Source organism: Cornus florida, unplaced genomic scaffold (genome assembly GCF_030987335.1).
Source record: "Cornus florida cultivar Cherokee Brave unplaced genomic scaffold, ASM3098733v1 CherokeeBrave_3.0.0_Hap2_Chr03, whole genome shotgun sequence".
Lineage (NCBI taxonomy): Eukaryota > Viridiplantae > Streptophyta > Magnoliopsida > Cornales > Cornaceae > Cornus > Cornus florida.
In genome coordinates this window covers 25,349,749-25,421,837 of record NW_026775573.1, presented here as the reverse complement: position 1 = coordinate 25,421,837, position 72,089 = coordinate 25,349,749, and the positions used below count along the sequence as shown (strand labels likewise).

The 72,089-nt window shown below is 37.2% G+C and overlaps 2 protein-coding genes and 1 pseudogene across 2 annotated transcripts; all 3 read right to left on the bottom strand.

Moving 5' to 3' along the window:
• Positions 1–38,463: 38,463 nt before the first annotated feature.
• On the bottom strand, positions 38,464–40,773 carry LOC132301307 (subtilisin-like protease SBT3). The gene has a single exon (XM_059798572.1). The coding sequence runs from the start codon at positions 40,771–40,773 to the stop codon at positions 38,464–38,466; it is 2,310 nt and encodes a 769-aa protein (XP_059654555.1).
• A 95-nt stretch (positions 40,774–40,868) lies between these two features.
• Positions 40,869–44,248, bottom strand: LOC132301306 (subtilisin-like protease SBT3). Its single transcript, XM_059798571.1, has 3 exons — positions 44,204–44,248; positions 42,670–43,449; positions 40,869–41,054 (listed from the first exon to the last, which is right to left on the bottom strand). The coding sequence occupies exons 1-3, from the start codon at positions 44,246–44,248 to the stop codon at positions 40,869–40,871; spliced, it is 1,011 nt and encodes a 336-aa protein (XP_059654554.1).
• Positions 44,249–53,071: 8,823 nt separating this feature from the next.
• On the bottom strand, positions 53,072–55,378 carry LOC132301305 (subtilisin-like protease SBT3; annotated as a pseudogene).
• Positions 55,379–72,089: the final 16,711 nt, after the last annotated feature.

The window sequence follows — 72,089 nt, the reverse complement described above, 5'->3', positions numbered from 1 at the left end:
CCAGAAGACTCAGGAGAATCAAGAGATTCTACAGGCTATGCTCCAGTCATTGATTGACCATACACCTGGCGCACCTGGTGCTTTCTCCTCTACTCCGATGGTGGACTGATTTCATGTTTTTCATTTTATTTCCCTTTTCGGTAGTACTTTTTAGACTTATTTTGGGCCGCGTTTGGCATTTGCTTTTCAGTTTTTCTTTTGAACTTAGAATTGCATCACTTTTGCTACTTTGCATGGATTATAGTTTTTAGTCGAATAAATTGCAGTTATTTTCATTGAATTTGGATTCATATGATTCTTGCTTTGTATAGATGTCTTTTGACAGGTTTTTGAAACCAAGTTTGGGGGCATGCTCATGGAATTCATGAGCTGGCCTATTTTTGCACCGCCACTCCAATCCTCTCAACTTGGTACTATTGTTTATTTCCCCCTTTGTTCATTCTCTTTGCTTGTCCCTTGTCTTCTCACATTGAGGACAATGTGACATTCAAGTTTGGGGGTGCATGTGCATGCTATTACATTTTTGGTGCATGTGCATGTTATTGCAGTTTTGATGATTTTTGCTCATTTTTTATGCTCGTAAGTTAATAAAATCATATTATTTAAAGCAATGATAGTGTAATCATGGAACTTTTTGAAGGTTGAAGCATGTGCTTAATATTTTGTGTATAGAAGCCAAGACAATTTTTGAAAATAAAGAAACTTTTGAAATAAGCATGTTGATTCATAATCGGTTTGTATAAAGACTTCAATTAAATTTTCGTCGGATTTCATACTCTGTTATGCTTCACATTGCACATTTGCACACCGGAAACCTAATTGTGAAGCATGCAACCCAAATTGACCTTGATCGAGACTCAGTGATCTGAATTAATGACCCTAATGAATGGATATCCTTGGCATTTGTCTTAAAAAAAATAAAAATAAAAATAAAAAAATAAAAAAATAAAAATCAATGATCAGTTGAAGTTCGTAGCCTTTCTAACTCGAGTTATTAAACCCTAGGAGTGTTTATACACTTAGCACCCTAAAGCCATTTGGTTTGGGAGTTGTTGGCCTAACACTTGTTACATGGGTTGGTTAGAAAGCTTAAAGAACTTAGACATTACACGGTTGTTCAAAAATAAATAAATCTGGTTCGTCGAAGTTCGTAGCTTTTCCAACTTGAGTTATTAAGCCCTAGGAATGTTTCTACATTTAGCACCCTAAAGCCATCTGGCTTGGGAGTTGTTGGCCCAACACTTGCTATATGGGTTGGTTAGAAAGCTTAAGGGATTCTCGACATTGCACAACCATAGTATGTTTCATTTTGAGTTAGAATAAAATTTTCAATAAGCAACAAAAGTTGTATTGTGAATAAAGTTATGCCTTGCGGACTTCATTTAGAAGGAGATTTAATGATGTGAAAAGGTGTTCTTGGGATTAGAAAAAGAGGGTAAAAGCCGCATATTGGGAATTCGGCTCACTTTTACTGAAGTTAGAGTTCATGTTATTCAAGAGATGACAATTGAAGTTTTTATATAGAACTTGATGATTGATGTTTTAAAGTTGACCTTGTTTTGCCATTTTGTGTGTTAAGGCTTCATATATGCAAGGTAGTCTGCTTAATGTCTATCTTCGAATTTTCTATGTTCCAAATCATAGTTGAGCTTCGTCGATATTTTTGTTTCATGATTGATGCATGTGTCAGCATTTCATTGGTCGTAATTTTCATTAAGCTCTTTATTTTGTTTTGCTAAGGGATTAGCAAAATGTAAGTTTGAAGGTGTGACAAGCACCGAATATTACATATTCGAGTGCCTTTTCTTGCATTAGTTAAGTCCATTATTAGAAGATAATGTACAGTTTTAATTCATTTGTGTATTTTTTTCTGATTTCAGGTATTTTGCCCGAGAATGATCAAAGAAGCGGTTTTGACATCATTTGTGTTGAAATACATGCGCCGTATCGGGGAGTCATCTTTTGGATCAAACCTCTTCTGTTGCCGTTATTATGAAGACATGGCTTAGTGTTTCATAGTGGAAGTGTGTCTTCGCTCCAGCCTGAAGAGGCTAGCAACAAAATAAAGCCTTGATGAAGTGCAGCTGCAAGCTCTCGCGGGCACTCGCGAAAGCACCGTGGGCACCCGCTGAATTCCACACCTCACTGCCAGGTTTTGCGGATCCTTGCTGAGTTCCTACAGAAGCCCCCGCAAACTCCCGCGGGCGCCCGCTATACTATCGCGGGCACCCGCCAAACACACCAGTAGCATCCTCGCAAGGCAAGCCACCGCGGGCGCCCGTCGAACTGCAGAAGGCAGTTTAACTGCCCCTGATTTCTAGCTTTTTGGTCCCCTTATCCTTCTTTTGTGTGGTTTAGCTTCATGCAGAGGGGGGAGCTCGAGATTGTGAGTATGGGGAGTAGGTTTTGGATGGATAAAGGGGGGAAGGTGATCTCATATCACATATCTAACATTTTTTGGGAGATCTAGAGAGGAGAAAGAAGTGTTCTTGGAGCAAGGGTGCAGAAATGGAGGGATATTCTTCTTCCTCTTCATTCCTTGTAGCATTAATGGGTAACTAAACCTCCATCTAGGGAGGTGATGAAACCCTTCCTTGTAAGCATGTTTAATTTTTGATTTATTTTGGGGAATGAAATGTATGTATAGCCAAGTTTCATAATCTTGAGCATATTACAATTTGTAATGAATGTTTTTAATTATAAATGATCATATTGAATCAAATGTTCTTGTCTTAGATTATTTATTCTCATGGTTGTATGGCTAGTATTTTCATAGTGACAATGGATACAAGAGTATGGAATGGTTTTAATGGCATGGTTTTTGAGAAATTTGTTAATCCATAGCTTAAGACTTTCTTTTGATGGGTTAATCTTGCATCTTGATTCCATGTGCTTTTACCATTTAATTAAGGGTTTGATAATCTCTAGCTTAGCAAGCATGTCTAAGGTTACACCATAGTCTAGGTAGCTCAAGCATGTAAAGCTTTGATAGGTTATTCTTACCTTGTGATTAAATGAATTTCTTGAAGATATTATAGTAATTATGTGTTGCTATGTATCATGGTCATGTATGTACATTAATTCCCCAAATCAATCATATACTTAGCATGTGTAAAGGGTAGGAGTGGATTCACTTCCCTAGACCTCTCTATCTAGATCTTTTCTTTCTAAACTCTTTGCAATTTACTGTTTTATGCATTTCTCAATTCATAGCTTAAGTGACAAACCAACAAATCCTCATTACCCCTTTATCATTCTAAAAATGATTCTAGACACCTAAGTTGCCATAAACTAGCAGTCCCAGTGGTTCGACTTACTCGACCAATAGCCCTATTTTATAATGATTTGTGCTATTGCAAAAGGGTTGAATTATAATTGATAGTCCAGCCTTCGATCACACTGGAACCTGGCCAGGGCTTTTTAGTAAAATGTTTACTAAATTATTTTTCTATTATTTATTTAGAAAAATATTTATTTGGAAAAATCCTTGTATAAAAGAATTTAATTCAGTGATTATAAGGATTAAATTGGTTACTCAAGGAATATAAAATATAAGTAAGCCTTAGGTAGGACGGTATATATTTTCCTAGGGCTACTTATGGATATTCGGTAGTGGAAGGGTTTATATGTAATTATTTAGTAGACAGGGCCTTGTCGTAATTTCTAAATCCTAGAGTGCAATTACAATAATATTGTGGTACTTATTGTAATTAATTGGATAAGATAGACTATCCAATTGTAGCTTGGATAAGGAAGTCCTCTTGGATCCTCATCTCTAGCCCTAGATAATATAACCGTATCTCTGGTCATATATTCTGGATACAACGATACAAAATTTTTTGGTCGTACATTATCCAAAATACAGAGAGTGAGAGAAAAGGTTAAAGGGTTCCACAAGCCTACCATTGGGGTCATAGAGATGAAGACTCATTAGTTTTCAAGGCCAAAGAAGAAAGTGAATATTGTTTTCGAATATGGCGATTATTCAATCGTCCAAAGGTATGAGATTCATTTACATTATTAATTGATTTGATGAAATATCATGTGGATATGATCCAGAAAATTTATGAAATGCTTCCATTGTGCCTTCAATAGTATGGCCTTGCTATGTAACTATGAACTCTTGATACTATTTTGATGTAAATTGGGCTAATTGTAAAGACTATGTGTTTATCTCTCATTTGAATGGGAAAAATGATGTTGTAGTGTAACAAGTTGTTAATGATTATAACCATGGAATGTAGTATATCATGTCCCAGTGTGTTAGAATAGGTTTAGAGCAGATTGCAAAACTTCTACATAAGCCATTATTTATTTTCACATTCACAGTAGTCCAGTAACAGAACCCTAGCTCGCAGGGTCATTTCGGCCAACCAAAATGACGGGTTTGGCCGATTGGTTACTGGTCCACCCAAATTCTAGTAGCCTCGTATCATCTCTGGTCACAACCGGTTGACCGGTTGGTCCATTTCGGCCGACCAGAATAGGCATTTTGGATGACCAAAGTGCCATTTTGGCCGACCGAAATGCAGGCCCTCTATTACTCTTGTTCCACCATCTTTGGAGCTGTTCCCTTACTTTTTTGTAGTTCCTTGGCGCATGTAATGAGTTGCGGTGGTACACAGAAAGTGTCTTGACATATCAATTGACGATGGTGCCCTTAGGTAACCTCGAGTCCGGGTAAGGACCCGGTTAATGGTTCGGACCCTTGGGTTCGGGTCGTTATAGTAGGTCCCACGATCATCCACCATGGAAGCTGCTAACAAAGCAGTTGAAAGGAGAAAGAAGAGAGATAAAAACTTAAAAGTAAGGTAGCATTCCATCGTTGTTGCAGTGCAGTGACTTCAGATCACAAGAAATCAGTACAATTAAAACTGTTTATATGGGTCAGGTTGTTTAAATGTTAATGGGACACCTAACTAAAAAGAATTATGACAGGGACATTTTCCAAGCGAAATAAACTAAACCGTAGTTGATAAAACCAACTCAATGAGACAGAATAAGAAGCAGCAGTAGTGATTGGAGTTCTCCTTTCGCTATCTGAAGGCCAGCCAGCCTGCCGGCCTATGATTCTCATAGAATTGGTTGCTAGTTTCTTGTAATACTCAGTGTAATGTTGCAGCGAAATATATTACAGAATATAGAATAAAAATATAGTAGTCATTTTCAACTGTAAGAACTGATCTATATCTTATTGCCACAAAAAATAGTGTAAGAGCCAGTCTTGGCATTCTTGACATCAAAGGTTCAGTTCTTCTCTAACAGCATACACCATCATGATTTGACTTACAATTTGAAAAACAATATAAGATGTGATTCCTTCAAATTCATTAAGCTCCATATGTAATTTTAACAGTTTTGCTTAGAAACATCAAATTTAAGAATGACCACACCAATAAAATGACATAGATTAGAGAAGAAAGCCTTTACCTCCAAAAGTAAGTGGAGAGATGATGTGATGATGAAATAGCAACCATGTTCCAGGTGTCCTATCCTAAAAAAAGTAGAGATCAATTCAGAATTACCAGCCTTCAGTTTATGATCCTGAAGCTTTAGCTTCAATTCAACTAGATGTAAAAGCAAAGTTATCATGGTTTTATTGAATACGCTACAATACAGACCAGTCAAAATGAAAATATTACAATGGTTTATTTAATGAATTTTAATAGTTGAGATGTAAGTTAATGTACTAACGGATCTTTAGTTGCAGTGACGCAAAAGAACAGTGGTCAAACAAGATGGGCACACTGAGCAGCCAGACCATTCCTGAAGGAATGAGACATGAGTTTATCACGAATTGAGTTCCTGATCTTCATCAAAATCAATTGTTGAGAATTGCATGTTCCTTTGAAAATTCCTGAATTCCTTTCCTCCCAAACATGGTAGACGGTCGCTGAGAGCGCCAATTTGCAAATTGAGTTGGCAATGGACTTTGATTTCCAATGGTGTGAAGCCCACATGATTAGGTCATCCCAAGATGGAGGGTGAATCTAAAGTCACAAAGACTTTGAATGTAATTCCGAATTGGGAATATGAAGACAAAAGGCGCTGTGGTTTGGAAAAAGCCAATTTGCCAGAGAGTATCTATCCATGGTTGAAAGTCGATTGAGGATGGTAAGCCATAGAATGAATCTCTATGATGAGGGATAGAGGATGAGTTCCAAACCAAGTGACTCCATGGAACAAGCTATGATGAGTTATAGAAGGGGGCAATGGTGTGTTTCAACGAGTACAGCCCATTTGGTGAAGGAAACCAAGAAAGGGAATCAGGGTAATGTGTTAACAATGGAAGGGAATGTATATATAATGAAAGGGATAACACAATACCTTCCATTATATATACATTATATATACATTCCCTTCCATTGTTAACACATTACCCTGATTCCCTTTCTTGGTTTCCTTCACCAAATGGGCTGTACTCGTTGAAACACACCATTGCCCCCTTCTATAACTCATCATAGCTTGTTCCATGGAGTCACTTGGTTTGGAACTCATCCTCTATCCCTCATCATAAAGATTCATTCTATGGCTTACCATCCTCAATCGACTTTCAACCATGGATAGATACTCTCTGGCAAATTGGCTTTTTCCAAACCACAGCGCCTTTTGTCTTCATATTCCCAATTCGGAATTACATTCAAAGTCTTTATGACTTTAGATTCACCCTCCATCTTGGGATGACCTAATCATGTGGGCTTCACACCATTGGAAATCAAAGTCCATTGCCAACTCAATTTGCAAATTGGCGCTCTCAGCGACCGTCTACCATGTTTGGGAGGAAAGGAATTCAGGAATTTTCAAAGGAACATGCAATTCTCAACAATTGATTTTGATGAAGATCAGGAACTCAATTCGTGATAAACTCATGTCTCATTCCTTCAGGAATGGTCTGGCTGCTCAGTGTGCCCATCTTGTTTGACCACTGTTCTTTTGCGTCACTGCAACTAAAGATCCGTTAGTACATTAACTTACATCTCAACTATTACAATTCATTAAATAAACCATTGTAATATTTTCATTTTGACTGGTCTGTATGGTAGCGTATTCAATAAAACCATGATAACTTTGCTTTTACATCTAGTTGAATTGAAGCTAAAGCTTCAGGATCATAAACTGTAGGCTGGTAATTCTGAATTGATCTCTACTTTTTTTAGGATAGGACACCTGGAACATAGTTGCTATTTCATCACCACATCATCTCTCCACTTACTTTTGGAGGTAAAGGAAGGGAATGTATATATAATTGCCTCCCATTATATATATACATTATATATACATTCTCTGCCATTTTTAACACATTACCCTGATTCCCTTTCTTGGTTTCCTTCACCAAAAATATATATATAATAAAACATAACATTACATTCCCTTCCATTATTAACACATTACCCTGATTCCCTTTCTTGGTTTCCTTCACCAAATATATATAAATGGAAAAGTTGGTGGAGCCCACCCTTATCATAAATATATATATAATAAAGCATAACATTACATTCCCTTCCATTATTAACACATTACCCTGATTCCCTTTCTTGGTTTCCTTCACCAAATATATATATATATATATATATATATATATATATATATATAAATGGAAAAGTTGGTGGAGCCCACCCTTATCATAAATATATATATAATAAAGCATAACATTACATTCCCTTCCATTATTAACACATTACCCTGATTCCCTTTCTTGGTTTCCTTCACTAAATATATATATATATATATCTAATAAAACATAACATTACATTCCCTTCCATTATTAACACATTACCCTGATTCCCTTTCTTGGTTTCCTTCACCAAATGGGTTGTACTCCTTAATATATATATATATATATATATATATATATTAAATGGAAAAGTTGGTGGAGCCCACCCTTATTATAAGTGACCAAGACTTTTTTTTTTTCATTCTGTTTTCTCTCTTTGTTCGCGACAACAGCTCTCTCTCTCTCACTGGTTCTTTTTTTTCTTTTTCTTTTCCACATTAATTAAACTTGATATCTCCTTCACTACTTGGTATTTTTAAGTGCCGTTTGTGGCAAATTAAAGCCCGCGATGAGGTCTACGAGTTGATTGTGGCCAATCTCCATTTGGCCATCATTTGAAGGATCTCTAAATCCAAGGGTTTGAGGTGAAAATTGAGGCTTTTGGCTTAGATTGAGGTAGGGGTCTCCAACTCACATTTTCTTGTTCCTTTGTGGGTTAATTTCTAGTAATTGTTATAAATTTGTCTAATTGATGGTAATTACCCTAGCAGGAATTTTTTTTTAAAATGTGTAAAGTTTATGATTTTATATTTACATGTTGATTTATATGAAAAGTATGCTTAAATGTTGCTTTCCTATGTCTATTAAGTTGTAACTTGTGCTAGAAATGATGTATGAATCATTTTATGATTTTATTTGAAATTTTAGTAAGGAAAAACTAGTTGTGTTATATGAAAATTTCTTATTTCCATAGTAATGAAGGCATGAGACATACATGCATGTCATTGGGCATAAGAAAGGGTAAAGTGATTTTGAAGTGGATAAAAATGAGTTTTTGGGAAAAATATTTTGAGAAAAGAATTTTGTGAAAACCCAGACGCCAAGGGGGTACAGAGGGTCCGTGGTGTTAATGTAGCCTACAGAAAACTAGGGAGATCGCCTGACATGGTTGAGCCAACCGGGCCCCAAATAACGCCGCGGGGTTACCAAGGGTTAGGGACAATGGCCAATTTTTCTCTCGTATCGCCAAGTGGGTACCGAGGGACGGGTTATGTAATGACTCTAAACTGATGTCAATTTAAAAAAAAAAAAATCGGCATGACCTTTGCTAAAATTGGTCCTACAACAACTTGCTCAAATAAAAAAAATGCAATGGCCTTTCAAGACCTATCCAACCTGCCCCAACACACAATACAATATATATATATATATATATATATATATAATACATTCCTCAAGTTAGCCCATCATCGTCATCCCATTCAACTTAAGCATTTACATAGTCTCACTTTCCTTCAAAATACCAACAAGAGTAATGATTTATAATACATGACATTGGCTTGCAAAAATGAATACACGACATTTTAGTTTTGAGACTATACAAAAATGGGCTAAGATACAAAAGATAACAAAATAAAACTCATAATCTTCTTCAAGCTTACGGGGGATTATCATCCGCCACTTCTTTTTTGAGCCCTGAAAAATATTAAATAATAGGGTTAGCAAAATTGCTCAGTTGGTGGTGCCTAAGATGCACCTCTTGCGACCTCGTGAACCCAACTAATGAATAGGACAATAGGGAGAGGGGTCATGCTAAACCGGGAAAAATATAATATAAATCTGCAAGTTCAAAACAAATGAATGTCGTGCCATGAATGCAATGTCATGCATGTCACCCCATATTTTCAGAAAACTTCATCACTTCACAAACTGTTAATATAACCCGCCTTTTGGTGACTCCGCAGCGATACGAGAGAAGGATTGGATACTGTCCCTGACCTTTGGTACCTCCGTAGCATCATTTGGGGCCCAGATAGCTCAACCACGCTAGGGCAATCTCCCTAGTTCCCTCTAGGCTATATTAACACACCAGCCTTTAGGTGACTCCGCGGCAACCAGGTTTTCTCAAAACTGTTTCATCAAATTCTCCCCAAAAATCCCCTTTTTCATTCTTATCAAATCATTGTACCCCTTTTTTTTCATGCCCATACTCTGAATGCACATCACATGTCTTTTTAATACTATGAAAATTAAGAGAATAATTATCACACAATTAGCATACTTCCACATAAAATTTCCAATAAATTATTAAGCATCATAGGTATAGAAAAATTAACATATTAAGCATACTATAATTCTAAGAAAATTTCCACAAACTTCCAAGTAACATTTCTTACAATTTTGTCAACACAATAACATAAATAAATCAATAATGAGGTATGACAATAATTCCAAGGAAATTTCCACAAGCTTCCAAGTATCATTTCTAGCAATTTTGTCAACATAATAATATAATGAAATTAATAATTAAGCATGCTTTTTATACGAATCAACAATTACACATATAATCATGAACTTTATACCCACAAGAAAATCATTCTAAAGGTAATTAATTTCAATTAAGCATGTGGGCATCAAATAACAAGAATTAACTCACCAAGGAACATGAAAATGTAAATTAGAGACCCCTACCTCAATTTTATGCAAAACCCCCAATTTCTTTACCTTAAACCCTAGGATTTAGAATTTCCTATGGTGCATCAATCAAGGAATTGCTCCTATAAACTTGTAGGCCTCGCCGTGAGCTTCAAATAGCTGCAAACGGTACTTAAAAATACTAAGTATTGAAGAAGGAATCAAGGATTGAAGCCTTGAAGTGAAAAAAGGAAAAAAAGAAAACTGAGTGGAAGAGAGAAACAGGCAGTGGGGAGAGAGAGTGAGATAGTAGAGAGCAAAAAAATATGGTCGTATGACCACTTAAAAACAGTTATGGGTTCCTCCACAAAAAAAAAAAATCTCACCCAACTTTTTAATATACATATACATATATATATATATATATATATATATAAACATAAATATTACATTCTCCCTAACTTAAAATGATTTCGCTCCCAAAATCAAGACGTACTTGAGGAAGAAAATAGCGCTGGGTATTTGGAGCGAACCTCCTGTTCAAGCTCCCAAGTAGCCTCCTCGACTCCGTGGTGTCTCCAAAGAACTTTCACTATTGGTATCGTTTTGTTCCTCAGCACCTTCTGTTGTGAGTCAATGATCTAAACTGGTCCTTTCTCGTAGGAAACATCCTTATCAATGTCCATATCAACCCAACTCAAAATGTGAGATGGATCCAGCTCGTACTTCCGTAACATCGATATATGAAAAACATTATGGACCTTGTCCAACTATGGTGGCAAAGCAAGTCTGTAGGCAACCTCTCCTTGTAACGACCCGAACCCGAGGGTCCGAATCGCTAGCCAGGTCCTTATCCGAACCCGAGGTCAACTAAGGACAGTATTGTCCTTTCCTACGTCAATACATAATAAACGTGTCATCCCAGGGTTTAAAAAAAAATAGTAATAGTAATAATAATTAAAAGTATCATAGTTACAAGATATGTCAAAATAGTCCACTAACCCATCGAACCCTATGGAGGAGCGTCGTTCGTCACTTCCTTCCCGTGACCTGAAAAATGTTAAATATATGGGGTGAGCAAATTGCTCAATAGGTGGTGCCTAAGACACACCTCTTGTAACCCCGTGAATCTAAATAAGGAATAGGAAAAAAAACCAGGATCATGCCATTACCGGGATAAATATAACCATAACATCAACAACAATAATCCAAGTCATAACAAACCATGCCATGCTATGGAATGCAATGTCATGCGTATCACTCCCTATTCCGAAACATTTCCGTTTCAACCTCCAAACCGTTAGTGTAATCTGACCCAAGGCACCTCTAAGGCATCACGAAAGGAGGATTGGCTAACCATCCATGACCACATGACACCTCTAAGGTGTCGTATCCGGCCTAGTTAGCTCAACCATACTCCCTCTAGACTACACTAACACCACGGACCACTAGGCGCTTCTTAGCCGTCCGGTTTTCACAAACACTTTTAGGAAAAAAAATTCCAAAAATAATTCCATTTATTTTTAAAGCAAACTTTTCCCTTTACTTTCCCAATAACAATGCATGAATTATGCAATATCTTTAATGCCATAAGAACATAGAATTTCATACATATTATCCGCATCATTTAAGTATGTTTTAAAACATGAATTTTCACACAATATCGCATTCTCATGTTTCAAAATCATGGCATTTTACATACTTTCAATGCGCAAATCCAACAATTAAATTCTACACATTCCATCAACGTCATATTCATATTTTGAGAAGAAATTCTAAATTTTTTTCTACAACTAATAATTCCAATTTTTACATTTATTTCCACAACTAATAATCCCAATTTTACATTTATTTCCACAACTAATAATCCCAATTTTACATTTATTTTCTCAATTAATAATCCCAATTTTTACATATCAATTGACAAACATTTTACATACAACTTGTCATAATTGAGCATGCTTTTCATTACAACAAATTAATTAGGTTCATAGGCTCAATTAACACACCACATCACTTAACATCATGAACACAACTAAATACAATCACCATATTCAAAATAACTAAAACTAAACATGCTTATGACCAACTTTAGAAGGAAAAATTCACAAAGAATCAAAGAAATTGTGAATTAGAACACCCCTACCTCAAATTAGATAAAAAATCCCAAATTAGACCCAAAATTTGAAATTTCAAAAGTGCTCCAAACTAAAAATTGCTCCGATCAAAATGAAGGTCTCGACGCGCTTATCAACTTTACTTCAAGCACCAATATCAAATTCCCAAAAGTTATGGCAAGATCAAGCTTGAATTGGTGAAAAAAGAAAAAGAAAATAAGAAAATAAGAGGGACGAGAGAAACTGCCAAAATGAGAGAGTGAGAATGGGTCTGTAATGACCTTAAGTCATTTGTAATATTTTACAATGATGGTGGGTCCCACAACTTATATATATATATATATATATATATATATATATATATATATATATATCACAAATATTACACTCCTACTCAGTCCAAGATCTTAAAAGGTCCAATGAATCATGGTGATAACTTGCCACTCTTCTCGAACCTCAACAGTCCCTTTCGTGGAGAAACCTGTAGAAAAATATGGTCTCCCACCTCAAAAGATAACGGCTGTCTCCGCTTATCTGCATAACTTTTCTATCGACTCTGAGCTATGAGCAACCTTTGTCTGATCAATTTAATTTTCTCAGTAGTCTTGAGCACAATGTCGGGTCCTAAAGTGGCTATCTCACCCACCTTAGTCCAACAAACAGGAGACCTATAAGGTCTTCCATACAACGCCTCAAATGGAGCCATCTGAATACTAGCCTGATAACTATTGTTGTAGGCAAACTCAATAAGTGGAATGTGATCCTCCCAACTACCTCCCAAATCAAGTACACATGCCCGAAGCATATCCTCCAAGATCTGGATGGTACGCTTCGATTAGCCGTCAGTTTGTGGATGGAATGCCGTACTAAGGTGCAACGCTGAGCCAAACGCTGCTTGAAGTCCTTCCCAGAACTTTAAAGTGAACTTGGCATCCTTATCTGAGACAATGGTTACTGGAACTCCATGCAACCTTATAATCTCCTTCACATATAGTACACCAAGCTTCTCTGCATCATCTATTGCTTTAATAGGCAAAAAGTGAGCCGTCTTAGTCAATCTGTCAACGATGACCCATACAGCTTCATTGCCCCTCCGTGACCTTGGAAGACCTATCACAAAATCTATAGCAATATATTCCCATTTCCGTTGCGCTACAGATAATGGTTGCAGTAAACCAGCTGGTCTCTGATGCTCAGCCTTCACCTGTTGATAGGTAAGGCATTTAGCCACAAATTGTGCAACATCTTTCTTTTTCTCGTTCCACCAATACTGATGTCTCAAATTGTGATACATCTTGGTACAACATGGATGAACTGTAAAGCGGAAAGTGTGAAACTCTTATAAGATGTCTTCACGACAAACCATGGGAACCACCAACAAACCCCTGAACCGTAGACCCCCATCTGCATGCAAGGCCCAATCTTTCACTGTCTCACCACTGGAGATTAAAGCGTGATTGACATCTAAATCCGGGTCCTGTCTCTATGACTTAATCACTCATACAATAAAAGTAGGCTGAGCCACAAGACTAAACAAGAATGTCGACTCACTACAATCATCATCATCAAAACACTGCAATCCCATTTCTGCCAGATCTTCAACCATCTTCCATTTTCGAATGGCCAAACTAGCCAAAGTTCCATGAGATTTTCGACTTAAGGCATCTGCTACCACATTTGCCTTGCCCGGATGATACTGCAAGTCAAAATTGTAATCTTCCAAGAATTTAACCCATCTTCTCTGTCTGTTGCTCAAGTCCTTTTAGGAAAAAAGGTACTTGAGACTTTTACGATCCGAGTACACCTCGAATCTCTCACCATACAAGTAATGTCTCTAACACTTCAAAGCAAATACGACTGCTGCAAACTTCAGATCATGGGTAGGGTAGTTGTACTCATGAGTTTTCAACTGTCGAGATCCATAAGCCACTACTCTACCATTCTGCATCAGCACACATCCCAAACCATCACGTGAAGCGTCACAATAGATCACATAACCCAAGCCACCCTTAAGTATCATCAACACTGGAGCTGTAGTCAATCTTGTCTTCAACTCCTGAAAAGATGACTTATAAGCTTCATTCCACACAAACTTGATCCCTTTCCGGGTCATAGGCGCTGCCAAGTAAGAAAAATCCTTTATAAATCTTCAGTAGTAACCCGCTAAACCAAGAAAACTACGGATTTCAAACACATTCTTGGGTTGCTCCCAATTCAAAACTACCTCTATCTTTGATGGATCAACCGATACTCCACCTTCTAAAACAACATGCCCCAAAAACTCCAGCTCTCGTAGCTAAAACTCACACTTCTCATATTTGGCATACAATCGGTGCTCCCGTAAAATCTACAATACAATACTCAAATTGATCTCGTGCTCCTCCCGAGTCCGTGACTATACAAGAATGTCATCCACGAAAACTACCACAAACTGGTTCAAGTAATCGTGAAAGACACGGTTCATCAAGTCCATGAATGCCGCTGGTGTATTAGTTAAGCTAAAAGGCATAACAAGGAACTTATAATGTCCATACCGTGTACGGAACGCTGTCTTTGGGATATCCTCATCCCTAATCCACAACTGATAATAGCTAGACCTCAAGTAAATCTTTAAGAAGCAACTGGCTCCCCTCAACTGGTCAAACAAATTGTCTATCCTCGGTAAAGGATACTTTTTCTTGATAGTGGCATGATTCAGCTTCCGGTAATCAATGCACAACCTCAAAGAATCATCTTTCTTTCTTTCGCAAATAAGACCGGTGCACCCTGATGAGCACTGAAAAGTGCGCATTTAAACCCGTTAAGCTTAAGCATTCTAGTACCTTTATCTATCTTACTTTGCCGTTTTAGACTTATTACGTGTTATTTATATTTTCAGGCACTAATCCCAAAATTGAGCTAACTCAGCCAAATAAGAGCTTAATTGAAGCAATCCTGAGATAAACCAAAGGAGGGAGCAAAGTGGAGAAAGCAAGGAGCAAAAAGGAATCAAAGTTGTGCAGCTGAAAAGTTCGATCGATCCAACTTAGAGTTCGATCGATCGAACATCTATGATCGATCACAGTACTTCTCGATAGATCCAACCTCGGCCTTTGCTGAAATTCCAAGTTCGATCGATCCAACATCACCTTCGATTGATCGAACCCTATTTTGTCCTATTCAAATGATTGATCTTATCCACAGCTGTACGCCTACCAACCACTTTTGTCCTTTTCCCCATAAATATCTTCGAAATATCTCAGCCTTGTCCTTATCCGGAGGAGTCAGACCACTTCGATCGATCCAAGATGCAGTTCGATCGATCGAACCCATCTTCGATCGATCCAAGTTAAGGTTCAATCAATCGAACTTCCTCCAGCGAGAAAAAGTTAAAGTCCAGCTCATTTATTCCGTCCTTCACCCAATCATTGGAGAATATGCCTTGCACGACCACAGCTCATCATAGGGTGTATTTGACCTACCTATATAAGGAATATGATACACTTTTTGGTGAGGAGTCTAGAGTCTCTTGTCACACATTGAAAATCATCTTGGAGGCTATTCTTGGAGAGGAAGAAGGGAGGAAGCTAGAGCAACCATTGGAGAAGATCTTCATCTACAAGGAGTAGCCATGAAGTTAGCCCTTGAGGGTTGGATCATCACTACCATGAGTGGCTAGACATCTTCTTGGGGCTAGAGTTAGCCCCAAGCATGCTTTCTATACTCTAATCTTGTGTATTATTGAGGGATTAGTGTTGTATGATACATCTTGATATTCATGTATATATAAATCTTGATTATTTCATGGTTTGTATGGTTTAATGCTTCCAATTGACTATTCTATTCTACCCATATGTCTATGTATGCTAGAGTAGGATATTCATGTGCTTATCTCTAGATTTAGTGTTTTTGATGCATGTCTATGTGTATTGATGCTATAGATCTAGAGATTATCAAGATGATATGCTTAATGAATGCAATTTTGGTTCATTTGATGATTTATGCCTATTCTTGATGGTTTGTGCCTCTCCCCTAGTCTAGATAGCTTTATTTTCATGCTAGTAGTGTAGATTTAGTGTAGTGGTAGTATAATGTTAGATGGGAGGACAATCTACTCTTGATGTTTGATGTTCCATGCTTGTGAGTCCAAATGGCATATTCCTCTAATATTGTGTTGCATGTGGATTGTGAGCTTAATGAAGGATTAATGACTTGTTTTGATCTATTGTGTTATCCCCATGTTGTCTAGACAATATATGCTCTATTGCTTAGATATATTGTGCTCTTCACATGATGTTTAGACAATACTTGCTTGATTTGTCATCCTTGCCAATTGAATCAACCTAATGCACACACATACCAACACATCCATTACTCTCAATTGATCACTTGTTAGTAGTATAGAAAAGTATTGCTTGGTGGTGATCTCTACACCCCAAGACCTCTCTCTCTCTTGTTTACCTCATATTATTTTATTTAGTTGAATTCAATTTAGCTTAATCAACCAACCAACCAATTGTGTGATCACTTGACCTACTAACCCTAATTACCATAGTTTCACAATTCGATACACCATCAAATCCCTTGGGACAATCCCTACTCGCCCTATCTATATTTTATATAGAGAAAGGTAGTAGTGGCTTTTTATAAATGTAAAACTTGGCCACCTCCTAAACACACACAACTCTCAAGCTTTGTTGGTTGTGGCGACTCCATCAAGGAAACCGACAACACACCCCACGGTGACACACTTGGTCGGATGAAACCTTTCATCCTCAAATCATCAAGCTGCCTCTTCAATTATTCTAATTCAACTGGTGCCATTTGATACGGTGCCATAGAAATCGGCGCGGTACCAGGCATCAAATCAATAGTAAACTCCACTTCTTGGTGTGGAGGTAACTCTATCAAATCCTCCAGAAACACATCCAAAAAATCACGAATAACTGCAGGATAATCTTCGTCCATAAAATTATCTTCTTCGGCTATAAGGCTAGCCAAGAAGTAATCACCACGACTCCGTCCACGAACTCCATAAAATGATGAAACGTGGGAATCACTCCAATCTCCTATGAAAAAGAAACAGTCTCCCTCGGGAGTGCAAACTGTAACCTTTCCTCTGTAACAATCGATTGTAGCATGAAATAAAGCTAACTAATCCATCCCGAGAATGACATCAAAACTAGTCATCCCGAGGAGGATAAGGTCAAACACAAAGGTCCGCTCGGCTATCATGATGGAACAATCTCGCACAACTTAGCTCAAGGACACTGAAATCCCAACTGGCATATAAACACATAACGCCTTATCCATGAAACTGACCTCTAACCTCGATACAAATGCAAATGATGATGAAATGAAAGAATGAGATGCACCAGAGTCAAATAAAACATAGGCCCAAGAACCAAACACTGGAAATATACCTCAAAAAACTGATGGACCAGAAGATGTATCAGTCGGTGCAAGTGCAAAGACACGTCTCTGCGGTGCCTGTGCCTGAGAATTACCAATCTGAACACCAGACTGTTGCACCAACACAGTAAAAGTATCCCTCCTAGCTGGTCGTGAACCTTGAGAAGACATGGCAGGCTGTGGTGGTGGCGGTGGTCGAAACTTGACTGAATTATACCCGACTGTAATGGCTTCCACTGTGACCCTCTGCCACTAGTGGTTCCTGGTCCTTGACTCGAACAGTCTCGAATCAAATGTCCCTGCTGGCCACACCCATAACAAGCCCTCAGAGCTGAAGAAACTAAAGACGATCTCATGGGATAATTGGACTTATAATGTCCAGGCTACTAACACTAAAAACAAACAAGTCCACTCCTAATAGAACCAGCTAGTGTAGGGGTGGTAGGAGCGGATCGTGCAGACTGTTGCCCCTGAAACTGAGATGAACCACCCATGTTCCTTTTCCTTGAAGGTCCTTCTGAAGATGGTCTTGCATTCCACTTTTGTTTCCATTGTTCCCTTCTTGTATCTTTATCTTTGGCCTCCATCTCTAGCATCAATGCTCTTTCCACTGCCTCAGAATAAACCCCGATGCCCTGTGCCGTTAACAACGGCCTTATTTTGTAATTAAGACTGGAAATAAACTTTCGAGTCTTATCAACTTCATCTCTTACCATCTCTGGAGCAAAGTGGGAAAGATAAATGAACTTGTTCTCGTACTCCGTCACCGACATATTGCCTTAGATAAGGCCAATAAACTGATCTTTTAATTCCTACCTTTTGGGAGCAGGGAAATACTTCTCATAGAACAACTCCTTAAAATTATTCCAACTCATTTCCTCCATCTTATGCTGGTTGGTGACTGACTTCCACCAAAGCTTGACATCCTTAGTAAACTTGTAAGTGGATATGAAGATTTTCAAGTGATCATCCGCACACCCATAGAGGTCAATTGAGTCTTAACTTGATCCAAGTAGTCGTCCGCTACCATGGGATCTGCACCGCCTTCAAACATCATTGGCATTATCTTTGAAAACCCAGAAATCAACTTGAGATGCTTCTATGCTGGCGTCTCCTCAACTTGGGCTACAAGTTATGGTACTGGCTGAGGTACCGGATGCGGGTGAGTAGCAATGGTGGCCCTCAACGCCTTCTGCAACAAGCAATTTAATGTTAGTTCTGCCGAACTTTCACCCTCTTTAATGGGTGCTTCCACACAATCCCTTCTTGTAGGAACAACTCTTAGGGCAATCAAATCCCCAAGAAGTGTGTCCTTATCAGCTGGCTTCGCTGGAACTTTTGCCTACATCACCCCTTGTTAGTCTAGGGCCAGCTTCCCTTGGTTCCTCACGCCGGGACATCGTACTATAAAACAAAGAAACGGTTTAATAACAATAACACTAAGGTCCAACCATAAACAACTCAACATAAACAGATACTACACTAACACTTACCATGCAAGACTATGCAATGAACACATTAATATAAGCATATAAACACATAAACACGTAAACAAGTAAACAGTTAAGCATACTTTTTCATATAGCAAAACACTTTAACAATTAATCACATAAACTATGCAAACAAATTCCCATGCAACCCTATATAGGCCTCTACCCATCGTCCTAATGGTTTTCGAACCTTCGCTCTAATACCAAATTTGTAACGACCCTAAACTGATGCCAATTTAAAAAACAAATTTGGCATGACCTTTGTTAAAAATGGTCCTACAATAACCTGCTTAAATAAAAAAAAATGCAATGACCTTTCAAGACCTATCCAACCTGCCCCAACACACAATATATATATAAAAAAAATATAATACATTCCTCAAGTCAGCCCATCATCGTCATTCTATTCAACTTAAGTATTTACATAATCTCGTTTTCCTTCAAAATACCAACAAGAGTTATGATTTATAATACATGACCTTGGCTTGCAAAAATGAATACACGACATTTTAGTTTTGAGACTATACAAAAATGGGCTAAGATACAAAAGATAACAAAATACAACTCCTAATCTTCTTCAAGCTTGCAGGGGATTATCATTCACCACTTCTTTTCCGAGCCCTGAAAAATGTTAAATAATAGGGTGAGTAAAATTGCTCAATAGGTGGTGTCTAAGACGCACCTCATGTGACCCCGTGAACCCAAATAATGAATAGGACAATAGGGAGAGGGGTCATACTAAACTGGGGAATAAACAATATAAATCTGCAAGTTCAAAACAAATGAATGTCGTGCCATGAATGCAATGTTATGCATGTCACTCCCCATTTTTAGAAAACTTCATCACTTCACAAACTGTTAATATAACCTGCCCTTTGGTGACTCCGCAACGACACGAGAGAAGGATTGGCTACTGTCCTTGACCTTTGGTACCTCCGCAATGTCATTTGGGGCCCAGATAGCTCAACCACGCTAGGGTAATCTCCCTAGTTCCCTCTAGGCTATATTAACACACCGGCCCTTTGGTGACTCCGCGGCAACCGGGTTTTCTCAAAACTGTTTCATTAAATTCTCCCCAAAAATCCCCTTTTTCATTCTTATCAAATCATTGTACCCTTTTTTTTTTCATGCCCATGCTATGAATGCATATCACATGTCTTTTTAATACTATGAAAATTGAGAGAATAATTATCACCCAATTAACATATTTCCACATAAAATTTCCAATAAATTATTAAGCATCATAGGCATAGAAAAATTAACATATTAAGCATACTATAATTCTAAGAAAATTTCCACAAAGCTTCTAAGTATCATTTCTAGTAATTTTGTTAACACAATAACATAAAGAAATCAATAATGAGGCATGGCAATAATTCTAAGGAAATTTCCACAAGCTTCCAAGTATCATTTCTAGCAATTTTGTCAACATAATAACATAATGAAATTAATAATTAAGCATGCTTTTTATACGAATCAACAATTACACATATAATCATGAACTTTATACCCACAAGAAAATCATTCTAGAGGTAATTAATTTCAATTAAGCATGTGGGCATCAAATAACAAGAATGAACTCACTAAGCAACAAGAATATGCAAATTAGAGACCCCTACCTCAATTCTATGCAAAACCCCCAATTTCTTCAGCTCAAATCCTAGGATTTCGAATTTCCTATGGTGCACCAATCAAGGAATTGCTCCTATCAACTTGTAGGCCTCGCAGTGAGCTTTGAATAGCCGCAAACGGCACTTAAAAATACTAAGTATTGAAGAAGGAATTGAAGCCCTGAAGTGGAAAAAGTAAAAAAAAAAAAACAGAGAGGAAGAGAGAAACAGGCAGCAGGGAGAGAGAATGAGATAGCAGAAAGCAAAAAATGTGGTCTTATGACCACTTAAAAACAATTGTGGGTCCCTCCACACAAAAACAATCCCACCCAACTTTTTAATATTCATATATATATATATAACATAAACATTATAGGTTACATTAACGGTTTGAAAAGTGAAGTTTTTGAAGTGAATTTGAAAATGGGGAGTGACATGCATAGCATTGCATTCATGGCATGAAAATTTGTTAGTCTTGAACTTTAGAAATTTATGTCGTGTTTTCCCCGGTTTGGAATGATCCTTATTCTTTATCCCTATTCAATATTTGGATTCACGGAGCCACAAGAGGTGTGTCTTAGGTACCACCTACTAAGCAATTTTGGTCACCCCTTATATTTAACATTTTTTTCAGGAAATGAGAAAGAAGTGGCGGATGATGTTCCAACATAAGCCTAATTTGGATTAGAAGACTTTTTTGCTATTTTTGTATTAAGTCCCATATTTTTTGTAAAACCTTAGTTTGTTATTTTCGGTATAGAGGTTTGGGGACTCTTGTTATTGTAATTATAATTATGGGCTGTAACTTAAGTATAAATTGTCTAAACGTTGTAAGACATGTACTTTAGATCTTAACCATATATTTTGGGGCTATAATTATGATAATTTGGATTAAATGGTATGTAAATGTTCCACCATGAGATAAACCATGTTAAGGAATATAGGGATGCTGTAATATATTATTTGTATTGTGTGTTAGGACAGGTTGGATAAGTCTTAAAAGGCCCTTTTTTAGCAGAGGTTATGCCGAAATTCTTTTATAATTGGTTTTCAGTTTAGGGTGGTTGCAAAATTGGTATCAGAGCAATGGTTCGAAAACCATTAGGATGACGGGTAGAGGCCTACATAGGGTTGCATGGGAAGTCATCTGTATAGTTTATGTGATTAATTGTTAAAGTGTTTTGTTATGTGAAAAAATATGCTTAACTGTTTACTTGTTTACATGCTTATGTGCTTATATGCTTATATTAATGTGTTCATTGCATAGTCTTGCATGCTAAGTGTTAGTATAGTATCTTTTTGTGTTTAGTTGTTCATGGTTGGGCCTTAGTGTTATCGTTATTGAACCATTTTCTTGTTTTATAGTACGATGCCGCCATGAAAGGAACCCAGAGGTATTAGCTCTATGTCGACAAGAGGTGATGTTGGAAAAAGCTCTAGCTCTAATCCGGTGGAGCAAAATGAAGAAGATACACTTCTTAGGGATTTGATTACCCCAAGAGGTGTTTCCACCAGAAGAAATGATGTTGAAGCACTTATTGAGGAGGGTGAAGGTTCGGCGGAACTTACATTGAACCGTTTATTACAGATAGCCTTGAGGGCTACAATTGCTACTCATCCACAGCCGATACCATAGTCAGTATCCACAACTGGTAGTTCAGGTGGAGGAAACGCCAACACAGAAACGTCTTAAGTTGATTTTAGGGTTTTCTAAGTTGATGCCAGTGATGTTCGAAGGTGGTGCGGATCTAATGGAAGCGGATGACTATATGGATCAAGTTGAAACTCAATTGACTTCTATGGATGTGATGGATGATCACTTGAAAATCATCCTAGCCACTTGCAAGTTTTCAAAGGATGCCAAGTTTTGGTAGAAGTCGGTCGCAAATCAGTATAAGATTGAAGAGATGAGTTGGGATAGGTTCAAGGAGCTATTTTATGAGAAATATTTTCCTGCTCCCAAGAGGTGGGAGTTAAAGGATTAGTTTATTGGCCTTATCCAAGGCAATATGTCGGTGACGGAGTTCGAGAACAAGTTCACTTCTCTTTCCCACTTTGCTCTAGAGATGGTGAGAGATGAAGTTAGTAAGACTTGAAAGTTTATTTGTCTTGATTTCAAAATGAGGCCTTTGTTAATGGCACAGGGCATCAAGGTTTATTCTGAGGCAGTGGAAAGGGAATTGATGCTAGAGGTAGAGGCCAAAGATAAAGATGCAAAAAGGGAACAGTGGAAGCAAAAGAGATATGCAGGGTCATCTTCAGAGGGACCTTCATGGAAGAGGAATAGGGGTGGTTCATCTCAATTTTAGGGGTAACAATCTGCAGGATCAGCTCTTACCACTCCTATGCCAGCTGGGTCGGACAAGGGTGGAGTTATTTGTTATCAATGTCAGCAGCCTGGACATTACAAGTCCAGATGTCCTATGAATTCGACCACCGTTTCAGCGCCATCAAGAGCTTGTTATGGGTGTGGCCAGTAGGGGCATTTGATTCGAGACTATCCGAATCAGGGAGCAGGCACCACTAGTTGTAGAGGGTCACGGCAGAGGCCATCACAGTAGGCTCTAGTTCTGTTAGGTTTCAGACTGCCGCTACCACCACAGCCTGCCATGTCTTCATAGGGTTCACGACCAGTTAGGAGGGATACTCCTATTGTGTCGGAGCAACAGTCCGATGTTCAGATTGGCAGTTTTCAGGCACATGCACTACAGGGATGTGTCTTTACACTTGTACCGGCTGATACATCTTCTAGTCCATTAGTTCTTCGAGGTATATTTTCAGTGTTTGGTTCTTGGGCCCGTGTTTTGTTTGACTCTGGTGCATCTCATTCCTTTATTTCATCATCATTTGCACTTGTATCGGGGTTAGAGGTCAGTTTCATGGATCAGGCGTTGTGTGTTGATATGCCAGTTGGGGTTTTAGTGTCTTTGAACCAAGTTGTGCGGGATTGTCCATTGTGATAGCCGGGCGGACTTTTGTGTTTAACCTTATCCTCCTGGAGATAACTAGCTTTGATGTCATTATCGAGATGGATTGGTTAGCTTCCTTTCGTGCCACGATCGACTGTTTTAAAGGTAGAGTCATAGTTTACACTCTTGAGGGAGACGGTTTCTTTTTCATGGGAGATCGGAGTAATTCCCAACCTTTATAATTGTATGGAATTTGTGAATAGAGTCGTGGTGATTGTTTCTTGGCTAATCTTTTAGCCAAAGAAGATGAAGTTGTGAAAGAGGATTATCCTGCAGTTGTTCATGATTTTTTGGATGTGTTTCCGGAGGATTTGACAGAGTTACCTCCACACTGAGAAGTGGAGTTCAATATTGATTTGATGCCCGGTACCGTGCCAATTTCTATGGCACTGTATTGTATGGCACTAGTTGAATTGGAAGAATTGAAGAGGCAGCTTGATAATTTAAGGATGAAAGGTTTCATCCGACTGAGTGTGTCATTGTGGGGCACATCGGTCTTGTTTGCTAAGAAGAAAGATGGTTCTTTGAGGTTATGCATTGATTACCGAAAGTTGAATCATGCCACTATCAAGAACAAGTATCATTTGCCAAGGATAGATGATTTGTTTGATCAGTTAAGGGGAGCCAGTTGTTTTTGAAGATTGATTTGAGGTCAGGCTACTATCAGTTACGGGTTAGGGATGAGGATATCCTGAAGATAGCATTTCGTACGCGGTATAGACATTATGAGTTCCTTGTTATGCCTTTTGGCTTGACTAATGTGCCAGCGGCATTCATGGATTTGATGAACCGTGTCTTTTATGATTACTTGGACCAGTTTATGGTAGTTTTCGTGGATGACATTCTTATATATTCACGATCACGAGAGGAGCACGAGATCCATTTGAGTATTATATTACAGATTTTACGGGAGCACCGATTGTATGCCAAATATGAGAAGTGTGAATTTTGGCTACAACTGGTGAAGTTTTTGGGACATGTTATTTCAGAAGGTGGAGTATCAGTTGATCCATCAAAGATAAAGGCAGTTCTGAATTGGGAGCAGCCCAAGAATGTGTTTGAAATCCGCAGTTTTCTTGATTTAGCAGGTTACTACTGAAGATTTGTGAAGGATTTTTCTCGTTTGGCAGCGCCTATGACCTTTTTGACCCGAAAAGGGATCAAGTTTGTGTGGAATGAAGCTTGTGAGTCATCTTTTCAAGAGTTGAAGATAAGATTGACTACAGCTCTAGTGTTAGTGATACCTAAGCATGGCTTGGGTTATGTAATTTATTGTGATGCTTCACGTGATGGTTTGGGATGTGTGTTGATGTAGGATGGTAGAGTAGTGGCTTATGGGTCTCGACAATTGAAAACTTATGAGTACAACTACCCTACTCATGATCTAAAATTAGCAGCTGTCGTATTTGCTTTGAAGTGTTAGAGACATTACTTGTATGGTGAGAGATTCGAGGTGTATTCGAATCATAAAAGTCTCAAGTATCTTTTCTCCCAAAAAGGACTTGAACAACAGACAGAGGCGATGGGTTGAATTCTTGGAAGATTACAATTTTGACTTGCAGTATCATCCAGGCAAGGCAAATGTGGTAGCAGATGCCTTAAGCCGGAAATCTCATGAAACTTTGGCTAGTTTAGCCATTCGAAAATAAAAGATACTTGAAGATTTGGCAGAAATGGGATTGTAGTGTTTTGATGACGATGCTTACTGTGAGTCGGCATTCTTGTGTAGTCTTGTAGCTAAGCCTACTCTTGTCAGACGAGTGATTGAGTCGCAGAGAAAGGATCCAGATTTACATGCCTTTCACACTTTGATCTTGGGTGGTGAGATAGTAAAGGATTGGACCTTGCATGCAGATGGAGGTCTACGGTTTAAGGGTTTATTGGTTGTTTCCATAGTTTGTCATGAGGACGTTCTATGAGAGCTTCACACTTCTCGCCTTGCACAGTTTGTGGCTAGATGCCTTACATGTCAGCAGGTGAAGGCCGAGCATCAGAGACCAGTCGGTTTATTGTAACCATTACCTGTAGCGCATTGGAAATGGGAGCAAATTGCTATGGATTTTGTGACAGGTCTTCTAAGGTAACGGATAGGCAATGAGGCCGTATCGGTCATCATTGATAGATTGACTAAGACGACTCACTTTTTGCCTATTAAGGCAATAGATGATGTAGAGAAGCTTGGTGTTCTTTATGTGAAGGAAATTGTAAAGTTGCATGGAGTTCCAGTAACCATTGTCTCAGATAGGGATGCCAAGTTCACTTTGAAGTTCTGGGAAGGACTTCAAGCAGCGTTTAGGTCAGCGTTACATCTTAGTACGGCATTCCATCCACAGACGGACGGCCAGTCGGAGCGTACCATCCAGATCTTGGAAGATATGCTTCAGGCATGTGTACTTGATTCGGGAGGTAATTGGGAGGATCACCTTCCATTTATTGAGTTTGCCTGCAACAACAGCTATCAGGCGAGTATTTAGATGGCTCCATTTGAGGTGTTGTATGGCAGACCTTGTTGGTCTGCTGTTTATTGAACTAAGGTAGGCGAGACAGCCACCTTAGGACCCGGCATTGTACTGGAGACTACTGAAAAGATTAAGCTGATCAAACAGAGGTTGCTCACAGCTCAGAGCCGACAGAAGAGTTATGCGGATAGGTAGAGACGGCCGCTATCCTTTGAGATGGGAGACCACGTCTTTCTACGGGTTTCTCCACGAAAGTGGTTGATGAGGTTCGGAAAAAGTGGCAAGTTATCGCCACGATTCATTGGACCTTTTGAGATCTTAGACCGGGTAGGAGAGGTTGCCACCACAGTTGGACAGGGTCCATAATATTTTTCATGTATCGATGCTACGAAAGTACGAGCTGGATCCATCTCACATTTTAAGTTGGGTTGATGTGGATATTGATGAGGATGTTTCCTTTGAGGAGGGACCAGTTCAGATCCTTGACACACAGCAGAAGGTGTTGAGGAACAAGACGATATCATTGGTAAAGGTTTTATGGAGGCATCACGGCGTGAAGGAGGTTACTTGGGAGCTTAAATAGGAGGTTCGCTCCAAGTATCCAGAGTTGTTTTCTCCTCAGGTATGGCTTGATTTTGAGGATGAAATCTTTTAAAGTTGGGAGAATGTAATGTTATGCTTTATATATATATTAAATGGAAAAGTTGGTAGAGCCCACCCTTATCATAAGTGACCAAGACTTTTTTTTTTTTTTTCATTCAGTTTTCTCTCTTTGTTCGCGACAGTTCTCTCTCTCTCACTGGTTCTTTTTTTTCTTTTTCTTTTACACATCAATTAAGCTTGATCTTTCCTTCATTACTTGGTATTTTTAAGTGCCGTTTGTGGCAAATTGAAGCCCGTGACAAGGTCTACGAGTTGATTGTGGCCAATCTCCATTTGGCCATCATTTGAAGGATCTCTAAATTCTAGGGTTTGAGGTGAAAATTGGGGCTTTTGGCTTAGATTGAGGTAGGGATCTCTAACTCACATTTTCTTGTTCCTTTGTGGGTTAATTTATAGTAATTGTTATTAATTTGTCTAATTGATTGTAATTACTCTAGCATGAAAGTTCATGATTTTATATTTACATGTTGATTTGTATGAAAAGTATGCTTAAATGTTGCTTTCCTATGTCTATTAAGTTGTAAATTATTCTAGAAATGATGTATGAATCCTTGTATGATTTTCTTTAAAATTTTAGCAAAGAACGACTACTTGTGTTATATGAAAATTTCTTATTTCCATAGTGATGAAGGAATGAGACATACATGCATGTCATTGGGCATAAGAAAGGGTAAAGCGATTTGAAGTGGATAAAAATGGGTTTTTAGGAAAAATATTTTGAGAAAAGAATTTTGTGAAAACCCGGACGCCAAGGGGGTACCGAGGGTCCGTGGCGTTAATATAGCCTAGAGAGAACTAGGGAGATCGCCTTAGCTTGGTTGAGCTAACTGGGCCCCAAATGACGTCGCGGGGTTACCAAGTGTCAGGGACAGTGGCCAATCCTTTTCTCGTGTCGCCAAGGGGGTACTGAGGGACGGGTTACATTAATAGTTTGAAAAGTGAAGTTTTTAAAGTGAATTTAAAAATGAGGAGTGACATGTATAGCATTTCATTCATGGCATGGAAATTTGTTAGTCTTGAACTTGAGAAATTTATGTCGTGTTTTCCCCGGTTTAGAATGATCCTTATTCTTTATCCCTATTTAATATTTGGATTCACAGGGCCACAAGAGGTGTGTCTTAGGTACCACCTACTGAGCAATTTTGCTCACCTCTTATATTTAATATTTTTTTCAGGAAATGGGAAAGAAGTAGCGGATGACGTTCCAACATAGGCCTAATTTGGATTAGAAGACCTCTTTGCTATTTTCGTATTAAGTCCCATATTTTTTGTAAAACCTTAGTTTGTTATATTCGGTATAAAGGCTTGGGTATTCTTGTTATTGTAATTATAATTATGGGATGTAATTTTTGAATAAGTTGTCTAAACGTTGTAAAACATGTACTTTAGATCTTAACCATATATTTTGGGACTGTAATTATGATAATTTGGATTAAATGGTATGTGGATGTTCCACTATGAGATGAACCATGTTGAGGTATAATGAATGGATGAAAGGGATGCTGGAATATATTATTTATATTGTGTGTTGGGATAGGTTGGATAAGTCTTGAAAGGCCCATTTTTAGCTGAGGTCACGCCGAATTTTTTTTATAATTGGTTTTCAGTTTAGGGTCGTTACAGGGAAAGTGTTTCTAGGAAAGCCGTTGAAGTGTTTGAAAGAAAGTCCCAAATACCTAAAGTTGAGTTGAACTAAAGGCTAATTTTTGATATGAGTGGTTTGTGGGTGATTACACATATCGGAGGTTTACCTTGCAGCCACAAGTCTAAAGGGTCGGTGGTTGGAAGGGTTCCCTGTTTCAAAAAAAAAAAAAAAAAGCCGCCAATTATTGAGTTCAATGGTAAATCAGAGTCTTGAATGTTTTGTCGGCTGTATCTGTAAAATAAGGGTTCATTTCCTGACCAGTTGTGATGCCAGAAGGTATGTGAAAACCATCTCCAACTTTTGTTTTGATTAGAATCGTTGTCAGTGGTCTGAGTTGCATAATTTTAGCATTTCTGTGGCATTTTCAATTCCCACAAGCATTTATCCTTATGAGGTATGCCTTTACCCATTGAACCTGTGAGCGTTTACTATTGTTTGTTACTATGTTCCATAAGTGCCTGAGTAATATTTAGAGACCTCCACTGTATCTTGGTTGTCTCCAGTTTATACAGCTAATTCTGAGGTGGAAAGAAAGCAATTGTGGTCCACACTAAAAACTTTCTCCAACTGTGTTGATGGGGCCTAGTTAATTATAGGGGACTGGAATGCAATCTGAGAACATGGGGAGAAAATTGGTGGGAACCAAGCTCCACAAAGAATTCTGGATGAGTTTAATGATACGATGCATGGGATTAGAATGACTGATCTTCCTATTGTTAATGGCAAATTAACATGGTGTAACAGACAAAATGACACTCATAGGATTTATGCAAAGTTGGATAGGGGCCTGGGTAACTTGGGATGGTTACAAACTTATCCCAATTCTAACATTTACCTAACTGCTGCATCCCTTTCAGACCATTACGCAATGGTTGCTCAAATAGTTGTGGTGATGGAATCTAGTCCTAAAATTTTTAAGTTCTTAAATGTATGGCAAATGCAGGAAGGCATTGAAGATATTATCACTGAGGCATGGCAGAGTCATATAGGCGGCAATCCTCTTTATAGTTTTACCATGAAATTGAGGAAAGTTAAGGAGTCAATGAAGGCATGGAGTACTAATATATTTGGGTCTGTACATGCTCAAGTTTATATAGCTAGAACTCAGTTGGAAGAAATTCAAATGAAAATGTTGCACCAACTTATGGACTCCAATGTGATTGCAAAGGAAGCTGAAGCTCGGAAAGATTTAGAGTTGGCCTTAGCTAATGAAGAGATATTGATTGCTCAAAAGTCTAGAACCCAATGGCTCAAAGATAATGACAAATGTACTGAATTCTTCTATAGGAGGATGGTACAACATAGGGCTAATAATGCAATTATAATGTTGCAGGATGATGGGGGAAATTCGATACAAAATCAAAACAACATTAAAACAAGACTGGTGGACTATTATCAGGGGTTATATGCTTCTGAAAATAGAAGAGATGAGGAGCTCAATTTTGATAATCCTAGAAGAAAATTAACTTTGGTAGAACTAATGTTATTAGAAAGGCAATGCAATGAACATGAAGTCAAGGAGGCTGTTCAAGCCATGGGACCTGACAAGGCACCTAGCCCAGATGGTTTTCCCCCAAGGTTCTTTCAACAATATTGGCACATCATTGGTAAGGATCTCAGTCAAGCTGTACAATTTTTCTTTGCTAATGGTAAGCTCTCTAAATCAATTAATAGCTCCTTTATTACTCTGATTCCAAAAAAGACTGACAGTGTGAGGGTGGAGGAGTTCAGGCCTATTGCCCTATGTAATGTAGTGTATAAGGTTATCACTAAGATTATGGCTACTAGACTGTGGGGGATTATCTCACAGCTGGTGGGAGGTGAGCAAACTGTATTCATTAAAGGAAGAAGAATCCATGACAATATTATTTTAGCACATGAGCTCTTAAATGGTTTCTCTAGGAAGACTTACTCTCCCTTGTTTGCTCTGAAGGTGGATTTACAGAAAGATTATGATTCAGTCCTGTGGGATTTCTTAGAGAAACTCCTTATCTCCTATGGTTTTAGTGCAAATTGGATCAACTGGGTAATGGAATGCCTTTCCTCTGCTTGGTTTTCTGTTCTTGTCAATGGCTCCCCATGTGGCTTCTTTCAACCTAGAAATGGATTGAGACAAGGTTGCCCCTTATCCCCTCTTCTATTCACATTGGTTACTGAACACTTTTCCAACCAAATGGCTACTCTGGTTAGGGAGGGTAAAGTTCATCTTCTTAGGAAAATTGTCAAGGCAGGGCTGAAGGTTTCTCATATGTTTTTTGCTGATGACTTGTTGGTTGTTCTCCAGGCTGATATCCACACTACAAAGAACTTGCAAGTTGTTTTGACTAAATTTGCAAACATCTCAGGTCTGAAGGTTAACCCAGAGAAGAGCACTATTTTTTTCACCAAATCTGTAAGGAGAAGACGAAGATTGTTCCACTGCAATTTAGGATCTTTCCCTATCACTTACTTGGGTCTCCCTTTATTGCCTACTGAACTAAGGAGGATTCATTGTGGTAAGCTACTGGACAAGTTCAATAACAGAATAAATATTTGGAATGGCAAAATTTTATCACTGGCTGGAAGGGTTGAACTGGTAAGATCTGTGCTTACTTCGTTTGTGTATTACTGGTGTTCTGTTTTTACTTTACCAAAGGCTGTGATAAAATACATGGAGAAGAAAATGAGGGATTTTTTATGGGGATCAAGTTCTGAGTATAGGAAATTACATGCTTTAGGGTGTAAGAAAGTGACACGACCAAAAATGAAGGTGGATTTGGGGTGATACGGATAGAGGACATCAATATGGCAACCACTTGTGTATTTGTTTGGAACTTTCTTCAATCCAAAGATTGTCTTTGGGTGGCTTGGTTCAAATGGAAATACACTAGGGTAGTGTCATACTGGAATTATCATTTTAAGTCCACTGATTCTATGCTGTGGAGAAGGATGTTGGAAGTGAAAGACTTTATGCTCTCAAATGTGGAATTCCAGATTAGTAATGGTAATACCATTTTTCTCTTTACTGATCCTTAGTTACAAGGAGAATGTATGCTGAATAGATTGGGGAACAGAGTTTACAGAGACTATGGACTTCCAATACAAGCAATGTTGGCTGCAATTATTCGGGATGGACAGTGGCAGTTCCCTTCTACTAATTCCAGTTCAGTGTTGCAATTTAGAAACTTTGCTCTATCTTTGTCTATTAAGCAGGGTTGTGACCAGTTTTTGTGGAGAAATGGTCAATTTTCTCTTAAAGCTGTGTAGGATAGATGGAGATTTCATTACCCAGTTGTAGACTAGTTTGTAATTTGCTGGTGTGGATTGAGACCTAGTGCTTCTATGGTTTGTTCGCTTGCTATCCAAAACAAACTATTGTGCTTTGTTAATTTGAAAAAGAGAGGTTTTAGTGGCCATTTGCCATAATTGTGTTCAGACTGAAGATGATTTGGATCACTTGTTTGTCACCTGTACATTTGCTGAAACTGTTTGGCTCTGGCTGTCAAATTTGTTTGGCTAGAACATGCCTCAGTTTGAAACCTTAGGTAATCTCATTGCTTGGTTTGTGCAAAAAAAATTTATACACAAAGTCCAGAAGAGAATTTGTACTACAACTATATAGTTCTTATGGGATGAGAGGAACAATAGACTTCACCAAGGACAACATAAAGATGCTATTCAAATTGGTCAAGCTATTTATGGAAAAGCTTTAATAATTTCTGATATGGATCTGGGGGGGATTGGATCCTCCTCTTTGCTTAGCTAGATGTCTTTTTACTTATATTTTAAGTGTTCTTACTGTGGTTACAGCTTGGGTTGACCGAGGGGATGCCCTTGTTGTTTTTTGTATTCTCTTGTTATATTTATAAAATTTTCCATTTTTACCCAGGGGAAAAAAAAAAAGAAGCCTTGTTTAATCGCTTGATATTCGGTATACTAGATTTCAAAGTATGAAAGGATTTACAAATAATAAAAGATGTAGGTATTATGATAACATAGGTTGGATTCATATGTGATGGAACTATGCATCTCAGTTCATACCTAAAGTTCAAAGTTGTGAACAAATTGGATGAACAGTAAATTCAAACTGTTTCTTATCTTACTGTGGTTCGCCTCGATGTTTAAAGGATTTGAATTTGTAATAGAAAATGGAATTGATAACAAGAGAAAAAAAATTTGATTTTTGATATTAAAAATAGCTTTCATGGAAAAACATTAAATTTGATAAACATTCGTCAAATTATCCGATAATGAGTGCAACAGACAATGATGAAATATTGAGTAATAGAGTGAAGTGAAAATGATGAGCAAACTAATCAAGTGACTAATAGGGACAATATTGGGTAAAACTATGACCAAACTATTTAAGCTAATGTCTAATTTGTCATGTATGATAAACCACCTAGAGATAGCATATATATTGTTATGAAAATATAGATTGAGTAGGAGTTTATGAGAACAAGAGAAAATAAATGATAAGAAAAATAAATAAAGCGCAGACATAAACGAGACAAAGATTTACGTAGTTCGGCTGTGCCTACATCCACGGGGAGAAGACAGAATAATATTTCACTAAAGAAATAAAGAGATACAATGTTTAAGTGGCTCACACCCAAAACCCAATTACACCCTGAACTCTCTCACACTCTGCTTTGCTTTCATAGAGCAAATGAACACTCAATTTTTGGGATGCTTGAACCATGGAGAAGCTAGGCTATTTATAGCCAAAAGTTCACACTATTGTGAACTTGGAGACCACGAAAAAATCTTGATCAGCAAGCACATGGCCGGATGCTTGGAGACCACACATAGCTTTCTCATCAATCTACTTGGTTGCCAAGCATTGCCGATGACATGAGTGATGTATGTTGATGATGTAATGGGTGAGGTAAAGGATGATGAGGTGGCGTAAATTGAGTCATAAAAACAACAAATCTCCACTTTGACGAAAATTCAAATGAGCCACTGTATCTTTATCAAACAAACTGTCTTCTCCACTTAGCCCCTAAGGGCAATTTCAACATTTGAAAATACCAACCAAGTCCAAGCAATTCTTGAACTTGAGAGCCGGAATGGACTTTGTCATCATATCCACCGGATTTTCAACTGTGCCAATTTTCTTCAAAGTAGTAATTCCTTCTGATATGACATCCCGAATAAAATGATATCTGATATCAATGTGTTTGGTTCTCTCGTGATACATTTGATTTTTGGTCAAATATATCGCACTCTGACTGTCACAATAAATAACAGTTGAGCTTTGTTGCAAACCCAAAACACTAATCAAACCTCTCAACCAAATGGCTTCCGTCACTGCTTCAGTGGCCGCCATATATTCTACTTCTGTAGTAGAGAGAGCAACTGTAGATTGCAAGGTTGCTTTCCAACTAACTGCACAACCTGAGAGAGTAAAGACATATCCTGTCAGAGATCTTCTTCTGTCTAAATCACCAGCGTAATCGGAGTCCACAAAACCAACAACACTGTCACAATCATCACTGCTCTTCTGATAAACTAAGCCAATATCTGCAGTACCTTTCAAATACCGAAGAATCCACTTCACGGCCAGCTAATGCTCTTTTCTTGGATTATCCATATATCTGCTAACTACACTGACTGCATGTGAAATATCAGGGTGAGTGCAAACCATTGCATACATCAAGCTACCAACTGTACTAGCGTAAGGAACACGTGACATGTGCTCCTTCTCCTCTTCGGACTGCGGTGATAAAGCTGCAGAAAGACGAAAATGAGCAGCAAGTGGTGTGCTCACAGGTTTGGAATTCTGCATGTTGAACCGCTCAAGCACTTTCTTAATGTAACTCTTCTGTGATAAACTCAATCTGCCAGCTTGACGATCCCTCTGAATTTCCATACCCAAAATCTTCTTCGCTGTACCGAGATCTTTCATCTCAATTCAGTATACAACTGAGATTTTAACTTGTTGATATCTGACATGTATTTTGCAGCAATAAGCATGTCATCAACATATAACAATAAGTATATAAAAGAACTATCTGAGAGCTTCCGGTAGTAGACACAACTGTCATAACTACTTCTCAAGTAGCCATGTCCAACCATAAAAGTGTCGAACCTCTTGTACCACTGCCTTGGAGATTGTTTCAACCCATACAAGGATTTCTTCAACAAACAAACGTGGTCTTCCTTTCCCTGAACATTGAACCCCTCTGGCTAATGCATATAAATTTCTTCTTCAAGCTCACCATGTAGAAAAGCTATTTTAACATCAAGTTGCTCAAGCTCTAAGTCAAATTGAGCAACCATGGCAAGTAACACGTGGATAGAGGTGTGTTTCACAACTGGTGAGAAAACTTCATTGAAATCCACACCTTCTGTCTGACTATAACCTTTTGCCACCAAACGTGCTTTGTACCTTGCATCTTCAACACTTGGAGTTCCTTCCTTTTTCTTGAAAACCCATTTGCAACCAACAATCTTCTGGCTTTTAGGAGGTTTCACCAACTCCCATGTCTGATTCTTGTGAAGAGATTCAATCTCCTCAGTCATAGCAACAGTCCACTTGGCAGATTCATTTCCTGTAACAACTTCTTGGTAGGTGGAAGGCTCCTTATCTTCAATATTTTCTGCCACAGACAAAGCATAAGCAACTGAATCTGCATAAGCATACCTCTCAGGAGGTTTAATCTACATTTTCTGTCTCTCTATAGCAATACTGTACTATTGCTCATCTGGTACTTGATCATCTTGCACCTCTTCAACATCGGGCTGAACAGGAGTGTTGACTTGTTTTTCTGGAGCTTCAAAGTCATGCTCCACCTGCTGCTTAAAACCCTGAGATTCATCTGTAACAAAAAACTCCTTTCTCGGGTGAAGTAAAACAAACTCATCAAAAGTAACATCTCTGCTAGTAATAAACTTAGGTGACTTAGGATTAGGACACCACAACCTGTATCCCTTCACCCCAGATGCATAGCCAATAAAAATACATTTCTTGGCTCTAGGCTCAAGTTTTCCTTCATTAACATGAGCATAAGCGGGACATCCATAAACTCTTAAATTAGAATAATCAGTAGGAGTACCAGACCATACCTCTTCAGGTGTTTTGCACTCAATAGCAGTCGATGGTGACCTGTTCACCAGATAGCAAGCTGTGTTGACTGCTTCAGCTCAAAGTCCCTTAGATAACCCAGCATTGAAAAGCATACAACGAGCTCTTTCCAAAAGAGTTCTATTCATGCGTTCTGCTACACCATTCTGTTGTGGAGTCTTTCGAACTGTATGGTGTCTGACAATGCCTTCATTACTGCAGAACTCGTCAAACTTTCCTGAGCAAAATTCCAAACCATTATCTGTTCTGAGATATTTGATCTTCTTTTCGGTTTGGTTTTCAATTATGGCCTTCCACTGCTTAAACTTAAGGAACACTTCATGTTTTTGCTTTAAAATATAGATCCAGACTTTCCTAGAGAAGTCATCAATGAAAGTCAACATATATCGAGAACCACCAAGAGAGGGAACTCTGGAAGGACCCCAGAGATCTGAATGAATGTAATCAACAGTGCCTTTGGTCCTATGAACAACTGTACTGAACTTGAGTCTTTTCTATTTGCCAACGACACAATGCTCGCAAAAGTCCAGCTTTCCCGTCTTCTGTCCACCTAGCAAACCTCGGTTGCTCAATTCTGTCAAACCCCTCTCACTCATATGCCCTAAACGCATATGCCATAGATGGGTAGTTTTTGAATCTTGATCAACTGAAGAAGATACTGAAGCAGCGCCTGTCACAGTACTGCCCTGCAAAAAATAGAGGCCTTCTCTCTGTTTTCCCTTTAGCATAGTAAGAGCACCTTTAGAAATTCTCAAAACTCCACCTTCAACTGAAAACTTGTAACCATTAGAGTCAAAAGTACCAAGAGAAATCAAATTCTTTTTCAAATCTGGAACATGCCGAACATCAGTTAAAAGTTCTAACAATACCATCATGCATCTTAATTTGGATTGTACCTATACCAACAGTCTTACAGGGATTGTCGTTCCCCATTAAGACAGTACCACCATCAACAGAACGGTAAGTAGAAAACCAGTCCCGATTGGGACACATATGATAGGAACAACCAGAATCAAGAACTCATTCACTACTAAAGTGACAATCACTGATAGAAACTAAAAGAACATTTGTGACATTCGAGGAACTTTCCTCAGCAACCCCAGTAATATCAGAAGAATTACTAGTGGATTTATCCTTAGACTCATTTTTATCCTTTTTATCCTTCTTTTTTTTTTTTTTTTTTTTTCAATTTTGGACAATTCCACTTAATGTGCCCTTTTTGGTGACAATAATAACATTCAAGTTCTTTATGAGACCTAGATTTAGATCTCGATTTGCCCCTACTACCATAGCCCTTTTTCTCACTTCTTCCCTTCACAACTATACCCTCGGCCTGTTCATCTCCATTATTCCCAAACACTTTTTTCCTTAACTCTTGAGAGTTCAGTGAGGATTTAACATCCTCCACACTAATGGTGTCTTTTCCATAGAGCAATGTGGTAACAAAATGCTCATAGGAAGGAGGTAAAGAACACAACAAAATAAGGGCTTGATCTTTTTTATCAATTTTAATATCAGTATTTTTCAAATCCATAATAATAGAATTGAAATTATCAACATGTTCCTTAAAAGGCATACCTTCCTTCATACGAAGGGTGTAGAGTCTCTGTTTCAGGTAAAGTTTGTTGGTAAGAGACTTCGTCATGTATAGACTCTCCAATTTCAGCCACAACTTTGCCACCGTGTCTTCATCAATAACTTCGTGCAGCACCTCATCGGCTAGATTCAGGAGAATCGCACTGTGCGCCTTTTCATCGAACTCATCCTTGTCTTCATTGGACATAGTTTCTGGCAACTTGTCCTTCCCGAACAGCAACTTCTTTAGACCTTGTTGAGTCAGTAGGGCCTGCATGTTGATGCGCCAAAGACTGAAACTAATCTTGCCATCAAATTTCTCAATTTCATATCTGGTCGACATCTCAAAAAACTCCCCAAAAAATTCCTCGGTGAATAGTACCGTATTTGTGAACAGTACCCGAAAAATATCTGTGAATAATATCGTATGTGTGAATAGTATCTGTACACAATACACGAACCGAGCTTTGATACCAGTTTGTTATGAAAATATAGATTAAGTAGGAGTTTATAAGAACAAGAGAAAAAATAAATGACAAGAAAAATAAATAAAGCGCACACACAAACGAGACAAGGATTTACGTAGTTCGGCTGTGCCTACATCCACGGGGAGAAGACAGAACAATATTTCACTAAGGAAATAAAGAGATACAATGTTTAAGTGACTTACACCCAAAACCCAATTACACTCTGAACTCTCTCACACTCTGCTTTGCTTTCATAAAGCAAATGAACACTTAATTTTTTGGATGCTTGAGCCATGGAGAAGCTAGGCTATTTATAGCCTTGTGAACTTTGGAGACCACCAAAAAATCTTGATCAGCAAGCACATGGCCGGATGCTTGGAGACCACGCACAGCTTTCTCATCAATCTACTTGGTTGCCAAGCATTGCTGATGACATGAGTGATGTATGTTGATGATGTAATGGGTGAGGTAAAGGATGATGAGGTGGCGTAAATTAAGCCATTAAAACAACATATATATATATATATATATTTTTTTTTTTTTTCTTGGGCTGTTGCCTATGCAATAATTAAACACACCATAAATCAGTAACTCGGAACAGTCACTTTATTAAGTATCAAATGTTAGGTTTGTCTCAAGTCCACCATTCTTAGGTATGTCTCTTTTAGAGTATAACGTTGTTTTTTTATCAGCCGTGATTGTCTTGATATTGTCAAGGTTATTGATCATAAACTTTTCTTAACATAAGGGCAAGACACAAATAGTTTATTTCTTAAAAAGTGAAACAACAGCTCAAAATGCTGGGCAGCAACAGTAGGACTTCTAAGCACATGAGTGATCACACTGGCAAATGGCTAATAGGTCTTCAAGGATGAATGGTTATGTACCTCTTACATAAGGTGCATGGGCAGCAACAATAGGACATCTCACCATATGATTGCCTTTAACATCATTCCAGCTTAAATACCCATAATTTATTATGGAATCACTTTGGGTGCTAGCATCTCCAATAGTGACCTCTACTGTTATTTTGAACTCGGCTTTGCTGTACTTTTTAGCAAAGGACACCTCCAGAGGCTGCACAACTACTTTCATCCCTGATGGAGCCTTCACCACCGCACGATAAACAGATGGACTATCTTCTACATTTGTTAACACCCTATTAAAGGTGTAACTCGTAGTGTTAGTCTTGTTGAGGAGAACAATAAAAGATGGGTAATTAAGGTCAAGACTGGCCTGATCGCAGCTAAATTTCGACCTCCTGGTGATGACCTTAATCTGTTTGTTTGTGTAGTTCATTCCACACAAGTAGTTGATATAGTCCTGCACCTCTATGTCATAAATAAGACCAGGATCCATGGCCTTTTCAGGGTTTATATGTCCTGCTCCAAAATCTAAAGGAGTCCCAGCAACTTTAGTGGTCATGTCAATGATGGGGTCATTGGCGTTATCAATCACATAAGCAGTGGTCATCATTGCTGATCGGATGGCAGCTGGGCTCCAATCCTTGTGGACTGATTTTAGCAGTGCTGCTACGCCAATTGCATGGGGAGAAGCCATTGAAGTGCCAGAGACGATTACAAAATCGCTAAGCAATAAGTCGTCTCCTATAGGTGCAATTCCTCTATTGGGTGCCCAAGCAGCTAAAATATCAACCCCAGGAGCCAAAATATCAGGCTTTAGTATCCATGGAGACATGAGGTCTGGCCCTCGTGATGAGAACCATGGCACAATAGGGGCAGGCTTAGTACCCAACACCGTTATCTGGAACTTGATGCTAACAGTTGCATTCTCTGTTTTGATTAAGTAGTCTTTGATCAAATCTCCATCATTTGGGGTTACTGCCACAAATGGAAAATTGAAATCACTTGGCCTAAGAAATCTTTGGAAGTCTGTACTAAAGATTGCTCCAGCAGCTCCTGTCCTTTCTACTTCAGACGTATTGACTCCTGAATCTTCATCAAAAAAGTCACAGAAAACAAACTTCCCCGCAACATCTTTTGGGTCAAGAGAATATTCGTCGCAAATTTCTTTGCTTCTATTCCCTTGGCCAAAGTATATTGGAACCCCAGACACTGACAAGTCCAATGGGTAGACAGATTTTCCTCCAACAGTGAAGGCCTCATCACCAAGTGTAACATTAGCTGCATAATCGCGATCAATTGTCCCAGCACCAACAGTTGTGATCCAAGGAGCTCCATTGCGTATAGTGAAACCATGAGGACCACTATTGCCAGCTGCACAAGACACAAAAATCCCTTTCTCCATGGCTGCAAAAGCTCCCACTGCAATAGGGTCTGCATCAAAAGGCGTTTCAATGAATCCCAATGACAATGACATGAGATCTACCCCGTCAGCTATGGCTTGGTCCATGCCGGCTAATATGTCTGTGGCAACAGACTCATGATTGTCTTTGGTGAAAAGTACCTTGTACATGGCAAGCCGAGCTTTTGGTGCGACTCCAGTTGCTGTTCCTTTTGCATAACCAAAGTAATTGGCACCTTGTACTGGGCTCCCAGCAGCAGTGGACGATGTGTGTGTCCCATGTCCAAAGTAGTCCCTTGGAGAGTCGTAGTCATCAGTTCTTGATATGTTTAACCCTTGTTGCTTCATCCCTTTACTGAAAGAGCGAGCTCCAATGAGTTTTCTGTTACAATACGAAGAGTTGAATTCTACCCCCGACTCACATGCTCCACGCCATCTCTCTGGCACGGGGGGCATGCCATCATCTCTGAAACTCTCACTTTCTGGCCAGATGCCAGTGTCCACGATACCGATAATCATGTCGTCACCGAAATTGGCTTGAGGCCACAAGCCAGCACTCTTTTTCAGGCCAAGAAACTCTGGAGTATGTGTGGTGTGAAGCTTTCCAGAGGTCTCAGGGTATGTGGCTATATGGCCAGGCATCTTCTCTAGCTGATCCAGTTGAGACCGAGATAGCACTGCACTGAAGCCATCCCACACATGGTTGTAGGTGTAGAGATGGATTGGGAAAACGCCATTATCAGACGATGACAGGGATGAAAGCATCGACATGTACCAATTATCATGGTCTGAGAAGGGCGTCGGCAAGGCTGATTTGTCCATGTGGATGATGTAGGTGCCACGATCATCCACCACGGAAGCTGACAAAGCAGTTGAAAGGAGAAGGAAGAGAGACAAGAGCTTGAAAGGAAGGTAGCACTCCATCGTTGCTGTGAAGTGACTGCAGTTCACAAGAAATCTGTTCAATTACAAAGTGTTTATATAGGCCAGTTTGTTTAAAATGTTAGTGGGACACCTAACTAAAAAATATTGCCGCGAGGAACATTTTCCAAGCTAAATAAACCAACTGGATGAGACAGATTAAGAAGCAGCAGTAGTGATTGGAGTTCTCCTGTTGCTGTCTGAAAGGCCTGCCAGCAGGCCGACGAAACTCGATCAGAGAATTGGTTGCTAGTTTCTTGTAGTACCTCAGTGTAATGTTGTAGCTGAATATATTACAGATTACAGAGTTATACTTAAATATAGTAGAGTCATTGTCAACTGTAAAAAAATCAGTGTAAGAACCAGTCTTGTCATTATCCAACAGCATATAGCTTCATGAATTGTCTTTCAATTTGAAAAATAATATAAGGTGTGATTTCTACAAATTCATTAAGCTCCATATGTAATTTTAACTGTTATATGCTTAAAAACATCAAATTTAAGAATGGCCACACTAAATCTAAGTGGAGAGATGACGAGATTGATAACCAAACAGCTCACAGCAAACCAGGACTAACCATGAGCTTCAGTCTTCAGCTTCAATTCAAGTAGACGTAAAACCAAAGTTATCACAGTTTCATTTAACCTGCTACAATATTGATCAGTCAAAATGAAAAATATTACATTGGTTTATGTAATGAATTATAATAGTTGAGATGGATCTTTATTTGCAGATGGAAGTTACAGTGACTCATGAAGGAGTTATACATAGAACTTTTGAGATTAGACTTCAAATCTATGTCAGGCACAAAAGAACATAAATGTTACTACTACTTTTTCCCATTCTCTCTTTCTAAAACTTGGGGAAAAAATGGAAAAGGGGACAGGTCAGTGACAAGCATACCGCAGTTATAATATCCTAAGTTAAAGACGTTAAAAAACCTCAAACAGATGGCAGCTGCACAATTCTTCTGGCCGCCAACAACTAACTCTAGGGATGACAATTCATTTTACTAAACATGTCAATCCAAACTATCTGTTTAATAATTGTGTTAGGACCCTCAACACTAACACGATCAGTTTATAAAACATATTACACCTGTGAATACGTTAAAATGACATGTTTGTCAAAACCTCATATTATATTATTTAGATTATTTATAATCCTTAATAAAAAAATATAAGTCTCAATCCAACCAAATTATTAAATAGTCTCTAGTTGTACGTAACAAGGGAGAGTTTGTCTCACATCGGATCCGGATGGGAGAGTTATTGGGTGTATATGGGTCTCCACCCAATAGTTTAGACTTTTGAGTCAGATTGCGAAGCAACCACCTATTACAATTGATATCAGCGTCCTTGATCCGGTATTACGCTAAACACCCAACTCGGAGGCGTCCGGGTGTGCCATCCGGGTAGGCAGCTAAGGAGCTATGTTTTGATGACATATTTATTACACAATGCATATGTTTTGATATATATATTTTTTATTAACAAAAAATACACTCAAACTCATTTTGTTCTTATAGAGACTTGAACACTCAACTTTTTACAAAATGCCACTCAGTTACAGTCCTTGGTCGGTGTTTAGAGATGAAATTTTAATGGAGTTTTAAGGTTGTATTACAGTTTAGTTAATTCCTATGTTGAATAATACTATCATAAGAGCCTTCTCATGATGAGCTCTCTTTCTATCACCCACAATTTTCATTAAATTGTCAAGGTTATTGATCATATACTTGTTAACATAAAGAGCAAGACACAAATAGTTATTTCTATAAAGTGAAACAATAGCTCAGATGCTGGGCAATCTGGCATATGGTTAATAGGTCATGAAGCATACATGCTTGTGTACCTCTTACATAGGCCTTAAAGGATGAATGGTTATGCATCTCTTACATAAGGTGCATGGGCAGCAACAATAGGACTTCTCACCATATGAGTGCCATTAACATCATTCCAACTTAAATACCCATAATTTACTATGAAATCACTCTGGCTACTAGAATCTCTAATAGTGACCTCTACCATTATTTTGAACTCGGCTTTGCTGTACTTTTTAGCAAAGGACACCTCCGGAGGCTGCACAACTACTTTCATCCCTGATGGAGCCTTCACCACCGCACGATAAATAGATGGACTATCTACTACATTTGTTAACACCCTATTAAAGGTGTAACTCTTAGTGTTAGTTTTGTTGAGGAGAACAATAAAACATGGGTAATTAAGATCAAGACTGGCCTGATCACAGCTAAATTTTGACCTTTTGGTGATGACCTTAATCTGTTTGTTTGTGTAGTTCATTCCACACAAGTAGTTGATATAATCTTGCACCTCTATGTCATAAACAAGACCAGGATCCATGGCCTTTTCAGGGTTGATATATCCTGCCCCAAAATCAAGAGGAGTCCAGCAATTAGTGGTTGCGTCAATGATGGGGCCATTGGCGTTATCAATCACATAAGTAGTAGTCATTATGGCTGATCGGATGGTAGCTGGGCTCCAATCCTTGTGGACCTTATTTAAAAGCGCTGTTACACCAACTACATGGGGAGAAGCCATGGAACTACCAGAGGCGATTGCAAAATCAGTAAGCAAATAGTCGTCTCTTATACATGCAATTCCTCTATTGGGTGCCCATGCAGCTAAAATATCAGCCCCAGGAGCCAAAACATCTGGCTTTAGTATCCATGGAGACACAAGATACGGCCCTCGTGATGAGAACCTTGCCACAATAGGGCAGGCTTAGTACCCTATAAATTTTGTACTTGTAATTTTTATAACTAATTAAATTAAGTTTAGATAGGAGGAAATTAAGTTTTTACTAATAATTTTTATAACTAATTAAATTTTGTACTTGTACAACACATTATATTAAAGTGCCGCATGAATCTTCGATCTGTACTTGTGCCTCCTACTTGTAGTCTAATGTAATGTGTTGTACTTGTGCCTCTCAATATAAATGCATATTATCTCTACAGTTAAGTTTTATTTTATTTTTGAAATAATTAAGTTGCGTATTCTTAAGATACACATGATGAATAATCAAACATATAATATATGTTAAATCATGCTAACATTTAATAAAAAAAATAATTAAAAATAATAATTAATGGGTCCACGGGTCATAACAGGTTGACCTTGCCCATTATCAACCCGTTCTGAACGGGTTGAATATGGGTTTTGACCCATTTTGACCAGCCCATTTTCAATCGAACCCAAATTCGGCCCAACCCGCCCATTTGCCACCCCTTATATAAGTTATAGTGACTCATGAAGGAGCTATACATAGAACTTTTGAGATTAGACTTCAAATCTATGTCAGGCACAAAAGAACATAAATGTTACTACTATTTTTTCCCATTCTCTCTCTCTAAAACTTGGGGAAAAAATGGAAAAGGGGACAGGTCAGTGACAAGCATACGGTGCATACCTCAGCAGGGATGACAATTCGTGTTTGCTGGTCATAATCTGTCATGTCGAACTTAGAAGTATTTTATTAGACATGTCAATTCAAACAAGACCTGTTTAATAATTGTGTCAGGACGTTAACACTAATACGACCTGTGTTTATTAAACTTGTTACACGTGTGAATATGTTTAATGACATGTTTGTCAAAACTTGAGATTATATTATTTAGATTATATATAATCCTTAATAAAAAAAATATATAAGTCTCAATCCAACCAAATTACTAAATAGTCTCTAGTTGTAACAAGGGAAAGCTTGTCCTACATCGTATTCGGATCGGAGAGTGATTGGGTATATATAAGTTGAATGTTATCCCCACCTAATAACCTAGACTTTTGGGTCGGATCGTGAAACACCCACTCACTACAATTGTTATTAGAGTTAGACCCATCAGTTCTTGATTCAGTGTCATGCCAAGTACCCGGCCTAGAGGCATCAGGATAGATAGCTAAGGAGCTATGTTTTGATGACATAGTTATTACACAATGCATCTGCATGTTTATATATATATATATATATATATTTTTAATTGACAAGATATATACTCAAACTCATTTTGTTCTTATAAAGACTTGAACACTCGACCTTTTACAAAATTACCACTCAGTTATAGCCCTTGGTCGGTGTTTAGAGATAAAATGTTAATGGGATTTTAAGGGTGTGTTACACTTTAGTTAATTCATATGTTAAGAGATGCTATCATAAAGAGCCCACTCATGATGAGCTCTCAATTAACTAGCTCATTAAATTATTCATTTGACTTTTCACAAATTTCAATAAACTGCCTAAATCCAATAGTTAAATAAACAGAATTAGTACCTCTTGTCATGAGAAGCTCTCATGATAGCATTACTCTGTATACTTATATATATGATTAATGTTCTCAAAAGAGCTCTCTCATGAGAATCACAAACTCTTCAAATTTAGCCAATAAATTGAGATAGGTGTAAGAGATTTGTGAAAAACAAATTAATTATTTAATAGATTTTTTAATTTATTGGTTAAAATGAAGAACTCATGGTATGAACTCCATTCATTCGTTAAAATGGAGAGTTCATAGTGACCGAGCTCTCTTGAGAGCATCTCTCTTCATATATTTCAACCACACTAGCAATTTCAAATATTTCAAAACGATGAGCATTAACACCAAAGTGGATCTCAAACTGAACTCGGCCCAACTAGAGCCCAAATCGTAATTCACAATTATTACAAAATAAGCCCAAACTAATGAAAAACCCAAGCCCAAAGGTAATTCAAAAAGAAGCGGCCAACAACAGCACTCAAACTACACCAAGTCGGGGAGCTTCCTTGGAGGCCGACAACTCTTCATCTCTGTGTTCAACGATTTTTCACATATTAGATTATATAACAACAACGCTACACAAATAATTAATTAGCAAAAGGCATGTTTGGATATACATGATTAAATTAAATTATCTACCGAGAATTGATTATTGATTTTTTTTACTCAATATGGTGGTGTTGAGCCTCTATAATCCCCTACCAAAATGCAGGTAGTTCTTACGCCACATATGTAACGATCCCAAAACTAATGCCAAGAATTTTTTATTTTTAAAAAAAAAAATTCTTGGCATTAGTTTTGGGATCGTTACAAATTTGGTATCAGAGCGATGGTTCGAATACCATTAGGACGACGGGTAGAGGCTTGCCTAGGGTTGTCTGGGATGTCTGGGAAGTCATTTGCATTGTTATTTCCTTGTTTGGAAAAGTGTTTTGCTATGTGAAAAAGCATGCTTAACTGCTTACTTACTTACGTGCTTTTGTGTTTATATGCTTACATTAATGTGTTCATTGCATAGTATTACATGCTAAATGTTTGTACAGTATGTTTTTGCGTTGGGTTGTTCATGGTTGGACCTTAGTGTTATCGTTATTGAATTGTTTCCTTTGTTTTATAGAACGATGTCACGGCGTGAGGAAATCAGGGAAGTTGGCCCTAGATCGACTAGGGGTGATGTTGGCGAGAGCTCCAGCTCCAATCCGGAGGAGCTAAATGATGAGGACACACTTCTTAGGGACTTGATTCCCCCGAGAACTGTCCCCACAAGGAGGGATAATGTTGAAGCACCCGTAGAAATGGGTGAAGGTTCTGTGGCACTGGAGTTTAATCGTTTGTTGCAAAATGCCGTGAGAGCAACTATTGTTGCTCAGCCGCAGTTGGTACCACAACCTACAGTTCGAGTTGAGGAGACTCCAGCTCAGAAGCGTCTTAAGATCATTAAGGGGTTTTCTCAGCTGATGCCGGTTATGTTTGAGGGCGGTGCGGACCCAATGGTAGTCGATAACTACATGGATCAAGTCGAAACTCAGTTGACCTCAATGGATGTGATAGAGGATCACTTGAAGATCATCCTAGCAACTTACAAGTTTGCTATGGATGCCAAGGTTTGGTGGAAGTCGATCATTAACCAGTACAAGATTGAAGAGATGAGTTGGGATAGGTTCAAGGAACTGTTTTATGAGAAGTACTTTCCGCTTTCCAAAAGATGGGAGTTACAAGACCAGTTTCATAATCTTATTCAAGGGAACATGTTAGTGGCAGAGTATGAGAACAAGTTCACCTCACTCTCCCGTTTTGCTCCAGAAGTGGTGAGAGATGAAGCTAACAAGACTCGGAAGTTTGTTTCTGGTCTTAATGATCGGATGAGGCCGTTGATCACGGCACAGTTCATTAAGGTTTACTCTGAAGCAGTGGAAAGGGCTTTGATGCTGGAAGCTGATAATAAAGAGAAGGATGCAAGAAGAGAGCAATTGAAGCAAAAGAGGGGTGCAGGGCCATCCTCAGAAGGATCTTCTTGGAAAAGGAACAGGGGCAGTCCATCTCAGTTTCAGGGGCAACAGTCTACAAGATCTGCTCCTACCACTCCTATGCTAGCTGGACCTGACAGGAGTGCAGTTGTTTGTTATCAGTGTCAGCAGCCCGGACATTACAAGTCCAGTTGTCCGATGAGATCGTCTTCAGTTTCGTCAGCTCCGAAGGCTTGTTATGGGTGTGGCCAGCAGGGTCACTTGATTCGTGATTGTCCGGGTCAGAGAGCAAGCACCATTAGTGGCAGAGGGTCACAGCAGAGGCCGTCACAATCGGCTACAGTTCAGTCAGGTTTCAGACCACCACCACCACAGCCTACTATGTCTTCACAGGGTTCACGATCAGTTAGGAGGGATACTCCTACTATGTCAGTGCAGCAGTTAGGTGTTCAGGTTGGCAGTCCTCAGGCACAGGTACCACAGGGACGTGTTTTTGCACTGGCACAGACCGATGCATCTTCTGGACCGTTAGTTCTTCGAGGTATATTTCCAGTGTTTGGTTATTGGGCCCATGTTTTGTTTGACTCTGGTGCATCTCATTCTTTCATTTCATCATCATTTGCACTTGCATCGGGGTTAGAGGTCAGTTTTATGGATCGGGCGTTATGTGTTGATACACCAGTAGGGGTTTCAGTGTCATTGAGCCGAGTTGTGCGGGATTGCTCCATTGTGATAGCCGGGCGGACCTTTGTGTTTGACCTTATCCTCCTGGAGATGACTAGCTTTGATGTCATTCTCGGGATGGATTGGTTGGCTTCATTTCATGCCACGATCGACTGTTACAGAGGAAGGGTTACAGTTTGCACTCCCGAGGGAGACTGTTTCTTTTTCATGGGAGATCGGAGTGATTCCCACATTTCATCGTTTTATGGAATTCGTGGACGGAGTCGTGGTGATTACTTTTTGGCTACCCTTATAGCCGAAGAGGATGATGTTGTGGAAGAATATTATCCTGCAGTTGTTCGTAATTTTCTGGATGTGTTTCCGGAAGATTTGACAGAGTTGCCTCCACACCGAGAAGTGGAGTTCACTATTGATTTGATGCATGGTACTACGCCAATTTCTATGGCACCGTATCGTATGGCACCAGTTGAATTGGAAGAATTGAAGAGGCAGCTTGATGATTTGAGGATGAAAGGTTTCATCTGACCGAGTGTGTCACCATGGGGCAGACCGGTCTTGTTTACTAAAAAGAAAGATGGTTTGTTGAGGTTGTGCATCGATTATCGGAAGTTGAATCGCGCCACCATCAAGAACAAGTATCCTTTGCCAAGGATAGATGATTTATTTGATCAGTTGAGGGGAGCCAGTTGTTTCTCCAAGATTGACTTGAGGTCTGGCTATTATCAGTTGCGGGTTAGGGATGAGGATATCCCGAAGACAGCATTCCGTACACGGTATGGACACTATAAGTTCCTTCTTATACCTTTTGGCTTGACTAATGCGCCAGCGGCATTCATGGACTTGATGAACCGCGTCTTTCACGATTACTTGGACCAGTTTGTGGTAGTTTTCGTGGATGACATTCTTGTGTACTCACGGACTCGGGAAGATCACGAGGTCCATTTGAGTATTGTTTTACAGATTTTGCGGGAGCACCGATTGTATGCCAAATACGAGAAATGTGAGTTTTGGCTACAGGAGGTGAAGTTTTTGGGGCATGTTGTTTCAGAAGGTGGAGTATCAGTTGATCCATCAAAGGTTGAAGCAGTTTTGACTTGGGAGCGACCCAAGAATGTGTTTGAGATCCGCAGTTTCCTTGGTTTAGCGGGTTACTATCGGAGATTTGTGAAGGATTTCTCCCATTTGGCAGCTCCTATGACCCGTTTGACCCGGAAAGGGATCAAGTTTGTCTGGAATGAGGCCTGTGAGTCATCTTTCCAGGAATTGAAGACAAGATTGACTACGGCTCCAGTGTTGGTGATACCTGAGCGTGGCTTGGGTTATGTGATCTATTGTGATACTTCACGTGATGGTTTAGGGTGTGTGTTGATGCAGGATGGTAGAGTAGTGGCTTATGGGTCTCGACAGTTGAAGACTCACGAGTACAACTACCCTACTCATGATTTGGAGTTGGCGGCAGTTGTGTTTGCTTTAAAGTGTTGGAGACACTACTTGTATGGTGAAAGATTCGAGGTGTACTCAGATCATAAAAGTCTCAAGTACCTTTTCTCCCAAAAGGACTTGAACAACAGACAGAGGCGATGGGTCGAATTCTTGGAGGACTACAATTTTGACTTGCAGTATCATCCGGGCAAGGCGAATGTGGTAGCAGATGCCTTAAGCCGAAAATCTTGTGGAACTTTGGCCTGTTTGGCTATTCGGAAATGGAAGATGCTTAAGGATTTGGCAGAGATGGGATTGTATTATTTTGATGACGATGTTGACAGCGAGCCGGCATTCTTGTTTAGTCTTATAGCTCAGCCTACTCTTGTTGTACGAGTGATTGAGTCACAGAGACAGGACCCGGATTTAGATGCCATTCACGCTTTAATCACTAGTGGTGAGACAGTGAAAGATTGGGCTTTGTATACAGATGGGGGTCTACGGTTCAGGGGTTTGTTGGTGGTTCCTACTGTTTGTCGTGAGGACGTCCTACGGGAGTTTCACACTTCCCGCTTTGCAGTTCATCCAAGTGGTACTAAAATGTATCACAATTTGAGACGTTAGTATTGGTGGAGCGGGATGAAGAATGATGTTGCACAGTTTGTGGCTAGATGCCTTACCTGTTAGCAGGTGAAGGCCGAGCATCAGAGGCCAGCAGGTTTGTTGCAACCATTACCTGTAGCGCAATGGAAATGGGAGCATATTGCTATGATTTTGTGATAGGTTTTCCAAGGTCAAGAAGGGGCAATGAGGCCGTATGGGTCATCATTGACAGATTGACCAAGACGGCTCACTTTTTGCCTATTAAGGCAATAGATGATGCAGAGAAGCTTGGTGTTCTTTATGTGAATGAGATTGTAAGGTTGCATGGAGTTCCTGTAACCATTGTGTCAGATAGGGATGCTAAGTTCACTTCGAAGTTCTGGGAAGGACTTCAAGTAGCGTTTGGTTTAGCGTTGCATCTTAGTACGGCATTCCATCCACAGATGGACGGTCAGTCGGAGCGTACTATCCAGATTTTGGAGGATATGCTTCGGGCATGTGTGCTTGACTTGGGTGGTAGTTGGGAGGATCACCTTCCACTTATTGAGTTTGCCTACAACAACAGTTATCAAGCGAGTATCCAGATGGCTCCATTTGAGGCGTTGTATGGTAGACCTTGTAGGTCTCCTGTTTGTTGGACTGAGGTAGGTGAGACAGCCGCCTTAGGACCCGACATTGTACTCGAGACTACTGAGAAGATTAAGTTGATAAGACAGAGGTTACTTACAGCTCAGAGCCGACAGAAGAGCTATGCGGATAAGCGGAGACGACCGTTATACTTTGAGGTGGGAGACTACGTTTTTCTACGGGTTTCTCCACGGAAGGGATTGATGAGATTCGGAAAAAGTGGCAAGTTGTCGTCATGATTTATTGGACCGTTTGAGATTTTGGACCGTGTAGGAGAGGTTGCCTACAGACTTGCTTTGCCACCACAGTTGGATAGGGTCCACAATGTTTTCCATGTATCGATGTTACAGAAGTACGAACCGGATCCATCTCACATTTTGAGTTGGGTAGATGTGGACATTGATGAGGATGTTTCCTACGAGGAAGGACCAGTTCAGATTCTTAACACACAACAGAAGGTGTTGAGGAACAAGACGATACCAATGGTGAAAGTCCTTTGGAGACACCACGGAGTCGAGGAGGCTACTTGGGAGCTTAAACAGGAGGTTCGCTCTACGTATCCAGAGTTGTTTTCTCTCTCAGGTATGGCTTGATTTCGGGGGCGAAATCTTTTTTAAAGTTAGGGAGAATGTAATGTTTTTGACTATATATATATATATATATATATATATATATATATATATATATATATATATATATATATATGTGTGTGTATGTGTGTGTGTGTGTGTGTGTTAAAGTTAAATAAAATTTTATTCACCTGTGGGGCCCACATGATTTTTAAGCCAATATAATGACTTATTTCTTCTCCTTTGTGTATTAGTTTCTCTCTCATTCCAGAAGCTCTCTGGGCTTTTTTTTTTCTTTTTATGGTTTCAAGCTTCAAGGCTTAATTTCTCTCTCATCTCTTATCGGATTAAGGTGCCGTTTGAGGCAAAACGAAGCCCACGACGAGCTCTACGCATCCATAAGAACAATTCCAGATTTGGTGCCCTTCTTGGAGTTCGAAATTCAAGACCCATTTTAAGGGTTTTGTGCAAATTTGAGGTAGGGACACCTTAATCCACTACCTTCTTGTTCCATTGTGAGTTGTAATCATTTGTTATGCCAAGCATGCTTAATTAGAAGTTAATTGTATCAATGATTATTTTAAATGTTGTCTAGAGAAATTCATGTATTTGAATGTGAGTTGTTTTACGTGTAAAGCATGCTTAAATGTATTTTGATGTATCTTAATGTGTTAATAATTACTTGGGAAATGTTGAATATGTTGAATGTTTAATTTTATGGTGTAGAATTTTAAATACCATGTCATTGAATGTATGGAACATAGATACATGCACATACCATTGGGTTTGCATGAAATGGGAGAAATTGTTCTTGAAATAAATATGGGGAATTTCAGGGAAGTGTTTTTGATGAAATGGTTTTATGCGAAACCTGGTCGCTGCGGGATTACCAACGGGCTGGAGGTTAATATAGCCTAGAGGGGATTAGGGAGTCGCCCTAGCGTGGTTGAGCTAGCTGGGCCCCATAATGACGCCGCGGGGTTACCAAGGGTCAGGGACACTAGCCAATCCTCCTCTCGTGTCGCGGCGGGGCTACCAAAGGGCGGGCTGTATTAACAGTTTGGAAATGATGTTTTGGATTATGAAAATGGGGAGCGACACTAGCATGCATTGCAACTCATACCATTGCATTGGATATACTTGACATTGAATCGTTATGCTATATTATTTCCCGACATTATATGATCCCCATTTCCCATTAGCCTAAGCTTTGTTTGGATTCACAAGGACATAAGATGTGTGTCTTAAGTGTCACCTACTGAGCTTTATGCTCACCCTACTATTTATATTATTTTTTTTAGGTCTTGGAAATGAACTAGTGGACGACAATCCACCTCAAGCTTGAAAGTTGTTAGAAGGTTGTTTGCTATTTTGTATTTTGACCGTTCTATGTATATTTGTAGTTGTGAAAATGTAACTAAGTTAGTATTCATGGCCTTATAACTTATGAACGAACTTATCTTTTGTTTGATGTAAATAAAACTAGTGGAATTATGGTATATGTTTCAATGCAATTGTATCATGTAACGTTGTAAGACAGGGACTTTAAATATTAATCATGTATTTTGGAACTGTAATTATGATAATTTAGATTAATTGGTGTGTGGATGTTCCACCATGAGAGGAACAATGTTGAGGTATAATGAACGGATGAATGGGATGCTGGATGATTTTATGTGTTTTGTGTATTGGGACAGGTTGTTGAAGGCCCATTTTTAGGGGAGGTTATGCCGAATTTTTTTTAAATTTTGATATCAACTAGGGTTGTTACAACATATTCACCACATAATTACATATATAACATATACATACATGCATGCATATCTACTCGCATTAATTATTAAAGATGACCTTGTTAATCTCTTCGGTTAAATGAAGTATATCATAGGTACATTGTCTAGTATTATGTGTTCTCTGGCCCATAATACTGGGTCCTGTACATTCTTTTTCATCTATACAATTAAACTTACCTTTCAAAAAATAAAAATAAAAAATTCTAGTAGGTAATGGCTTTATTTTTATGGAACAATGGTAATAAATAAGCGTGAAGAAACAAATTCGAGTATAAGAGAAATTACTTTGTGGAAAACAATGACAATAGCTTGCATATGGCTAATAGATTTGAAGGATAAATATATGGTTGTGTACCTCTTGGTTAAGGTGCGTAGGCAGCAACAAAAGGACTTCTCACCATATGAGTTCCATTAACATCATTCCAGCTTAAATATCCATAATTTACTATGGAATCACTCTGTGGACTAGCATCTCCAACAGTTACCTCTATAGTAACATTGAACTCAGCTTTGCTATACTTTCCAGCGAAGGACACCACCGAGGGCTGCACAACAACTTCCATTCCTGACGGAGCCTTCACCACTGCATGATAAGTAGAGGGACTATCTACTACATTTGTTAACACCCGATTAAAGGTGTAGCTCATAGTGTTAGTGTTGTTGAGGATAACAATAAAGGATGGGTAATTAAGGTCAAGACTCACTTGATCACAACTGAAATTCGACCTGCTGGTGATGGTCTTAATCTGTTTGCTTGTGTAGTTCATTCTGCACAAGTAATTGATATAGTCCTGCACCTCTATATCATAAACAAGACCAGGATCCATGGCCTTTTCAGGGTTAATATGTCCTGCCCCAAAATCAAGAGGAGTCCCAGCGACTTTAGTAGTCATGTCAATGATGGGGCCATTGGCGTTATCAATCACATAAGCAGTAGTCATCATGGCTTATCGGATGGCAGCTGGGCTCCAATCCTTGTGGACCGCCTTTAAAAGCGCTGCTACACCAACTACATGGGGAGAAGCCATGGAAGTGCCAGAGAGGAGTACTGCAAGATCGGTAAGCAAATAGTTGTCTCCAATAGGTGCAATTCCTCTGTTGGGTGCCCATGCAGCTAAAATATTAACCCCGGGAGCCAAAATGTCAGGCTTTAGTATCCGTGGAGACCGAAGGTCTGGCCCTCGTGATGAGTACCATTGCACCATAGGGGCAGGTTTAGTACCCAACAACGTTATCTGGAACTTGATGCTGACAGTTGCATTCTCTGTTTTGATAAGGTAGTCTTTGACCAAATCTCCGTCTTTTGAGGTTACTGCCACAAATGGCAAATTGAAATCGCGTGGCCGAAGAAAATTTTGGAAGTCTGTACTAAAGATTGCTCCAACAGCTCCAGACCTTTCTATTTCAAACATATTGACTCCTGCATCTTCATTGATGAAATCACAGAATACAAACTTCCCTGCAACATCTTTTGGGTCAAGGGCATAGTCTTCGCAGAGTTCTTTGCTTCTATTCCCTTGGCCAAAGTATGTTGGATCCCCAGATACTAACAAGTCTAACGGGTAGAAAGATTTTCCTCTAACAGTGAGGTCCTCATCTCCAAGTATCACATCAGCTGCATAATCACGATCAATTGTCCCGGCATCAACAGTTGTGATCCAAGGAGCTCCATTCAGCATAGTGAAACCATGAGGACCATTGTTGCCAGCTGAACAAGACACAAAAATCCCTTTCTCCATGGCTGCAAAAGCTCCCACTGCAATAGGGTTTTCATCAAAAAGCATGAAATGAGTGAATCCCAATGACACTGACATGAGATCCACTCCGTCTGCTATGGCTTGGTCCATGCCGGCTAATGTATCTGAGGCAGAAACCTCGTTATTGCTATCGTCGTTGCTGAAAAGTACCTTGTACATGGCAAGCCGAGCTTTTGGTGCAACCCCCATTGCTGTTCCTTTTGCATAACCAAAGTAATTGGCACCTTGCACTGGGCTCCCAGCAGCAGTGGACGATGTGTGGGTCCCATGTCCAAAGTAGTTCCTCGGAGAGTCGTAGTCATCCGTTTTTGGTATGTTTAAGCCATATTGCTTCATCCCTTTACTGAAAGAGCGAGCTCCAATGAGTTTTCTGTTGCAATAAGAAGAGTTGAATTCTACCCCCGACTCACATGCCCTGCGCCATCTCTCTGGAACGGGGGGCATGCCATCATCTCTGAAACTCTCACTTTCAGGCCAAATGCCAGTATCAATTATACCAATAATCATGTCATCACCAAAATTTCCTTGAGACCACAAGCCAGCACTCTTTTTCAGGCCAATAAACTCTAGGGAATGTGTGGTGTGAAGCTCTCCGAAGGTCTCAGGATACGTGGCAATATGGCCCGACATCTTCTCTAGCTGATCCAGATGAGACCGAGATAGCACTGCACTGAAACCGTCCCACACAAGGTTGTTGGTGTAGAGATGGATTGGGAAAACGCCATGATCAGATGATGACAGGGATGAAAGTATCGACATGTACCAATTATCATGGTCTGAGAAGGGCGTCGGCATAGCTGATTTGTCCATGTGGATGATGTAGGTCCCACGATCACCCACCATGGAAGCTGACAAAGCAGTTGAAAGGAGAAGGAAGAGAGATAAGAGCTTGAAAGGAAGGTAGCACTCCATCGTTGCTGTGAAGTGACTGCAGTTCACAAGAAATCAGTACAATTACTAGTGTTTATATATAGGTCAGTTTGTTTAAATGTTAATGGGACAGCAAACTAGAAAATATTGCCAGTGTGGACATTTTCCATGCTAAATAATTAAACATACTCGATGAGACGTCAGAATAAGAAGAAGCAGTAGTGATTGGAGTTCTCCTGGCCTGTTGCTGTCAGAAGGCCAGCTTGCCGGCCAACGATACTCGTAGAATTGGTTGCTAGTTTCTTGTAATACCTCAGTGTAGTGTTGTAGCAGAATATATTCAGTGTAATGTTATAGCAGAATATATTACAGATTATGGAGTTAGATATAGTAGAGTCATTGTCGACTGTCAGAGCCAATCTATTTCTAATTGCCAAAAAACAAAAAAAACATAAAAACAAAAACATAAAAAGTCCAATAACTATTCTTATCATTCCTGACATCGAAGGGTTCAGTTCTCCTCCAACAACATACACCCTCATGAATTGACTTACAACTTGAAAAATAATTTGTGTGGTTTCTGCAAATTCATTAAGCTCCATATGTAATTTTAACTGTTTTTCTTAGAAACATTAGATTTAAGAATGCATTTCCCACCAAAGCCAAGTGTGGAGATGAATTACAATAACCAAACAGCTCAGGCAAACCAATTATGAACAACCATGTTTTAAATAGAGAGCAATTCGGAATTACCAGTCTTCAGTTTATGATCCCGAAGCTTCACCTTCAATTCAAGTAGATGTAAAAGCGAAGTTATTGCGGTTTCATTGAACATGCTACAATACAGACCACTCAATGAAAAATATTATGCATGTTAACGTACAGATGTATCTTTATTTGCAGATGATTAACTTACAGTGACTGATGAATGAGTATTACATGGAACTTTTGAGATTAAACTTCAAACCTATGTCGATCAGACACAAAAGAAAATAATTGTTACTACTACATTTTCCCATTAAAAAATGTCAAAAGATGTAGCTGGACAATTCTTCTAGCCGCCAGGAACTACTTTTGCTAACCGGTTCCTCGTCCAACAACTCCTCCGTTGCTGATATATTGCTTCAAAACAACCCAAGAAAATTCGACAAGAATAGCTCACAAGTATCTCCCTAAGCTTGTACTTGAAATGTAGGAGACTTTGGTCATCGATGTCACATTGAGCATCCATCCCCAGATCATACATCTCTTGTTGCCTTCTCTCATCATGTTCTACAACTATTCTTTCATCATCTGAAAACTCATCTGAATATCCACAGCCTGTAATAATATTAATTACATTCTCTTCCTGAACAAGCCCTTGGGCTGAAGATGCAGGAGTTAAAAGAAGCAACATGTCTATCCGGAACTTCATCCAAACCAGATAGAAGACGGTGTGATCTCATGGTTATAACTTATAACTACCATAGGAGAACTCCGTCTACATGGTGTTTCAAATTCCCACATCTATCTCCATCTCTAATGTGTCGATAATAGTGTCAAGGCTACGCGTGGATTGCCGCAAAAAATCCCACATCTATCTCCAAACTTCACCCAGTCATCACTTCAATCATAGCAACCAATCAAACTCCACAACTGTTTCAGGGCTTTTAAAGAACAAATTTAGAAAATCAAAAGCAACATCAGATTAAGGAATCCACGGGAAAAAAGAAGAAGGAGGAGAAGAACAAACTTGTAAAAACACACACAAAAGAAATTAAGATGCTTTAGCCGTGCCACATCACATAGCCGTCACTATTGTTCAGCTCAAGAATCAAAGAATGGAGAGTGACATCTGCATTGAGTTTGTTGTAGAGCACTAAGCAGATCTGTTTCTTTGTCAAGCTATTTGTCCCAAACCAAGCAGATCAATGTTGAGGAAAAACTGAAAAAGTGGGTTGTGCTGGGGAATAATTAAGGGATTTTTACTAATACATGGGTGTAAGGTTAAAATACTACAATATAATGAGGTCAAAACCTTGAGTTATCAAGAAAATGGGGGGACCACACAAACTTTTTCTTAAAAATGGAAGGACCACACAATTATTTCTATAAAATGAACTTAAATTCTATTTGGGACTACACAACAATCTATTTTACTATAATGACCCAAACTATATTTTATTATAACATACAAGCCTTAAAACATGTAATAAGCTTACGGAAAAATCCTTGAACAAACTTTTTGATATTTTTCTTACTAAATTAAAATTTCACAGTAGATTATTATGGATTTATAGACTTTTTTAGACAAAAGATCTTATATATAAATTAAATTTAATGAAACAGTATAGGCTCTGATACCAAAATTAAGTTCAATCTAACCAGATAGAAGCATGCAAATAATATAGAGATAAAATTAACAATTAAATCAAAGAAATGACCGCCGAACCTGATAATGCTCTGATAACACCCGGCAAGAATGGGTCAACAAGCCAACAGTTCGAGTCAACTCACAGAAGAAATTGTTAAATTAAAACTAACGCTGCTTGTACTGGTTGGATTCAAGAAAATTCTAGGATCTACACTGTCTGGCTAAATAAAATCTATATATTTGATCTTTTTGTAGACCGAAGTCTTTTTCCCAAAAGTTCTTAATATACTAAATAGGGATAAGAAAGTTTTGAATAAGAGCAAAGTTTTGAATAAGAGCAAACTGGATGATTTATTTCATACGAAATATATACATGGATACACACTGTTTATACATGGATACACTCGCACATAATATTTTACAGAACGAGAACACTCTGAAAGAAAGCACACTAGAAAACTATAGTTGAAGGCTGGAATGCTTGATGGCTCAACTTGATTGCTCTAAAACTCGATGATCTTTGCTTGAGCATAGAGGCTCATTTTATAGGAAAAGTGGGAGATGAATCTACGGTTGAGATTGCAGTTGCTGCATAGATGGTTGAGATGTAAGATGCTTTAGAGATAAGATGGCTTGAATTATTGCTGAACTATTGATGTCTGCTTCTGGAGAGTCTTATCAACTTTTACTATTGAGAATCTGCTTTTGGTGGATTTGTTTTTAACTGTACACTGTTACAAATCTGCTTTTTCTTGGATGCTCTTTGCAATTATTAGAAATCTAACATATTGGACAAACTTCTGTCGGAATTGCTATCTGGTGGGCTGTCATTTCTGCAGGCCACATATGCATCAGTGTTGCTTGGTGAACTAGTTTCTTCATTTCTGTAGGCGAGTTCGAACTGTTCAAGTAACATTTTTTCTTCATTTATTATTTCTTCAACTTCTGGAGATATCTCAATTTATGGGGGAGATCTGATGACATAGGGAATTATGGATTTGATGAAAATTTTCATGTTTATATTATGGTCGTAAAATCTGAAACAAGGGTTGTAGCTTGAGTTAACCTGATGATAGGCTTTACAATACACCAAATGGTTAAAGGTAGCTGGTTCTATATCATTACGAAAGTTATTTACAAAATCGATATGTCGTGTAAGAACTCGAACTTCTATGGGATCAGAATGAATGTAAATTTGATTTTGTCTCAGAATTATAGCTCAATCTTTTACCCATTCTAGAAGAGTACTGTGGATTTGAAGGAGAATTGGACTTTCTATCATGAAATTATGGGTTAGTTTTTGTTCGAAGGCAATGGCTTGGTTTAATCGATTGGGAAAGTTACCTAAAGAGTTTAGATATTCTAATGGCATGTCTTTTGGTATGGAAATGTTGTTGACCATTCCTAATTCTAAGAGTTTGCTTAAGTAATAGGTGGTAGTTATTGTAGAGAAACAGGTTTTTCTGGTTATTTCAATAGGATAGAAGAAAATAATGTCTACGTCTAATAAGATGATGGTAGGTATGTAGTTGCCAGTTTGTATAAATCGTAAGAAATAATAATGATATCAAGTTCCTTTGGGTGGACGGTTATTTCTGAGGTAGTTTTGGATGTCAACCCATTCTTTGAAACCATTAAACTTAGCTTCTTCAAGGATAAGTTCTTTGATGTCATCAAGGAAGAGCTCAACTTGTTGTCTTAGGATTTCTCTATAAGTTGGAGAGAAAATAGGTAATAACTTAGCATACTTGGTTTGTACCTGCAGAAATTGAACTTTCTGAAGATTTTCATCTTCATTAGTCCTTTGCTCAGAAATGGTTAGTTCTGTGGGATTTTCTGTTGTTTTTTTATAAGCTAGATTTAACTTTTTAAAATGAGATATAAGCTTCTTATGTTCTTGTTGTAGAGTATGATATGCTTTGTTAGATGCTACAAAATATTCACTTAAAATATTTAAATTTCTAATGAGAGTTCTATCGGGATTATTTTTCGAAAACCAAATATTATCTAAAATAAGTTTTTGGTCAGGAAAAAGATTATGTCTAGCGTGGAATGTTGAGCTGAGTTTTGGATAATCAAAAGAGGATTAGAGATGCCTGGTATAAGGCTATAGCTGTTGTTGTTATTTGATTCCATCCTTGCAAAATTCAACAATCAATTAGTAATCGAGATAGAATATCTGCTAAATAATTTTCTTTTCCTTTGATATGTTCAAATATAGGTTTAAAACCTCTTCTAGTAATACAGTCAATAAAGGAAATCCATCTTTTTGCAAACATCAGCTGTTGCTTTGCTTTGTTTGCAAATTTGACGATGTTATCACAATCTGTTCTTATAAGAAATTCTTTATCAAAGAATATCTGGAATTTTTCAATAGAGTTAGTTATTCCTAAAATTTTTAAATCTGTAGAAGGTAAAGTAGATTATGCTTTATTAAAAGTTCCACTAGCATGACGACAAATTTGTTCTTCGTCTCGAAAAGATTCTTTTGTAGGTCTTTGAAGAAGTAAACCTACCCATCCTTAAGCTGATGCATCTGTTTGAATTATTTTATAACTATTTTCAAGTGGGAGTTGTAAGGGTTCTAACTGAGTGACTAAAGCTTTAATTTTCTTAACTAATTCTATGTCTTGAATATTAAAATATTTTTGACCATTTTTACCTAATTTTGAGTACAATGGTCTTACTAATTGTCCTAACTTTGGGATAAAATTGCGACCGTAATTTAATAATCCTAAAAATGCTTATAGTAACTTGGTTTCTTCTAATTTATCCAAAAAATCTAAAATCTTCTAAACAATATGTGGTTGTAACTCTACTTTTCCATCCTTTATGTATAAACCTAAGAATTCAATATCTTATTTTTCTAATATCATATTTTTACTACTTATGATGAGTCCTTGTATTATAAATTCGTTTGATATAATTTCAAGATGTTTTCTATACTCTTTTTTAGTTTGACTGAAGACTAGAATACCGTCTATGTAAACACAACAGAATTTTGAATGTTTATTAAATATAGTATCCATTTTTCGTTGGAACTCTTATGGTTCATTTTTTAATCCAAAGGGCATAACAAACCTTTCATAATGTCCTTCAGGACATGTGAACGCAGTCTATTCAATGGATTCTTCAGCCATACGGATTTGCCAAAATCCTGATTTGTAGTCAAATTTAGAAAACCATTTTCTATCTTATATTCGATTTATTAAGACATCTTTGTTAGGAATTTTATAGTTGTCATCATAAGTATTATCATTTAATCTTTTATAATTGATAACCATACGAGCTTTTCCTCTTTTTATTTCAGCATAATTTCTGACCATAAAAGCTGGACTCCTATGTCTACTATTGTTTTTTCTTATTACTTTTAGCAATAAAAGTTCTTTGATTTGTTTTTGGAATTCTTCTCGATCATCTAGGGTATGAAGATTATCTTGTGTTTTTATAGTTATGAAAGGATTTATTATATTTAATTTGGCTTCGATTTTATTTTTATACCAGTGTTTCTAGGGATCTTCTTCTAAAATCTTAGTGGTTTCAGCTAATCGTAAAAGATTGTCTATGTTTAATTTGAGGTTTTTTAATATAGCTTTATTATTAAGGAAAATATTTGGTTCATCTAAATGACTAAGAAATATTAATGCTTCAGAAACATCTTCTAAAAATTCAGTTATATCAAATAAATTTTCTTCTGTAGTTTCATCGGTCATAGGTAAAGTATTGACATAAGTAATAGCTCCTTTTTCTTTTTGAGGAATATAAAGATCTCTAGATGAAATAAAGGTTCATTTCTTAAAAAACTGTAAACTCATAGGGGTATACATGAATCCTCCAGTAAGTGAGCTTATAAAATTTAATCCTAAAATAAAATTATAAGTACTGGGAATATTATTAACTACGTAGGTTTGTGGTAAAACAAATTTTTCACTATTAATTAATATAGGAACATTCTGAACACAATGAGTTATTGGTAATTTTTTATTATTATATCGACTCATATTAACATTATAATTTAACTTTATTAATGCTTCCTCTGGTACTAAATATTTTTGAATTATGCTTTTAGATGCTTTAGTATCTAACATAGTTAAAGTTTGAACTACTCTTTCTTTAAATTCTAATGTTACCGGAAATTGAATTAGACTCAAGGGTTTATATATTGAATTTATGGATTCAACTAATGTATTTTCTAGGGTATTTTTATATTTTAAATAACAGTCTTGACATAACAATGTTTTACAACGGTCTCTACAATAATGTCCTTCCTTAATAGAAGAGTTACATTGCTAACAATTGTAAGTTGAGAAATGAAAATTAACGAAATCGTAATGACATGAGGGATTGCTTATAGTATAAATAAAATCTTCTATAAAATGAAGTCCTTGTTCAAGATCCTCATCATAATTGAATTCGTTATCAATGCTTTTTATACTATATATGCTTTCATTATCGTCGTCGGAATCATAAACACTTTTTAATTCATATAATTCTTCCATTTGTTCCTCAATATCCTCAAGTATGTTGATTTTTTCTTGTATTTGCTTGATAGGGTTTTCTTTATATCGATAAGGGCAATTTGGTCTTATATGACCTGGATCTCCACAAATAAAACGTTTGCAACTTCGTTCCCTTGTGGGTAAGGTATTAATTTTGCTGTCTTTATTATATTTATTATCTTTTTTATCTTTAATTATTTTTCATTTTTTATACCAAGGTTGCTTTCTAAATAGTTTGTGGTTGCTTTTAAAATTTTTAAAATATGGTTTTTTTATTATTATATTTTTTATAGGTTCTACTTTTCCATAATTTGTATTTTTTTGGTTTATTTCGTTTAAAGGTTTTCAAAGGTATACAACCATATTGTGGCGAAAAGTCTAATTGTTTACATACATTAAAAAAATTGTTTCTTAATTTATTCAGATTCTTTACGTTGTCAGCATTCCTTTTTTAATATGTTATATACATAGTTAACTCTATCTCCTATAGTTAATCTATTTCTTCGAGGATTCTCTAACCTTTTTTCCCCAATCTTAGTTCATACGTTTCCTGGTAATTTCTGAAGATATCTATCGAGTAAGGTTATGTCTCTGGTTTTTCCTGTAGCGGCGAAATATTCAAAAAACTTATTCGTATAATCTTTTATGTATCTAAAATCACAAATTTGTAATAACTCTAAATTACGTAAGGCTTCATTTTGCTTTATTTGAGTTTCTTCTAGTAATTTGTCTTCACCTAACAATACCCTTTTGATTAAATTGATAAAGGTTTGGATTGTAAAATTATCTTTTAAGAGGCGTAATCATTAGCATAAGTAACTTTATAAGATTGCCACCATTTCGGAATTGTGCCTCTTAATAGGGTTTCACAATAAGTTAATGCTTGTGTCCTATTATCGAATTGAGTTAAAATAGCTATTATAATACATTCTTGTTCCCAATCGTCAATTACTCTTACCCAATCTTGGGGATCGTGTCGTGATATGTCTAATATAGTTCCTGCGTCGTGTGCTGGGATATTATCGTAACGTTTACGATGTGGTGTCAACGTGTATATATCTAGTATGTTTTTGTTTTCAACATATGTTTTTTGTGTAGGTTGCAATCTTTGTCTAGTGCTATAGTCATCATTTGTCTTATTAGTACTACTAGTTGCGTTATGCATTTCTTGGTCTACTGATTTTGTAGGTTTAGAGGTGGATATTTCTGGTTCTTTTCCTTCCTTAAATTCTACCTGTTCTACTACATTTAACTCTTCTTTTAAAGTGTTAAGTTCGTGTTTTGTGTAGAAGGATTCAAACCCTACTTTTAGTATATTTCTCTTAATATCATCATTATTTCCTTCTCCTAAATAAATGTTTTCTATGAGTTGATAATTTGGCTCAGGATATTTTTCTTTCAAATCTTCTAGCTCAAGATTATCAAAATCATATATTATTTTATCTAGAATTTCATCTTCTAATCTATCATAAAGGACATTTATTTCTTCAGGAGATTCTATTTCTATTAATGTAGTTAAAAAGTCTTATTCGGTATCATCTACTAAATTATCTTATCTTTTATAATTACTAAACCTTATACTAGCTTCTTTACTATTTTTTACATATATCATATTACTTTTGGGGATCTTTTTAGTTGTAATAGTAAGATTAGGAAATTCCCATTCTGTTCCTTCATGGGTAATACTGCTTACTTTTCTAGTTTCTATCATCTGGACATATTTACTACTAAAAGGTTTAACTATTTCACTGAATTGGGCTTTAAATTTTAAATTATATTGATTAACTGCCTTTCCCATAAATAAAGTATTAACTAATAGGTTTTTAAATTGTCCTGTCATATTGTTTCCTTTTGCGGATATAGCTATTTGAATATGTTTACTGAATTCTCTAGTGGTCATCTTGTAATTGGGGATACATCCTACAATGGCTGCGTTGGCTGCTGGATCTATTTTAGCGCTAGCTATTTGTGCTTGTTGATGGTTATTCCATCGATCATCATAAATATAAGCAAGTGCTCTAGTTCCTACTTCCGCTCTGTTTAATCCTACAAATCCTATCAGTATGACACCTAATGCATAAGTTCTAAATTATCATCATTTAACTATTGGCAAGCTTCGGGTGTTATAAGGTCTAAAATAACTTGGTTGTTAACTGTACCTTTTCATCTCTGGCTAAGATGATTATATATCTTATTCTGGAAATTTAGTAAATTATTGGAATAAAGGTTGACTTTATTTTTTACCTTTTTTATTCCTTGTTCTATATATTTTTTAGCATTATGCTCATTATCATATAAATCTTCTACTCTCATTATTTTTTTGGCTTTTCTAAGGATAATGGCCATTGTCAATGTGGTTGTAATAAATTTATACGCTTGGCTGTTATAGGCGAGAACGGATTGGTTGATAGTTTTAAATCTTTTATTTTATCTGATAAGTCAGATAATTCTTTAGAAGATTCTCTAGGAATACTTTTTTGTATTACTTCTAATTTTTCTTCAAGTTTATTAACTTTTTCAGATAACTGGAGTAGTAACTGGATTCAAAAGTTATTTTGTCTAATATTTATATTAGTTGATTGTATGTCTGTTTTAAAACTTGTAAATCTTACTGGGCTTTTGTCAATTTTCTTGAGTTCGGCTAAAACTGTTAGATAATTAGGATTATTAGTGCTCATAAAACTATTGTAATAGCCTTTGAATATCTGTTTTAAGAGATTTTAAATAGTCGATAATTATTTTTTGATTTTCAGAAATATTTTTAATATCGCTACTTATATCCTTTATGGCAACTAAATTTTTTTTGTTATCTAAATTATTTGGACTAAAATTTTGTGCTACTTATTCTTTAATATAATCAAGATTTTCTCTTAGTCATTTTATAGAGTTATCTAAATTATTAAATTCTATTATACTCATAAACCTAACTAAAATCTTTGCTGTCTAACTTCTAAAATATTCTGTATTAGAATAATTTTAGATCTAAGTTCTTTTATTCTTCGTTGTAGGCTGCGCGTTGTGTCTCCTAATTCGTGTGCGATGTAACAGTTCTTAAGTGCTATTTGACAAAATTCTAAAGCTTGCACAAGTTGTTTTTTGGGTAAGTAGTGCATAAAATAAACTTTAGGGGTAGGAATTTAATTTTATCTTACTAAAGGGTTCAAATAAAGAGTCTTGACTTTTAATTCATGATATGGTAAATATGCAAACTACGTTCATGAATTGGTAATATATTTTTGTTACTACCACTTTTCTGTAAAATTCCTAATAATTAACTCCCTTCAACTTGGGGTGGCAATACGTGTTCGCAGGTCATAATTGTGTTGTGTCGACTTAAGGGTATTATACTAAACAGCTTAACTCGAACACGACCTATTTAATAATCGTGTCAGGAACTTTCAATGCTAACCTGACCAATTTATTAAACGGGTTACATATGTAACCCGTTTAATGACCTATTTACAAATATATATATATATATATATATATATATATATATATATATATTGTCCAAGTATTGACACTAGAGGGGGGTGAATAAAGTCTATGGCAAATAATAGCCAATTTTCAGATTTGTAAATTCTACTTAAAACCTTCTAACAATTATGCAATAATCAATATATAGGCATAAACAATTAATAACATAAATGTAAAGGAGATAAGGGAAAAGAGATTTGAAAACAGTCACATGACGATTTTAGCGAGGTTTGGAAACTCCTAATTATTGGCTCAAGACCCCTCTCGAGACTTTCCAATCCACTATGGCACCTCCTTACGGGTGGAAAGCAAACCTTTATATGAAACAACTCCTTACTTCACTTTGCTAAGAGACAACCTCTCTTAGTCTTCCTTTGGGTCACACCAACCCTTACAAATTGAAGATAGCTTGTTTCTTCTTCCTTGGGCCACACCAGCCCTTACAAATGAAGATCAGATTTGTTACATACAAATATATCTCTTAAAGATTGATATGCAAATATTAGCTCGCAACTTTTAGCTCACTTTAGAGTATATATATGAATAGATTGAAACTTAATACTCTATGAATGATATGGGATGAGAAAGTATGATATGAATGAAGAACAAAAGCTCTTATGATGCTAGAAGATGTCTCTCAAGTGTAGCAACCTTAAATCCCAAAGTCCCCTTACTTTATTTATAGAGTTTCTGTAGCTAATTCAAAATTAAAGCCATTGTGCACGCGATTCAAGGCAAAATAGCCGTTCAGATTTGAATCTACACAGGTTTGGTCAACTGAAATGAAACATCATTATGTTTCGGTCATCCGAAATGGTTTAAGGTTGGCCATTATTCTTTATTTCGGTAGACCGAAATAATTTTTCTTTTGTTTCGGTCGTCCGAAACACCTTTCCCCTTTGTTCAAAACTTTCTGTTAGAATCGGCTCGTCCGATTCTTTTGCTCCTTTACTTCGGTTGTCTGAAATGATTTGCCTATGCATTTCGGTCTGCCAAAATGAAACTGTAACTTCAGAAATTTTGTTCTAAGTTTAACAGATGAGACAGCTTTTCTACAAGACATCTGTACATACCTTATTTCCATTGAAAACATTTAAGTAAATCTCTTTATATGTCCATTTACTTTAAGTTTACAATGTAAATAAGGAATTACCCCCCATTTGGATTCAATAAAAAATACTAGAAAATTGAAATCCAACTAAATCAAAATGTAGAAATTCAGTTTTAGTATAAATTTGGATTTCCGACAGTTTTGGTAAAAATGAATCCTTATGTAGACCAATGTAAACTTGGTCAAAAATTCTGATAAAACCAGTTTAGGCTAGTTTAAGTATAAAGAGTTATTACTGCGAAAAATTATTTTCAAATAATTATTATTTCAAAAATCCATTTTTCACACTTAGCTAAAAACACAGTTTTTCATGACGCGCATTCTGGGGTTCTAATGTCCGTTACCAACTCATGGTAATGAAGGCTTCTCATGCCTTAATTGTTGACTAATATGAATTATATGATTGATGTGCATGGTCTTAGTATTTCTAGCACAAGTGATGAGTTATTTCAAAGCTTATGCAAGCTTGAAGTAACTCACTCTTTAGCAATGACTTCATGTACAATTATATATGAATGAAGTACATAGTTTATTGCTAATAATTATAGGAGCATATGAATGATGATATGATATTCATGGTCCTATAGAGATGAGCTTCAAATGGATTCATAAATACTTTGACAATGAATCCTAAACACTCACCAACCTATCTACCCCTTTCTTCGTGCTTTGTCCATGATCCTGTAGGCTTTCAGGTAGACTTGCTTTCTTCCTTTCTTTGAGTTGCTTTCTTACTCATTGTAGTCAAAGCTACCATTGAATGGACTTTGCATTTGGTTCCTTGCAACTTCATGTTCCTTTTGTCTCCTCTGTTTTCCATAGATATGATCTTGAGTAATAGAATACTTGGAATTGACTTTATGATCTTCATTGAGGTCATCATTTGAATGTGAATAGTCTATAACACTCAATGTAAACATTAGTCCTTAAACACCATTAATGGTTTGTTATCATCAAAACCTCTAGATTGTCTTTGGATGAAATCCTTAAAGTCAACAATCTCCCCAATTTTGATGATGACAAAACATTGATGTGTTCATAAGCAAGTGGAGTAGCATTTGAAAAATACTCCCCCTATCAAAGTGCATTTACTGAACATAATGTTATAAAATAGCATGCTTGTACATTCTTCATGAATTTTAGACATTTATATGCATACAAGATCATTTTAAGCTTTAAGATATTTCTATAAATCTCCCCCTGTCAACATGTTTTCATTAAAAGACAACATGCTTTCATTAAAAGATATATATCATTCATTTAACATGTAAGCACAATGAGATAATGATATATATATAACATCAAACATTTGATTCACATCACACATATTTCTCCCCTTTTGTCATCTCAAAAAGGTGGGAGACCTAGATAACTTCATTTAACATTTATCATTAAGCATAGTGAAGTAATAGCATCAAGAATTGGCAATATAGTAGTAATAACTATAATATGCTTTAGAGTGCAACATATAATCAATTATATCATAAGATACCAATTTCATTAATAACATGAGTTCAATAGATCATAAAGGTTCATGGTATATACAAAAGTATACATAAAACATAAACCAATGATGAAATATAAACTCAATTAGATGAAAGTATACATAATAAACTATAACAAAAAAAATGAAGCATGAATTAGAATAAGCCGAAAGGCAAAAACCTTTGTAGTGGCAAATCTAAAAAGTTAAGTGTGCTTCAATCTTAATATATTTTTCCCATTTGATATTTTTAAGAAGAAGGGAAAATTAATCAAAATCATAAAAGCTTATTAGAATGAATATGATGATCAAGAAGTCATTTTGTAGCATGCTTGACAATTTCCAAAATAAGTCAATTAAGCATAACAAGTCATGTAATAAACATTCATAAGAGATTATCAATAATCTCTCCCTATGAGTATGCTTCCATTTATATCATATATCAAGTATTGGATATATTCTAGATAATGTAATGATATATGGAATGAGTCATTGATGCCAATGATCTTCTTTTTATAAGCATATGATTGAATGATCATAGTCACATGTGGCATGTAAAGCACAAGGCATATGGAAGTAGTGTTACTATGCTAGTTATATGCAATGAATTTCCAATAATGCAAAAGCATCTTTTCTTTGACATATATGATTAGAGATAATTGGCTATATGAGTTTTCATGTGGATGAACTTAATATTTCTCTTATTTATATTTCTCAAGAGGTGATGTCGAAGCATCTCATGAAGTGTATAGAAAAATGTCTTGATACCAAAATTTCTTCCTTAAGAGATGTGGTGAGATATTGGCTATATGATATTCAATGTGGATGAACTTAATATCACTTTTACACACATTCTCTGAGAAATGATGTAGAAACATCACATGAAATTCTAAAGTGCTGAAAATGAAAACATCAAGATAGAGTGGCACTTGATATCATATTGGTTATCTAAGCTAGAATATAATGTGTTCTTTGAATGATATATTCCCAAGATTATGGTGTCAACTAAATGTTGGAAATTTTATTTTCATGACACTAAAGGAGTTTCAATCCTTAGAAGAAATTGAATTACTTATCATTCTAATTTCAATTTATTTTGCATGCTTGAGGTAGACTTCTTTGTACAAAACATAAATGTTGATTTAAGACAATATCATCCATGTAAGTGCAATCAACATAATGTTAATAATGGTTTCGAAAATAATGAGAGAGATATATATTAATTTTGTCAAAAGCCATTATTCATGAGAAAAACACTAAAACCTTTCAAAATGAGCTCTAGGAGCTTATTTATAAGTACAAAAGGCAATTGATAATTTTAAATATCTAGTTCAAAATTTATACATTTCAAGTTTGGGTGATTTTTCCTCAACAGACTTTTTAGATATGAAGTCAATAAGTCAAGCATTTGATAAAAGTCATTTAATGCAAAAGCATGTAGCATTCTTATTGCTTTGATTCAAAGTCACATGTGCTCAAAAACATATATTGAAGGTATTTTTCTTAATTGAACTCTTGGGAACATATTCTAGCTTATTTACCAATAGTGATCCACAATGCATATTATGATGTAGATTTTAAAACCCTTCAAATACTGGTGTTGCACATACATCGGCCGACCGAAATGACTCTATCGGTCGGTCAGTTTACATCCCGAAAGCAATTTTGATTTGCTTATTTCGGTCGACCGGATTGGAGTTTCGGCCTGTCGAAATAGCTGTTTCGGTCGTCCGATTTTAGCTTCGGTCGTCCGGTTTGTGCAGAAATGCAAAACCAGTAAATTTGTTCATGGTAATGAAACTTGAATTTCCATATTTCACCTAAACATCTTCTAGTTCAAATGATTTCATTTTATGCTAGGGATGCTAAGAGAATGTAAATGAAGCATTGAAAATCACAAAGGCACATAAATGACTTTCTAGATATAGCTACTTTAAAATAAATCTAAATGAATTAGCTTTTGGATTTTCCTTGATGGCATGCAATTTCCAAATACCTTTCACAAATTTAGTCTTAGGAGTCCCTTAACTAAAATCTATGAAATGATTGACAACAAGTTCATGCTAGCATATTTAAGTTATCTAATCCAAGACAAGCTACTTTAACATAGATATTTTTATAACAAGCAGCATTCATGTCAAGATCACCAACCACATTAATTATTTTTATGTCCATTTACTTTAAGTTTACAATGTAAATAAGGAAGTACCCCCCATTTGGATTCAATAAAAAATACTAGAAAATTGAAATCCAACTAAATCAAAATGTAGAAATTCAGTTTTAGTATAAATTTGGATTCCCGACAATTTTGGTAAAAATGAATCCTTATGTAAATCAACATAGACTTGGTCAAAAATTCTAATAAAATCAGTTTAGGCTAGTTTAAGTATAAAGAGTTATTACCGGGAAAAATTATTTTGAAATAATCATTATTTAAAAAATCCATTTTTCACACTTAACCAAAAACACAGTTTTTCATGATGCGCATTCTGGGGTCCTAATGTCCGTTACTAACTCATGGTAATGAAGGCTTCTCATGCCTTAATTGTTGACTAATATGAATTATATGATTGATGTGCATGGTTTTAGTATTTCTAGCACAAGTAATGAGTTCTTTCAAAGCTTATCCAAGCTTGAACTAACTCACTCTTTAGCAATGACTTCATGTACAATTATATATAAATGAAGTACATAGTCTATTGCTAATGGATATAGGAGCATATGAATAATGATATGATATGCATGGTCCTATATGACTTCATGTACAATCTTCAAAATGGATTCATAAATACTTTGACAATGAATTATAAACACTCACTAACCTATCTACCCATTTCTTCATGCTTTGTCTATGATCGTGTAGGCTTTCAGGTAGACTTGTTTTCTTCGTTTCTTTGAATTGTTTTTTTGCTCATTGTAGTCAAAGCTATCTTTGGATGAATTTTGCATTTGGTTTCTTACAACTTCATGTTCCTTTTGTCTCCTCTACTTTCCATAGATGTGATCTCGAGTAATGGAATACTTAGAATTGACTTTATGATCTTCATTGAGGTCATCATTTGAATATGAATAGTCTATAACACTCAATGTAAACATTAGTCCTTAAGCACCATTAATGGTTTGTTATCATCAAAACCTCTAGATTGTCCGTAGCTGAAATCCTTAAAGTCAACAATATATTATTTAAATTATTAATAATACTAAAATAAAATAATAAATAATAAAAATATATAAATTTTAAACTTTTAATCAACCAATTAAATTACTACATAGTCCTAGTTTACAAAAGATTAAATTATAACACACAAGTTTATATAGTAATTTTAAAACTTAAATAAAAATTTGTTTATGACACATATAATTAAACGTGTATAAACGGGTTATACGATTTGAACCCTTCAACCTAAATATAACAAGATTAACTAAACTGGTTAATCGTGTCAACTCGTTTACGACCCGAACTCGTTTAAGGTTAACCTAAACCTGTTTAACTCATGTCGTGTTGGCGGATCGTATCAAATTTTGCCACCCCTACCTCCAACCCATCCAACCAAGGGCGAATCCAGGATTTCTAGTTGGGGTGGGCTAATTTTAGTATGGTGGCTGAGCTGACTTAGGCTTGATTGGGTGGGCTAATTTTGGAGTGGGCTAAGACTATTAATATATATATATATATATATATATATATATATATATATATTTGGCTGGGCTAATATTAGTATAGTAAATTTTTTTTTTGGGTGGGCTGCCCACTCTTTTATCCGCCTTTGCATCTAACCCACTTAACGGTTTCCCTCATTCATAGTACAAAGCGGAAGCATTATCACATC

Bases quoted from the DNA above. Each gene is read 5' to 3' on its own strand.
- LOC132301307 (XM_059798572.1), bottom strand. From the start codon at position 40,773: ATGGAGTGCTACCTTCCTTTCAAGCTCTTGTCTCTCTTCCTTCTCCTT.
- LOC132301306 (XM_059798571.1), bottom strand. From the start codon at position 44,248: ATGACAGATTATGACCAGCAAACACGAATTGTCATCCCTGCTGAG. The intron at 43,450-44,203 runs GTATGCACCGTA...TGGATACTAAAG, and splicing joins GAATTGTCATCCCTGCTGAG to CCAGATGTTTTGGCTCCTGG. The intron at 41,055-42,669 runs GTAAGAGATGCA...TAATATATTCAG, and splicing joins TTGCTGCCCATGCACCTTAT to CTACAACATTACACTGAGGT.